At 41.4% G+C, this 57,576-nt stretch overlaps 1 protein-coding gene and 1 pseudogene across 2 annotated transcripts; both read right to left on the reverse strand.

Moving 5' to 3' along the window:
* Positions 1 to 1,515: 1,515 nt before the first annotated feature.
* Positions 1,516 to 20,733, reverse strand: LOC147798286 (serine/threonine-protein kinase DCLK1-like; annotated as a pseudogene). Its single transcript, XR_015426118.1, has 7 exons — positions 20,580 to 20,733; positions 17,961 to 18,527; positions 8,593 to 10,262; positions 8,053 to 8,067; positions 6,002 to 6,134; positions 5,112 to 5,279; positions 1,516 to 4,300 (listed from the first exon to the last, which is right to left on the reverse strand). The product of XR_015426118.1 is annotated as a serine/threonine-protein kinase DCLK1-like (transcript).
* A 1,002-nt stretch (positions 20,734 to 21,735) lies between these two features.
* On the reverse strand, positions 21,736 to 55,021 carry LOC110978130 (uncharacterized). The gene is made up of 32 exons (XM_022232870.2): positions 54,723 to 55,021; positions 49,350 to 49,415; positions 47,661 to 49,055; positions 46,936 to 47,103; positions 46,007 to 46,149; positions 45,404 to 45,508; positions 44,853 to 44,964; positions 44,153 to 44,259; positions 43,677 to 43,775; positions 41,531 to 41,603; positions 40,707 to 40,804; positions 39,987 to 40,194; positions 39,135 to 39,347; positions 38,392 to 38,552; positions 37,816 to 37,956; positions 37,076 to 37,246; positions 36,175 to 36,327; positions 35,133 to 35,297; positions 34,402 to 34,766; positions 33,907 to 34,073; positions 32,910 to 32,989; positions 32,135 to 32,326; positions 30,394 to 30,527; positions 29,953 to 30,037; positions 29,344 to 29,541; positions 28,692 to 28,829; positions 28,207 to 28,349; positions 27,589 to 27,712; positions 26,913 to 27,058; positions 26,041 to 26,161; positions 25,015 to 25,256; positions 21,736 to 24,299 (listed from the first exon to the last, which is right to left on the reverse strand). The coding sequence occupies exons 1-32, from the start codon at positions 54,844 to 54,846 to the stop codon at positions 24,137 to 24,139; spliced, it is 6,000 nt and encodes a 1,999-aa protein (XP_022088562.2). The 5' UTR covers positions 54,847 to 55,021; the 3' UTR covers positions 21,736 to 24,136.
* Between the last annotated feature and the right edge of the window lie 2,555 nt (positions 55,022 to 57,576).

Here is a 57,576-nt window from a genome sequence, read left to right on the forward strand (position 1 = left end):
CTTTCGTTATCTCCTTCAGTTTGCAGGTCGATAAACTTGTAAACCACTCAAACAGAGCATTGTGTGAAGAGAGAAGCCTTAAGCACAACTCATCATCGAAGGGGGAGGGGTCATTCCCCTCATACATGACATGTGGGTATGGATATACATGTACATCAAATGTAAATTCATTCATAAATACCTCAACAATATTCAACAATGTGCAACTGGACTGTGTATTAACCTTTGATGTACTTGCCGAGAAGTGATAATGCCTGCTGCATAAATCATATGCTGGCACATGGATGCAAGACATAATCGATTCTGATTGGTCAAGAGTCTGTGTGCATACGGCTTGCCAAGCGCATACCAAGTCCATATGAGGAGATTCTTTTGGAAAACTTGCACAAGGAATATACCATAAAATGGACGGAGGTGTTTGGGTAAATGAAAGTAAAATTCTAGAAGAAAATCACTGGAAATCCATCATATATTGACTTCTTTTGACTTTCTTCCTAGAAAGGTATTTATGCATGGGAATAAATATGTGCTTGGCCAGTCTTAAACTAACGTTTAAGACTGGCTGAGGAGACTGAACACTGATAATTGTTGCTGCTCGGGCATTACTCACATCCATACTCCTGAGCCAGTCCTTAAACGCCTGTTTAAGGCTGGCCAGCACGTATTTATTCCTTAATATAATGTTCACTGAAGAAATATGGGCCTGTTTTATTCACATGGATCTGGATCATGATCAGTGATCCAACGTTGGTTCACTGACACCAGAACCTGCTTAATGGATGGAGTGAACGAGCATTGGGATCAATGGAGTTCATTTCTTATGACCACAGTGTCTGTATAAAATTTCATTCTTGTCCGCAGGAAAAAAAAAATTCTTTTTGTTTTCCACAATGCAGGATTTGCAAACCTGGTTGCCAAAGGTGATTTCTAAAGTACGAATTACTTTGGAAAAAAATGTAAGGGGGAATTGTGTTGAAGATGAGAGCGTCTACAAACCCTGCATGCTAAAGTGGTCACACTTTAACCCAGAAGTCATAAAGTAGTCATATACTGACAAGCAGCTCATCGAGGACTGATCTGTTGAAAAAGCATCAAGGTACATGTATTTACAAATACATTTGTACTGTACAAGATTCCAAAGTTTTTTATGACGATGTTCCCCATATGCTGTAGCCATCTACCCCCAAAATCCACCTACCCATCAGAATGACATAGCAGTTCTTGGGATGCTAACGCTCCTCAATATTCCAAATTTATATTGATTTTACATACATTATGTAACAGTACATGTATTTGTACATTTACATGGTGGTTTGCATCTCAGGGCTCCAGCCACTATTTTTGTGGTTGGCGTAAATTGTGGAAAAATCACGGTGTGGTTCCCTAAATAAAGCAGTTGCTTTCATTGCAAAACTTCCTATTAATCGAGGTCAGTGAGCAAAGTGCAAGTGTTGGAATGACCCTTTGTAGATCAGTACTGTATGCAACTCAAACATGAAATGGCCAACTCATCGATTTCATTTCTTGATACATAATCAGATTTATTCAATAAATTTCCACTGTCTACAGTCCCAGAATACAAAACTGCAGTGAATGGAATGAATTCATACGAGGGAAAAAAGCTCGCATGAACAAATATCCGTGAGCTCCTCTTGGATTTCTGTCAAATGAAACATAATGGGAGAACGATCCATGAAGTGGAGTCCCTTGTAACTCTATCTCAACTCCGCCAGTCTCAAGTCAACTCACAAAGCTGTGACAAAAACATTACTCTGTCACTGTCCAATGCTCACCGTGCTTAACTTGTGACTTAACTGGGTGATGAACACAAAGTGCTGTGAAAATGGATCAGTCTGTGACAGTTTTATGGATACAATTTGCCTGCTGTGCTGACCTCACATTTCATGAAATAAACAAGTACAGTTGACAGTAGGTAGAAGGTATCGTAATGTCTGTGACTACATAGAGTCACCAAGGCCCTAATTTTGCCACCTATCGAGGGGTCTGTTTGTTTTTTTCACAAGATATGGGCCAAAATTAGAGACCGGTCCACCATACAGACATCAGCCATCTGTGTGATTCTAGAACAGCTGATGTCTCAGAGAATTTGTGCTACAATTCACTCATTTTTGTCCTCATCATTCTTTGAAATGCAATTTCACTTTTTACACAATTGAAAAACAATTAAATAGAACACTGAAGTATAAAATTACAAGAGATTTTTCTTCGCAGCCAGATCCTACACTAATTACAATATGTTATATATACATTTATCTACAATAATCATCATTAGTTTCCAAATTACATGTACATGAACTTTTTAAAGCAAACCCTATTACACAATTTGGTTCGTGCATTACCTTTTCTAATCATGAATTTCAGAGACAGTAGGGGTAAGAGAAAAAAACTTGCAATTTCCTTTATAAACTAAAAGCTAGGAAAAGTTATGTCAACAAAACTGGTGACATCTGCATACTTCAAAAATATCGGACATTCTGTCAAACGTCTGCAGATTTTTTTTTTGTCTGCAAATCTCTGAGAATACATTTTCAATTAAGAAAGATAATAGCATAGCATATTGGGATAAGGAAGGTCACTTGTCATAGTGTATGTGTACTATGTGTATACAAGGTGAACAAATGAAGTTTGGCATCCTGTTTCACATCCTTAATATCTTTTCAACGGGTCCAATGGAAGGACAGATACAATGTTCACAGAAGCAGCCATTCACCTGATATTTTTATGCAGTCTGAAAGCACCCCTTGGCTTTGCTGAAATGTTTTTCAGCAATTCAGTGAATATCCTCTCATGCATGGAAAACTCTAAAGGATTGTATATCTCAGTTGTACATCTCACGATTATATCAATGGTACTTCTTTGTTGGAGGGATTTTCTCCTTAAACCTTACTCTCGTACTTTATTTGGCCCTTGTAAAGAAACGGAATGGAAGAAACAAACCATCATTAGCCATGACGGACCACTTTTCTTTTAATACAGATGTTCAGAGTTAATACAAGGATACACGAGAACCAAAACCAGTTGATATCTAAATTCACACCCTACAATGACCTGAACACAATCTACCAGTCCAAGTTGATATGTACAATGGCATTTTTAATTCAGATGGATCAAAATTTCATATCGGAAGACAAAGAACCACTGAGCAAAACTAGATTTTCCAGTACACAACAGTTTGAGAATAAGCAGCACTAAGATACACAGAACTGAACGTTTTCATTTTTCAAGAACTGGAAGGTGGAATGAAAGGTAAAAATTCTGCAAAAGTATCTTCAATTTTTTTTTTATTTTACAACTTGATTGGTCTTTCACTTCAAGTGTAGCATATTATCACCACAGCTTAATGTTTGAAATCTAAAATGGTTTCTACAATCTACATGTCTCGGATCTCAATGCCACTACAAGGCTGTACTGGATATAACATAGACACTTATGGAAGCAGCTCAGCGGCTAGCAACTACAGCAACTTCCAGTTCATTTCAGCCACAGCTAGTTCATTTGTCAAAGCCACATAATAATGGCTTTGGCTAACTTGCTGTCAATTGAACTTTTTTTTTTAACCCAAACTAGCATCTGTAAAGTAATCTATTCACGTGACTTTGCAGACCACAATTACTGTGAGATGTGGGGGGAAAAGAAATATTGCTCTGATCCATGTCTGAAACGAGCTTCCAAAGCCCCGCCCATGTCTTGTCAGTGTGTCCTTCCATAATTGCAATGACCAAGACCTACCTTTTGATAAAAAGTACAGCAACAACTACAACTGTCAGTGGAAATGACAGATGAGAATACCAACAGTGAACTGTGCTGATATAAACCAATATGCATCACTATCAACAAGGAACATTCACAAATTACAGTGCAGTGTTTTGAACAACCCAAAAAAATCGTTATTTATGTGGCCACTCAGGGCCCTTTAAAATCAGCCCATACCCGTGACCCTTGTGTAGTTATATGTATGTGCTGGTAATGTTTCCCTCCCCCCTGGCTCCCCTCCAGACAATCCAGTCAGGGTGGCTTTTGTAAAAAAAGTCCAACATCTTCAAATTTTCACCCTTCCCCCCTCATCTGACCCCTCCAGCATGCACCCCTTTCCGCTTGCCACTCTTTCGGCCTTCAAAGTTCTTCTCCAGGTTCATAGAGACCTCCCGCTGGAGGTTGGGCAGGCTGTCCTTGACGGTTCCCCCGCCGCTGACCACCCAGGGGTGGGCCAGCACCTGCTTGGCCGTGTAGCGCTTCCTCTTGCTAACCACTATCAGGTGATCGATCAGGTCTTTGGCATCTGTTTCAGTGGAAGACAAAAGAGAAGGAGGGGCCAGAGTTTGAAAACCATGTACTGAAATTCAGACTCGTGATTGGCTCTTTTGCCAAGGCATACATTGTACAATCATCTAGAAAGCTTGTGTTGCGCTCACTGGTAAATCATATTTGGGGCTGTCCTCAAAGAACATACAGAGGGGAAAAGGGGGGAGTACATCTTGCATAGGGGGGGTCCAAGGCAATATGTACATAAGCAAAGCATTAAAATTGCTTTCTCATATAAGAAAAACCATCTTTTAGCCCCACCATGTGATTTTTACCATGACCAGCATCATCAAGTCTAAATTCTGATAAGGGTAATATGGAAGGAGCTAGGGGTTGTAGGCACTTTAATGGCGGTGCCCTAAAATGGTGTCTCAACATGGGTCATGATTTGAGCTTTAAACATCAGTTTCACAAATGGATAGCAATGCTTCACATGGTACCAACAGACGATATGACAGAAAAATGCAAAACTCATTTAACGGTTAAAATGAAATTCGTGTTGTGCCCCTTACCCAAACTGGCTTTTGCATGAGGCAAAATCAAACCAGCTAATGAAGATATGAGGCAGAAACAAAGAGAACTTACAGACTGGATTTCCACTTTGGGGCCTTTGTAAGCAGTGAAAACAACAGTTTATAGGAAACCCACGGAAATGTGTTCAGATCGGAGCACCCAAGGTCACGCTGCTCTCTTGGTGGGATTCAAACCCAGGTACTACAGAGGTGAGAGGCTAGTGTAGAACCAATGGGCTAACAAACAAAGAAAAAACAAGCCACTCAGTTCCCTACCATCTGTGATATTGTCCCAGTAAGGTGAGAGGTAGACAAACTCCCCAGCCTGGATGAGTTCAAAGAGCTCTTCTTGGTCCCGATCCAAACTGCGAAACGGTGGGAAACCACACAGCAAGATGTAACAGATGACGCCCATGGCCCACATGTCAACTTCAAGCCCATAGCCTGGAAGAAAAAGGCAGGCATTTAAGGACTGCGCTGATAATTCAAATAGTCAGCTATTTGACCGATTATCAGATATTCAAGTATTTATATTCAAAATCAAATAGTTGGAGGTTAAAATCAAGATAATAGAAAAGGGGAAAATACTGTCAATCCAATAATTGGTTACAAAATTGCACTCCAATGCATCACTACAAAATGAGCTGGAATTGTTGGAATTTTCCAAAATTGAGACCTTTCCAGTGGTACATGAAAAAGCACTTGGAGAAAAAAATAGGAGGACAATGTGACATAATACCAGCGGCTTTGTGCGTTTGTTTTTGACAATTGTTTCAACATTTCTGACCAGGCACAAATAATTGTCATTTTTTCACATGGTCACCTACATGTATTTCAACGTGTTTTGGTTAACTCCACTGCCCAAGAAGACATGAAAGTTGCCTTTCTTTCTTTTTTTATAATATTATTTACATTTGGTTTCCGCTTTTGTGAGAATGTGACACAGTCAAATATTTAAATATTTATTAGAATGAGTTCAATAACTGAATATTCAAATATTCATTTATTTGAATTGGCCCAGCCTTTAAAGACATTCACAACTGTGTTGATTTCAATTAAGCTCATAAAATATCTCATTTTGCTGTTCCACTGGAGTAAAACGAACTGTCAAATCTGTTTCCAGTTCCACACTCCTGAAAAACAAAATTATCGGATAATCTCTTCACCGGTTTCTGCTAGTATTTCTGGAGCGACGTAAGTGGGCGTCCCACAGACTGTGTAGATGGGTGCTTTGACCTCCATGGCCAGGCCAAAATCGGCCAACTTCAGTGTGATGTCACCAGAGGAAGACTTGCTGACCTGATGGTAGAAAGGAAGAAAAATATGCTGTTTTACAGATTTAGAGTTATCAATAGTTTCTGTGACATATTTGAAGTTGATAGAGGGCCTGATACTGCAAAGGATCCAAGTCTGTACTGAAAAGCAGCACGCTGGGTAGTCCTGTTTTTAGAACAGCAAACAGGTAAATGTTCAGTGCTCCCTAATATTATTGTATATGCAATTTAAGTGCCAGAAACACACTAAGCACATGCACACATACTTTTCTGCAGTTGTGGGGACAACACACACGTTGAAACATAGAAGTGGGAACCCAAACATTACAGGAACAAATTTTGGTCCATATAACTCAGTCTCAACAATCCAAACAAATAAAATGCTCCCCTGGACACAGTGGCAACCAGGGCACACATGTATGGCGTGAAGTATACCAAATGCAGCACTTGAGTGTCCTTTTTTTTATATCTTGTCAATGCTGACATTGATCTTGTTCAAATCCAACCATGTACCGGAATGACAGGAATCCAACCTATGTACTTCAACGTGTATCTCCCCTGAAAGTCCCATATACATGTACTAATTTGCAGCCTATAAATGTACATGTGCACTGACAATTTCAATAACTGAACAGTGCAATATTAGCACTCAAACTGACAAACACATCAAGCTCCATCTTTATAAAAGTGCATACATGTACATGTATGCACATTTAGGTTTGTGTCTCACACGTGCATAAAATACCACACACACTTCTAGCACACTGTGCAATCACTTACATGTACATGTACACGTACGTACATGTACATTGTACATGTAGTTTTTTCCATATCCAAAATGTTCCATATGCAGGACATAAAATGACTGTTTATACAGCTGTGCAGGTTTGTGGGATGTAACCATGGTAACTGTGGGTTGTAATTGAAGGCTCAGGTTAGAATAATTTGAATCCAGGTACTGGCCATGAGCCCAGAGTTAAGCCTACATTGTACAGTACATGTACATGATAAGTATAATGTTCTGCCAAGCCAACATTCCTCTCGCTACCTACAGACAAGTATAAGTGACGACCATTTGTCAACCATGGGTTGATTTTGATTTGACTGGGGTAGGGGGGCCACAAATTCCCCCGGATGAATGGATATTAAACAAGGCTAACAAATGTTTGCCCCCCAAAAACTACACCACTGAAAGCTGGTGCAACCAATAAGATGCTGGCAAGTAATGTTTCATACACACCGATACGGGGATAAAGACTGACCTGATGGACCATATCTGTATAATGGTCTTATGGACAGATATTTTCTTAATACCGGCATTTTAACAATAGTACGCAACCAAGAGTTTGCAACGTCTTGGCCAATCACAATGTGTAAAATGTGTCGACCCTTTCCAAACACACATTGCAAGTCGACACGTCCGGCCATGTCGATCAACCCATTTAAACACGAACCGCGTACAGTGGCCACCGCTTTCCTAACTCTTGGTGGTGCACTGTTGTGGAACACCTGTATTATAAAAGCAATTTATTGACAAGCACTGTTCACTGTTCAGTGGATTATCAATCCAAACCCAAAGCAGCCCAAACAAGCCCACCACCATGCAATAATCTAAAAGCATAAACTTCCAACCTTGCAAAGCAACAACATGTGGGGCATGCATAAGAGTCTTGATTGAATAATATAAAAACGTAATCCTACAGCAACTGCCCAAACATTCCCAAACCATACTCAGAATCAAACTCTACATGTACATGTATATGATCACAAACGATACATGTACATGTAGTCTACAACGTCTTTCTACAGCTAGAGACCATTGCCAAGAGCTACAAACTTTCAGTGTACAAAACTTACAGTGCACGTTATTTTGCTGCTTACAGAAAAAAAAGGCGTGCAAGTTTGTTAAGAAGCAAAGCAAACAGGCTTTTTTTAAAACTTACCGGACGTTTCACAAACTAGCCAGCGGAAAGAGAGATGTGATAGAATTGAGGGCACGTACAACAAGAGCAATGGAAATGCGCAGTCACTTACGTACAGTGCAGTAACCATAGTAATAGCTCAAACAAAAATTAATAGAAAAGCATGAACAAAATGAATGGCCTTTTCATGATTCAGCACTTTAGACTTCTAGATCCATATAAAAAAAGAAAATGGGCAAAAAGAGCTTGAGGTTTTAGACACATATAACACAGCAGACCAAAACCAGGCATATCTACACGTAGGAAAAAACGAAAATGTTTCCAAAAAGTGTAGACTCTGGACTGTACAAAGCCACTTACTTTCATGAACATATTTTTGTGGGAGAAGTGAGAAGTCGATTCAGAAGGGAAACATGATTCTTAGATAGAATCAAAATCAGACACAAAAAACATTCAAATTGGTTAAACATACATGTACTGTTTACATTATACCAAACAATTTAGGTTTGTTGTGCTTTTATGGAAACTTTCAAAATGGATTGATTTTCACCCTGAACTCACCAAGAGGTTTTCCGGTTTGAGGTCCCGATGGACTATATTCAGACTGTGGAGGTAGGCCAGAGCACTGGCCATGTCACTGATAATGACTGCTGCGTCGGCCTCCGTGAACTTGACACTCTCTGTGATAGCGTCAAAAAGGTCCCCTCCTTGGACGTATTCCATCACGAGGTAGATGTTCTCCTTAGTCTCATGCTCCTCAAAGAGCTTGACGATGTTTGGATGGTTGACGTTCTTCATGATGCCAATCTCATTTTCAATCATGTGCTCCTTGCCCTTCAGCTTGGACTTGTCCACTATCTTCATGGCAAACACCTGCTCCGTGTTCTTTAGCGTAGCCTCGTGGACGTCTGCAAAGTTACCATCTCCAATCTTGGAGCCAATGGTGTACCTCTTTAGAATGGAATCCTCCTCCCCACTCTCTCGGGGATCAGACGTGAAGTCCAGTTTCTTTTCCTGTTTACCCTGCACATCACCCTCGCCATCTGGGGAATGAAGTTCATGATTACTGTAAATGTCTTCGTTTAGACCAAAGTCTTGTGCATCAAAGGCTGTTGATGTATTCTTCTGGAGTCTGGGACACATTCTCTAATTCTGCTAACTGCTGTTGCTCTTCTTCGTCTTCCAACCGCTTCCTCTCTGCCTCTTCCTTCCTCCTCCTTTGCTCTTCCTCTTCCTTACGCCGCAGTTCTTCCTCTTTTGCTTTCAGCTCTGCCTCTTTCTTGGCAATAGCCTCTAGCCGCTCCTGCTCAGATTTCTTTGCCTTGTCCTGTAGCTGTTTCTTCAGCTGCTCCTCCCTCTTTCTGAGTTCCTCCTCCTTCAATCTTAACTCGTCTTCTTTCTTCCTGTTCGCTTCTTCCCTTTCTGCCTCTTCTTTCTCTTTCCTCAGTTTCTCATCCGTCTGTCTCATCTTGCTCTCCATCTGTGCATCCTCTTTTACTATCTCCTCTTTCTTCTCTCTTCCCAGATCTCCATCCTCTAGGGAAGCCTTCTCTGCATCCTTTGATTTCTTACCAGCTTTCTTGGGCTTGGTCATGGGGAGGATTCTCCCCCATCATCATCCTCCAAGCCACTATCACTCTTGCTGTCCCTCCCTTTCATCCGTCTCCTGTTGCTTTTTGTGTAGGGATTGTTTGAAAATTCCTCTGCATAGATTTCTGCAATTTCTTCCTTGCTCAGGCTGTGTTTTGAAGCTGATGCGATGAAGGCATCGTCAGAGTTCCTAAAGAAGTCTGCCACCCCCTTCACCTCCTTTCCGTGGATGGTGAACAACTTCCGAATCCTATGGTTCTTGTATTTTGGAAGACCGAATGCATCCGAGATGTCCTGAATGAGCATCTCGAAGGACTGGACACTCCGCTTGTTCAGTAAGAGAGAGACACTCTGCCGTGGCCTGGATCCTGCCTTGACGATCTTACAGAGCTTGGGCTTGGCGGGGCTGAGGTCAGGATGGAGCGACCCTGTTGACTTGGACACGGGATCTTTTTCTCGATGAGACACAGGCGGCCTTTTGACCCCTGGAAAAGATAAGGAGACCGGTCCACTGCCTCCTTTCTTGAGTGACTCTGGACCTCCGGCAGGACTCCTCGCATAGGCAGCTGCATATTTGCCAGTGCTGGGGTAGGAGTAACTGAAGCGACCATACAGATCACTCTGAAGCTGACTGTGTTTGCCTGCAGAAGACCAAAGAAATCAGATATTGCAGTAAAACTAGTATTTGAGTTTCAAAATGCTCTTGACTTTTCCCTTTGTGTAAACCAGAGGTTTGAATCCAAACCAAGGTATTAAGCATTATTGGTATTATTGCCAATTCAAGAAAATATCAATTTGAAAACTGCTGTGATTGGGGTAAAAAACATACATGTTGATCGAGAGTCTTTTTTGAAGACCTCTCTAGGTAAACAACCCTTAGATGGATGCATTAGCTTGTAATCCCAGTGAAATGTACAGATAACTTCACTATAGTTGTTTCAAAATGTTCAACAGAACATGCAGATTCCCGGTTAACCCTCGGACTGGTTGAGACAGAGTGATTGCAAACTTTTTCCTTGTTGAAAGACCAGTGTCCTGACGCGCAACTCACAAATCTCATTAGCTAAAAGTTAGCTGCACAGAATTTGCGTAATTTGACCATTCACACAATTACCCCCGATATGGCCAGCTGTGAAAAGAGCGGCAAATACAAAAGCAGAAGTTTGGTGACCTGCTGTCTGGTTGTTAAGATGTGAAAGTGAAAGAAACTGGCAGCTATACACTGGGAAAATGCTAAGAGCTTTCGCTGAGTATAAAACCCTGCAAAGGTAACAGGAATTGATCTTGCTTGTGAGAAATTTAATGCTTTCCATCATAAAGTAATAGGTCAAACAAAATAATTATTAATGTGTATATATACGCTTACATACAAATACAAGCACAATGGCCTATAGCACAGTATAATAACCTGCAATTACTCCTAAAGAAATTATAAACTCTTCCAGGCTAAAAATAGAAGACTGGCACTATGACCACTGCATGGTAACTATGACAACAACTGCCGACACATATACCGTGTACGTAATCAATCTTACAAAAAGTTTAATTCATCCTTCAAACCAAACTACTCCATAATGGCATTTACTGTTTTTCAATACAATATTGGTTGCTGTGGTTACATCATGCACCAGTGCACAGACTGGCCATTTTCTTTTGAAAGTACATGTACATGTACATAGTACATGTACTATGTACTATGTACTATGTACATGTACATGTACTATGTACTGGTAAATGAGATTCAAATTTATTTTCATGTACAATTTTACCCCCATGAGCTATCTACATGTACAGTACAAGATTTAGATTAGAAGACAAAATTCCATCACAATGAAAATTTTCTTCATATGATGTACATGTACACATCTAGTAGGCTCATGTAAAGTGTGCATGATGTCACACTTTGCTTGTATGTATGCTCTCTCTGGGCAGTCAGGTAGAGTCAAATGATGCTGAACCCCATAGGAAATTTAAGCCTTCATATAAATGTAAATAGCAAGAAATCATTAGGACACACACTGTACCGAGTACAATTTTCATGGCTGTCATGATTTTGTGGGTTTTGTACATGTATGTGTATGCATGTAAAAATTGTACAGCTTTGAGCAAATTCAACTAACAAATTACCTACATGTGCATGCCATGCCAGGCATTCACAATATGGCCAGCAGGCCCATAACAATACGGTACCTTGTACCAGGGTCAGGCAAGATTCATCAAAAGTGGTAAGACATAAATACAGTAAAAGATGCACTTGTAGCACTACCTGGGCACTGACAGCAGCATCTCTGGGGCCTCCCCCAAACAAACTTCCTGAAATATATTGGTCCAGCCACCTCTTCCTCGCTGGAGCTGGCCAAGTCTTCCTTCATCGTGAAGACCACACCAAAGTCTCTGAAAATGAATAGTGCTTCAGGAAGATGCTCAGAGAATTCTGCTCTCCCAAGGGTTTCCACATGCAAACAGCTTAACTCTCCAAGATAAAAACTATCTGCTGTACAAGTGAAATCCTCTTACAATCTGACAAGGCCCAGGACCTGAGACTGAAGAGGAAGCCAATGCAACGTTTCCACCTTACCAACTGCTAATCAATTTTCTAAGGAAATTCCAAAAAGCCGATGTTTTGACCGGTATGGTATCTGCTGCCAAAAAACTGAATTCAATGAATAAAGACAGGACCTTGATAAAGACGGCATGTGTATGGAACAACAGTATTGGGTTGGAAAACAAGTAAAATTCGGAAACACCTCAGCATAACAGGTAAAAATTCCTTGGACCAAGTTCACTGCAGCACACTAATGTCCATCACCACCGGAGCTTCCTGCATTCAGCAATCAGGATGAGTGCTGCAATTACAGTTGTACTGCACAGAGCTTCAGTTTCATTCCTCATCAAAGAAGACAAAATTGTCTAAATTAAGTGTGAACAATTGTCTGGCGAGGCCTCTTCAAACACAAGACAGCCAATTTCCGGCCAGCCATTTCCTGCAATAGCCTAGAGCTTCTTCTTTTAGATTGGTAAATGTACATGTACAGACAGCATCCACACATGGACCGTCCAGGCATTACCAAACAGTAAATAAGTACATGTGCATGTAAATGTCAGCAATGTCGAATCAGCACGTGTAGACATCAAGCTGATTTTTGATTGGTTTAAAAACTCAATAAGCTGCACAGCTTAACAATAAGAATCTTGCTGGTGAAATGTACATGTAAGCCTTGTTGAAATATCTGCTAAGTACCGGTCCATGCACCGTATATCAAATGGCATATTACAGTAACCACTGATGGTGGTAGCACTGGGGGAGGGGATGCCCCCGTCCAGCTTTTGCACATCCTACATGTATAATGGGGTGGGGCTTAACTAATCAGCCTCTTATTGGCCGCTGCTTCATGCTTTCACAATTGTCCCCCTCCTCCCACTTTGAAAATTGTTCCCCTACCATTACTGGTAACCGTAACCAACTGTTGCTTAGCAAACGGTTGCTCCACTCCCTAATTTTTGTTCTTTGGCAGATGCCTGAATTGTCTCCTAGGTCTAATGTCACTGGAGTTGCTATGCAGAGAATAATGTTTGCCAAGTGAGCCAGAACCAGGCCACCACAAAAGCAAACACACTTCACATGATATACAGAGGGGCTGGTGGCAAGCCGACTTTGTTTTGGGAAAAGCTTGTCTGGGTGCATGGGGAAAGCTGGTTTGGGTGCAGCAAGATATAATGTTAATGTCAGCTTCATAGAATACAGTAAATATACATGTATGTACACATGTACGCAACACAGAACCTGACTTTAACTGTTCAGGTTTATGTGGGCCTACATGGTGTATGGGCAATGCACACTACACGGTAATCCAATCATTTGATGGTGCCTAGCTTGACTAACTCCAGCTCTAATGCTTATGAATGAAGACTGGGAATTTTTCCCGTCAGCAGTATTGGATCATAAGGACTTGAGTTACAGGGTGTACATACAGGCAAATCCAGCCAATCTTCCTCGATGTGTCCTAGACACTTTTCAGAACATTTTCCACACTATTATAATAATTGGGAACAAACTCATGAGCTGGTTGCCACATGTGTCCACAGCACCAACGACACAAGTTTTGCTTGCTATGAACAAAACAATGAACTTTCAAATATCAATTAACGCTAACACTATAACCATGCACACGCACGGCAAAAAAGAAACTTGCTCACCATGCTTTTGAGAAGTTCTCGGTGACACTCCGAGTTTTCCATTTCTGTTCATGTTAAGTACTCACCATGGCAACCAGTTTGCAATTGGTACATGTATACTGACCAATGATGCAGTCGCAACTACGCTTGCCAACAAATACAAAAATTCAACGATGGCATGATCTGTGACAACTCTGCCGGACACAGAACAAAAGAATCCTACAATTGTTTTAACTGATAAGGTTAGCTGACATCAGTGACTGGAGCACTGCTGACGAAACCCGATTCCGCAATTTCAACACCAGAAAAATTCTTTGAAAGTTGGATTTGATTGCTGGGACAAGGGCCCCTGAGCCCCTGACCTTTGCACACAAACAGCTTGAAAATCCAAGCAAACATCTCAAATCAACAGTCAACACTGCCTAACTGGCGGTATGCTTTTACAAATGTACATGGTGCAGTTGAAACCCAGCATCTTTACGTTGTCATGGCGTTGTGTGAATGATAGCTTTTTAATTATTTGAATAACTGGAAAAGCCTTCATTTATCACATCCTTCCAACATTTTTTGTGTGAGTGTGCCGGTTGCCATGACACATCCTGAGTCTCCATGGCAACATGATGCATTCTTAATGACTAAATCACTACATGTGTACTTGCTTCTAATATTTCTTGCTCAAAATGTTTTTTCCCACTACAAAATACCCAGTAATAGACTCAAAATGTAAAAAACATTGTTTAAATGTACACTGAAGAGTACATGTCCTTGGGAACCTGATTTTAGCCAGAGGACAAGTTTAGGAAGTTACAGTAATGTGGTCAGTCGATCTACCAAACTTGAGCGGAATATGTACTGATTCCTATAGTTTTGTTGCAGGTTTTGTCCAATCCCAATCTAAAGCCGCCTATGTAAATGTATCCTTTTATGAATACAATATGAATGGGGAGTCAGGTTGGTGTAATGGCTCTTCCCTTGCCTTCCATCTCTGCGACCCGGGTTCAAATCCCACCTACATGTAGGCCAGCATGTGGATTGGGTTTTTAGTTCCTTCCTAATTCCACCTGGGTTTTCCCTAGAATATCCAGAGGTTTCCTCCCACCTCTAAAACTGAACATTTCTCTGTTGTCTTCTTAACTGTCACTTCATCCTGTCACTGGAGCTACTGATAAATGCGCTGTAGGATGAACATACGTTGTACCTTAGTAGCAATAATCTCTTCCATCATTATTTTCTGACCTTAATAATCACCAAAACTTTCATTATTCATACAGGGGTTTGTAAAACTGTACAGGTCAAGGTACATATGTACATGTAAGAGGTCAATATTCATGTTTCAACTAACATATATCTGTGCGATTGATCTTTCTTTTTTTTACTTTAGTTTAGGGCCTACTACAGTATACATGCAAAATCATCTCAACTCATATTTACTCATTTCACATCATGCATTCCTCAATTCTTTTGGTCAGGATGACGTCACTGAGTCTTGATTCTTCTCTCTGATTGCTCAACTGGTATTCCATATTTCACACTCAAAGAGGCAAAAATAGCATTGCGGTCTATGAGGAAAATCTGAATTATTGACTAAACTCTTAACCTTTACATCAATGTGCCTAAAATTTCATTGTTTATGCACTATGACTATATCCCACATTGTATATAAAAAGTTTTGGTTATTTTTATCACATTGCAGCAAAAATGGTGAAAAACATGCAAATCCCTGTACAAAGTGAATGGAGAGTTGCCGCTTTGCCCAGGCGTGAGTGCAATTACGGAACCACCAACTGCGAAAATGTGTTTCGTGATTTTTTTTCGATCTGGAATGGAAAAACTTGCCAAAGTACATGTACATGTATATGCAGTACCAGTCAACGTACACGTACAGTGCATTGTACATGTACATGGGTCTCCTTGTTGAAAGTACAGAAATCACACAATGAATGGAAAGAGCAAAATTAATAGCAAAAAGTATTAAGGTACTATTCATGTCCAAAAAACAGCTGTGAAAAGTAAGGGCAAAAATGAAAAAAAAAAAACGTTTGCTTCCAATTACATGCCTCTCAAAAATAGGGTCGGTAGGTTGGAAAATGTTAGGGGGGTCAATTTTTTTGTGCTGATTGAATGGCTTGAATGGGCACAAAAGCTACCTAAAATTGGCACAAAAAGTGATAAAAACTGGTCTTTATGTAATTGTAATGTAATGTAATTACGTCAACAATTCTCAAGAATTATGGACAATTTACACCACAACGGCACAGTGGTACTGTGCGCCAAACAGCAGTCAAGTCGTCCCACAATTTCAAATTAACATGCTGCTGTGATGTTACTGCTCAGGCAAAAGACCATGGATTAGGCTGAGGTCCTTTTAAAAGTTTACACTGATTGACAACGTGTTTGAACACCAAGCAGTGAATAAGCTCCCCTGCCATACATGTACACAGAGGCATTAAGGATTTGTTTGGTGTGGGGATACAAATCAAATTGGTTGTTGCCACTGCAAGCTCTTAGCTCCTAGGCAACCAAGGCTTTAGCAAAAGGGCAGTTGATACATGTACATGTATACATGTACATACAATGTTTGGGACGTCTTCATTTTAGACACTACGTGTACAGTGTATTAGAAGTTTTAAAAAAAAGGGTAAATGTGAAGGGTGTTTAGTATTCCTACATGGGCTAGTACATTTTCTTTCAAATACGTCAACTTCTGTAGCAATGTAAATGCACATGAACACTGTGTGTAGAGACTGAAAAGATGATTACAATTCAATCAGGATTCTTTACAGATGTCATTATTTCCAGAAAGTTCACTCAACTCCAAGTTTCGAGGCATTCCACTGAAAGAAAAGGTGGATGGAAGTGAAATTCAGAATTGACAGTTCAGTTACACGTACAGTAAGCAAGTGGAAATAAATGACAACTTCAAAGACATGAGTGCAAGTGTATGTAATAGTCTGTTCACAGGTGTCCATAAAGTCCCTCTTACTACACCCAGCAAGTTAACAAAGTTGAGGTGCTCGAACCCAAATATTTATATTTGTAATGAGAGAAATACTGACAATTTAACAACTAAATTAATCCTATCACCCCTAATGCACTGGATGTCTTTGTGTGTGCTTAACACTTCCCACTGTAATTTCAAGTGTAAAATACTGTCTCCAGATTACTGACCTGAAGCAACATTTAAAATACATAGTTGACAGTGAAAGCAAATAACTCAACTGGACACCAGAGGGTGACATATCCATGCACAGTCTGTATGTCCTGTACATGTAGATACATGTACATGTACCATACACGTGTAGATCTCATTCATCTTTCCTTTACGTCCATTCTTAAAACTATTAAACTACATGTAACACTTAAGTCCCACTGGCACCGTACATGTACGCTTTCTGCATTCCAAGGGATACAGCGTAAATTGCAATTTCAGTTAAGTACCCTTTCCTTTTTCATTTACTATGCACACCAGAACAGAGATAGGAGTATATTCATTTTGACTGACACAAGAATATACAAACTTTTGTGTTGTTTACTCTGTAAACTGACCCCTTGTGGTGCTGTCTGCAGAAATTTACAAACTGCATTGGTTACATTTCTTCCTGGCAGTCTCAGAGTGTAGCATGTTTGTCTGTTACTCACACAAGCCCAACCAATAACTTGCTTGACTATGCAGCAACAGCAAGAATAGCAGTTTGGGAAATCCAGCATGTCACTGAGACGTTAGTACTACGAAAAAAGGTACACATACTTCTGACCAAGGAAATTGGCCGGTGAAGCATAGCTCTACAGTTGATAGACACACATTGATGTAGTTCCGTTTGAGGTACTGTACTCGTACATGTTTGCCTATAAAGGCCAACTCTTACTCGGTGCACAGCCTGCAGCTACATGCCAATTCCAACAGGTCAATCTGACCCTCAGAGGCTCATAGCATGAGACATTGTGACATCTGCACTCGCACGTTGGAAGCTATGAGGTTCAAGTCCCATGAGGGCACATGTGGATTTCGTCTCAATATGAAACAAATTCCACGGAGGAAGGAAGCACCAAACCATGGAAATTTTTAACTGTCTTTGAATTTTCGTTACAGCTTTACAATGCGTCATCACACACATTTCGTTTATTATACAACATGGAATCAAGGTCATGGCTTGCATACTTACTTGCTGGTCCCGTGCTCCAATCAGGCGTGCTATGGTTGGCTCCATATGGCAGTTTCTTAAACTTCTCAAACGACGCGCAGACGTAGGACTCGCCGTCCATCAAGTTCTCAATATCTGTTATGGACTTGCCGGACTCTGGGTGATAGATCTTCCGCACTCCGTAAGGGAGGGACATGTGCTTGGTCAACTCACTCAGGAGGCTGTCAAAAGTCTGGAAGCGGTTCGGAGTAATCCGCAGCCTCTTCCCCCGGAAGTAGCGGTCGCCGTTGCGATAGAAGAGGAGCTGCCGCGGCCGGCGCAGGTCCTTATATTTCTCCTCCGTGATGTCCCTGTGCTGCTGGGAGACGGTCGGGGTCGTGTCTGCGGTGTGGCTGGCTGCCTGGAGGAGCATGGCATCGTGGTGTTTGCGGCGGGGCCGCAACGCTGCAGCAGCCGAGTTGTTGAAGGGGTAGGCAAGAAGTGTGTCATTGACGTTTGCATTCATGTGTCCTGCTGAGCTCTTATGTAGGCATCCCATTACATATTACAACCTCATCATGTCTTGCTGAGGTTGTCACATTCTGTTTTCTGCAAAAAAAAAAAAAAATGAATGTGAGAGTTCATACAGCCAACTAATACCAACACATAGTCATCTCAATGACCCGTACCAAGCTGAGTTTTATCAGTTACCAACATTATACGTGTAATAACAACATAATGAAGTCCAAATATGCCCAGTTGCTGGCTGCATTCTGTGCGTATACAGTGCATGTATGTGTGTCGGCAGATTATCATTAAAACGCAATACAAAACTAATGAGAATCAAGATAAATTCCCAACAAACCTACATGCAATGATCTTTGAGTTCGAATGTTTAACTTGGTAAAATGCTACATGTTTTTTTTTTTGGGGGGAGCGAAACCTTATCACAAGGCTCAAGGTCAACTTAAGGACTCCCACCCAAAAAGTTTGGGCTTACGACATTTCTGGGGCACATGAGGAGAGTTTTGGGCCTTGGATGCATTACTGTTTGTTTGTTTGTTTGTTTGTTTTTTGTAACAGAGTATACCTTTGCACAATCAGTCAATCTTGGTGAATGATCTGTCGATAATTCCATCATCGGCCAATAGCCTTTTCTAATTCACGGTTGTTGAGAGATTGTTTCAAAAAGGGAAGTACAGTTGGAGCTTTCATGCGGCATTTACTGATCGCACAGAGTGTTTGTGGGGATGGTGCAGATTGGCCAATCATGCCCATCGATGTGAAGTTAGTTCCTCACCCCTCATTGGACGTTTGACATTCAATGTTGAACAAGTAACTGATATTCCAACGTTGAATTTATAAGTAACCGTTTGACATTTAGTGTGCACACCCCAGGAAATGATGGAGTGCAAAAGGGACAAAAAGAACCAAACTGCACCACCATGCACATCCATTCACATGTATCTTATTTACATCGTGCATGTACATGCCATTCCACAATAATATACACACACAACTCTCTCCCACAGACATGACAGAGGCAACAATCACCATGGGGTTTTGGGGGGTCAAACAAGCCCTAAAATGTAGGCAACAGGTTTTTACGACGATTTAATTATTAAAAAAAAATGGTTATTTTTATATACTTGCTGTTTTCATCGAACTATTTCAGCCAATCAAAAAAATACAGATCAATCCAATGCCATGGGTCTAAACTTACTTTTTCAAAGTGTTTCGTATACATATGTTAGCGACCCTGTTGCCCCCATTTCAACCAGGGCAACTCAGTTTTCCACAGTCAAAATGGCTTTGACTTAAGTCTTGTTGGTGGAGATCTTCGCTTACAAACCAGAGATCAAAGTGACTGCATCACATCACAATTTTCTGAAATCGAAATAAAATACCCAAACCCCATGCCCCGCATGGAGACTGCATTGAATCTAATGTCATTGTTCTCCTCAATCAGCGACGATGAGCGGTCACCAAATGTCAACGCTGAATATCAAACACTTACTCGTTCAACATTGAATTTTGAACCTCAAAAAGGAATAAGAAACTAATTTCACACTGCCATCATGCCCAACAGTAACACAAAATTAACGGCAACATGCTTATGATGCACTGCAGGACCCCTCAGAGTTTGACGAGCATGATGGGAAACTGCACATGCACATCATCAGCTGTAAGTTAGTGTAAGCATGGCGTAAGTAAAGTTTGACGCTAAGTACATGTAACTCCACGTCAGTCCTTGTACCGGTGTCTCAGACATTTTTGCGGCTGTCTTTGTGAGTGAAATCTGGTGTTTTGTTGGGCCGTTATCCATCATGTCCATAACTTTATCTGATCAGTAAAGCCGGCACTGGAAATATTGCCAAATCATGTTCTGATGTTTTAAACATGTTAAACGGGCGATAAGAAGGGTTTACATTGTTTGGACAATGTAGAAAAGTTCGGAATAACGTAAGTGTGACCGTGCTCAAAATTACAGTCGACGACTCGCTCGTCAGCAAGATCAAGTCAGGCCATGCAGACTGCGAGTGCGAGTAACATTCACAGATCACTGTAACGGTAGGCCTGACTTGCAATCACTTGTAGGCCTACATCCTTTGAAATCCATCAAGAACTTTACGTTAACACAAAAAAGCTATTCTAAATTACCTCATACTCTATGATGAAACCTTGTCCACGGCTAGAACTCAAGGTGGTTTAATGCACAATTCTCCTGCCATTTTGCCATTCTTAGAAATCAGAATTTCGTTAGGCGCCGTACCTTTGCTTAACACTATCAACCTGGTACCCCTGACTTACCTATACATTACACGGTTCACTGCCTTGGATCCAGACTACTTTTTACCTGTCAATCAATTAATGACGTCATTTATCCGGGTAGCAGCTTCACCTGTTACCTGGAGACACCTACGCTGCAACAAACAATGATCATACTACAACGGGAGAACTGTACAATAATCAAGCGCGTATAAGCGGCCTGGTCGAAGAACTTTTTTAAGGATTAAGAAATGTCATTGTCCAGTTTTCTTGTTTCATCAAGACGTTTTCCTGTAATAAACTGTGTTATGATGTACACAAAAATCTAAAAAGTCGGAACCTTAAACGTCAAATGCATTAGAATCTGCATCAGATGCCGTTGCAAGGCACCGATCACGAAACATCAAACAAACTTGGTTAACTGTAGTAGTGGTAACATGACCACAAGTCCAGATTCGGTGTCCCCCCCCCAAAAAAAGATGAAAAGTAGCTAAATGCAACTAAATGCCAATCTCACAAAATTCCAAGGGTGACACTTTCATTGAGGTACAGCGTATCGGTAATTGCATTCTAATTCGCCTTACTATGCTTATTATGGTAAATATGTCTCGACACTGGTCGCCACACTAGAAAAAATGTACTGTGAATTATGCTGCAAAGTTGAATCAAACTGCACCGTGAATGAAATCTATTTATGGCTTCAAGTTCCTGAAATTAAAATTAGGAATTCCGTTTAGCAGCAGCCTTAGGCTGTCATACCTAACGAAGCAATTAAACTTACAGCGCTACATGCACTGCTTGGAACATGCCGAGGAGCCCTTTTCCTGAAAAGTAGCACTAAATTTAATGATGGGAGTTAATTGTGTTTACTGGGGCCTTTCTCTGTGTCCTAAAAGCAAATACCATGAAATAAAAAGCCCCGTGAACTTCAAGATAAGTGTCATCTTCACCAGTAAAATTGATACATTTGACAGCTAATGATCATTAAAAATGACAGTACGTACGTACGTAATTGCTTGCACTCCAAACGTCAGTCATACAAGGCCGATTCGGTTTAAATTCACTCTTTATTTTTCACGATCGTTCAGGTCAATCAGTTACATAGAATAAAAGGTTAATATATTAAACAGTCAAAATTGGTATGTTATCCTTTCAAAGATTTTGTGACATAAAACTCTGTTTGGCATACAGGGTAATCACTGCGTAAGCGTTCCAATAATTCTCGCATAGTGTTCGCCCTTTCACTACAACTGAAATGTAATTGGTAACAATGGTAATTTTTAGCAATCCTCCCGTTACAAAAATTACTACCAAAAAAACCAACTTTTAACAGGAGTGTTAGACGGCTCTGACTTTTTGCCTGAAATGTTATGGCATCATAATGGTGCCAATTGGTTGACTAAAATTTGGAGAAAACCTGGATCTTTTGCAGGACTGGCAGCCCTGCTGTTTAGGACATTTGGTACAAAGATATTTTGTACATGACTTGAATAAACATCACTAACAAAAGCATTTATACTAATACTAAGACGTTTCACCCTTAATAAGTAACACTGTATTATGAGACTAAGACTCCATCAAATTCTGCCTCAAATCCCTATGAATGAAAGGGCGCCGTGTTCAATATGGCCTCAACTTTCACAAGGCATGCTGCTGGTAGACACACACGTATCACTATCCACGTATTCAGCAAAATAAAGGATTACAGTCAACCTAGACCCGATATGAAACACTAAGTTGTAACTAAAGGATCCGACAGTTTTTCATGAAATGATTCAAAATCCATTATGATTTAAAATCCAGGCATAGTACAGTTTTCATTAGGCCAAACAAAAAATAGCTGCGTTTCTGGTTACCAGATCCAACCTAGAAAATCACGCAGAACCTATATCTTTTTATTCGACAAATCAATAAAATATAAAAACAGATGGTGCCTTACCCCGAGCCTAATTTTGTGTACATCGTCCTGTACATTGTATTGTTTTTTTTTTAAATGAGATGGACAGCTCTTGTGTGTTTGTATTTCAACAACCAGCTGCTTTACCACTCAATCACAGTGCTGATATGTAATAGTGACATGCACATGTACAGTACATGTATTAATCTGACACTGACTTAGTACCTGTTACAAATATATGTGCCCCCCCCCCAAAAAAAATACAGACCATCATCCGACCCTTTTTGGGGGGGCCATACAAATTTTGAGTAAAAAAATTTTTATCCAAGCAACTACCCTAATTATATTTTCAGTGTAACAGGAAACACAACTAATTTTTTGTTTGACCTTAGAGGAAAAGCAAAATTGTATTTGGAACAGAACATTACATTTGTTACAAAATAACAAATTTTGATTTTTAAAAGTCAATTCAAATGTATACTCCTGCAGCCCAAGAAAGCATTTTTAGAAATACAGGTATACAAATATACCCTTGTCTTATCAATATATTTCAAAAATGCCTATGTTATTTCAAAATAAATCAAAGATTTGAAAAAGAAAGATTCTTAAGGAAAACGTATGTCAGAGGAGTTAGTGATGGAAATTGTAATGGATAATTTTGCCTTTCACTTTTGACATTACTCTATAAAAGGACAACTACGAACAGTAAACCTCTAACCAGAGCTGTGATAAATTGATCAATAGCGTATACTTGACAAAAATGGTTATATTTTTAAATGTTGTCACCTAGAAATCAGTCTCTGATTCCTCGAAAACCCATCAGGACAAACAGTAGCTTTAACCAGCAACCCCCGCCCCAGTCTTGGTGGTTTCAATATTAAAGACTTGTGCACAAAAAATAGCGAAAGCTAGATTATGGCCTCAAGTTCTACTAGAATGCTTTGTCTTTAAAGGGCTTCATCACTGGCAACACCTCACTGCTATGAAGTAAAGCCAAACTATCTAGACAAACCAGAACCGATGCATTTGTATTATAATCAGATTTGTTAGTCATACTTCAGCACACCAATGTGGGTGGACTGTATTGCATTGATTCGGGCTTTATAAAAAAAAAATGACCACTTTGGCAAGACACAGCTTATACCCTTTACAACCATACTTTAGATGTAGATTACTCTGTTTTGACGCTGAGTGATATTGAACTATTAAACCAAAAATGAAGTAAATGCACATTTCTATAGTTTTGAGCAAGACATGGCAAATATAAAAACCCTCCTGTTTAAAAAGTAAATAATAAATTCCTTCATTACAAATTGGTCCATTTAATTTGTTAAAGCTAATAATAACTGCATGTAAGAGGCAACAAATGAAATAAACTTACACATTTCAGTGGTAATAACTACATATTTTCTAATGCACTTTATCGACAAATATTGCAAAGTTTTACTGTAATGCTTGTTTTTTTTTCCCTCATGCTTTTGCAGTTTGCTTATAATATATTTGTCCCCTTTTGGGGACCATTATGGGTAATATATCTCAGCCAGGGCTGATCTCATTGCATAAATTCTGCCAGCTTCTCTAAGGCAGTCCTAGTGGCCTGTATGTTGGGGTGATCTGGCTCCAGGAACAGCTCAGATATGCGTAGGGCCTCGTCAAACTGGTACTTGGCACGTTGGTACATGTTGGATGCCATGAAATACAACCCAAGGTTGTATCTGAAATATAGTGATAAAAGTAGTGTTTTGTATGCTTATCAAAACTGGAATACCTGGAAACTTTGTCACATAATTAGCTGTTTGGTTGACCAAATGCACAGTCACAACATAAAGTGGCCAACAACTGGTCATTTGTAAATAACATCCAACTACTTCATGCCACTTTAGTATTCATAGGAAATTTACAAATATTTTATTGGAAAATTTTGACAATAAGCGTAAACTGTTTTTTAATTTAAGTGTTTATTTTTAAATTCAGCAATTTGGACTGATGCAATATGTAGAGAATTTGTTTTACAATATTTCAATATGGACCTGCAATACAAAAGGTACTTCTTTGCATTGTACTCAAACTAATCCTGTCAGTTTGAGTTTGATGATCTTGCTGTTGGTATATCTTATAATAATGGTTGTAAACCAGAACAGCCACACTGGCCTAGAAGAGATCACTGCATTACCAGAGATGGTGTTCTCTGTACATCCAGCATTAACTACACCAACATGGAAGTGGCTTTCAATATGCCCTGTGTACTTAACTGGGTCAAAGGCAGTCCATTGCAATCACACTGTTTTTGTTATGCAGATGAAAGGGCTGGTTTTAATCCCTCACAAACCATTGTTATTTTTATATGCTTTCTGAAAGTTGCTTGGAATTTCACTCGCCCTATTTCTGGTGGGACTCCTAACATCTGCAAAGGGTTCACTTTGATCTTACCTGATGGTGGCCACATCCACATGATCCTTCCCGTAAGCCCCCACCAGGATCCCCAGCACAGACTGGAACACCTCACCGGCCAGCTTGTCGTTCATGTCGTCTAGCACCAGGCCGCAGTTGTTGAGGATGGCCGCCACACGGGGGTGGTTCAGCCCCACGTCGCTCTGGGTCAGCTTCAGGTCCCAGAGATGGAGCAGCATGGCGTTGTCCAGCTTGCTCTGGCTGTAATACAGCTGGCCAATCTGGAGAAGGGTAAACCGGTCAGAGGTCATCCTGCGGCATGTTCAAGACAGATTTTCAACAGCAGAAAGCACTCTTTGGAGCAGGAAGGAAATAATACAACAAGCAACAAAAGACTTGTAAATATTAAATTCTACATGATCTGTATAAGCCTCGAGCAGAAGCACCCCCTCATTGGTTGAAAAGAGCCATGCTGGTCAGGAGTACTCATTTTGTTGGTAGTGATGCGACCATAATACTTGCAACGCTTGCACTTCATAGTCGTTTGCGAAGAACAGTTCCTACCAAAGGATCAGTCTCCATTGCTTGGAAAATTGCACCCTTTCATGGTCCAGCTCGGGGCTCATAGCTCTAGGGCAGATATGACATTTGGTTTGGGGAATGATCAACATTCTTGCCTAAAATGATTACCCCCAAATTGGAAATTTGGTTAATGTTCCATACTCTACATGACCCCCTTTGCTAGCACTGTCTAACTTTATATCAGTCAATCATTTGAGGCTTCCTCCATCAGTGAGGTTATCCTACCCCATCTCACACCTATTGATATTCATGGATGGAAAGAGGAGTTCATGTAAGGTGCCTTGCTCAAGAGCTAATATTCAGGTGTGGCTGGATTAAAACCCCTGGCCCTTGAGAATTGATGGCTAGAGAGACATGTATCTCAAGCATCTATATGCACATCCATCTTTGTTTACGGATTTCTCAGGAGCACTGAAGTCTAGAATGACACTGATCTATTTTGAAATGAATTGAGAAGAGTGAATGATCTTATATTGATGGTACCTGTCCGTTAATGGCAGCGACATAATGGTGCTTGGGTCCGAGGACATCAGTAGCCACCTCCTCAGCTCGCCTCAGGAAGCGAATAGCCTCGTCAGCTTTCCCCTTCAAGCTTAGCACTGACCTGTAAAAATGCAATATGGTGGTTATCATAGGTTCTGGTTGTGGAGTACAAAATAACAATTCGAGCACAGCCCTTAGCGTTCTTTTCATCAATTCTGTACAAGTGATAGACTCTTACAAGGAAAGCCATTTGTAAACGTAATCATTGTTACATGAAAAGCAAGTACACATCGTAAAGCCGTGACAACAAGTTCCATTCTGAGAGTGACATCATCTCAGAGCAAACTTTCTGATAGTGTTTTCCAGCTCATCACAAGTTTCAGCATTTTGAATAAAAAACCCTGAAAGGTGTACAAGAACTTATTTTCTAAAGTCAAACAAATCTTTGTAACAAAGCTGATATCTGCTTGGCAACAGACGGAGTCAGCTCATGAAAGACAGCAAACAGGTGCATTAGAAGGGCTCTGTTTGCATGCTGCACAGTAGAATTTTTGTCCTGTTTACGGTAAACTAATAAATTGGATTTGAAGACACATTTCACATCTAGTGGATACTTTTTAACACACCTTTCCACATTTTTATCGCCACCCTGGTTTGCGTTTATAATTTATTTTCACCATTCACATTTTGCATCCACAATCTATTTACCCATCTCATAAAATATTTGCTTCCATCTCCACTTTGATTTTCTCCTCTTGAATTCTCAAGACTTTGGCATTCTGCCACCATACTCTTCACCCCTTGGACTACATTACTGACAGCAGTAGCCATGTTGCTGAAGCGGTACGGATAAAAACGTGGCCCCTCCTCACCCCATGCCCAGAAGCGCCTTGACCAGCTGAAGCTTCTGCTCGGGCGTCGTGATCTTATTCTGCCTCTGCAGGGCCTCGTGGAAATGCCTGCTGGCTCCCTCTAGGTCTCCCAGCTTGATGGAAACGGTTCCCAGTGAGATCAACACCTAAGAGGAAAAAGATAACAACATTTGAACCTTGAATCATTGGGAAAACGTAACCCATTGTGGAGATTCAGAAAATGTCAGCCCATCAATGAATATATCAGAACAGCTGTGCATCAAAAGAGCTTGGCTCAAAAAGTGGTTGCATTTCCTGAAGAGATTTGAAGACTAAAAAAGATTACTGAATGATACTGCTTGATCGATAAGCTCAATCTCAGCAAAATCAATCTGGACCTAGATTGCTGTTCTGAGAATAAAGATTCGGCACTTTACGTTTGGCAGTAACGCAATCCCTGAACGAGTTGATGAATGCAACAGTATTTAATTAGGCATTAGGCAGTCATCGATGGGCAAGGGGGTTTTGGTACCATGTCTTAATTATAAGCAACTGTTCCAATAAGAACCTAACATTGTTACAATATAATTTCTATGACTATCCTTGTTCCACTGCATGAACTTTTACATCAAACAGCCCTGTGCAAAGAAACAATCACTGGAAATTATTGTGGGCTAAATTTGCACAAGCTTTTTACCTCCAAGACATCTGGGTGAATGCACTTGGTCTTGTACTCGTACTTGGCATGATGGTAAACGATGGTAGCATGGCTGCCAATGTACCGGGCTTCCAGCTCTGACAACAGCCGCTCATTGAGTTGCCTGCATTCAAACAAAGAACAGACATTTGAATGCAGATCCCGCCAGTGCACCTCCATACAGTAACCCTCCACCCCTGGTAAAAATTGTCTTTCAGTGGGCCTCAGTGACGGCAGGCCAAGAAAAGCCAAACACCGCTTAGTGTACAGCATGCTCACTGGAATCAAATTCATCTTTTCGGTGAACTGGGCACTTTGCAGGCCTTGATTCTGAAGGACCATTTGGAGAGTTTGTCACGGCATCTATCTCTGTTTTTCTTCTCCATATCTGTGGTGCAACCAAGGGGAGGGGACGGCAGATCAGTACACACAAAACCTACAGTATGCCGGTACAGACTTTCAGTGCCCCCCTCGAACAAATGTCTGCATCCCAAGGAGCCCCCTCAGACATTTCACCTTCTACATTATGCTGGCTTCAAATTCTGAGTCAGGGCATATCCCCCCCCCATCTTGCATGACTATTCTCGCATATACATTTCTAAGGAGAGAGTCATATACCTAGCTCCACTGAGCAGCCCTAGCTGATTGAAGAATCCAGCCATGGCTCGGATCAGGCCATCTCTCTGCCTTGACTTCTCCCACTCTTCGGAGCGAGCCAAGACACCAAGGTACAACTCTTCCACCTCCTCATATCCGCCCAGCTATGACCAAAATGCAACACGGAGTACATTGAAGAGTGAAATGATAACAAAACATACATGTACCAAGTTGTGCCACATGCATGTTATGGTGTGCCGCAGCACTTAACTGACAGCAGGCAACGTACTGCGATGTTGCAACTATATGGGATGGCAAGACACATCATAGTATCCATACAATGGACTGAATTTGATCAGACCAGATAGGCTGAAACACCAATTATTCGGTAACTAATTCAGTGATGAGTACCCAGTTTCCACCCTGGATCAGAGAGAGGCAATGAAGGTAAAATACCCTGCTTGGGGACACAGCCAGAAAGTCACACATAAAATGTTAACGCTTACCAGCTGCCAGGACTTGATGAGCTCAAATTTGCCTTCCTCCGTGCTCATGAGGCGCTCAAAGACGGCGATGTTCAGGATGGTGGCTCGCAGACGCTTGAACTCCTTGGCATGGGCCAGACAGTGGGGCACCTCTTCAACCTGTGATAGGAAACAAACATGGATGCCTGGAGACAAATATAGTTTCCATTGATTTGCAAAGATTGGCTACATCCACAAGACAACCCAGCTCCAGGTGAAAATCTAAACTTGTTGAAACCACTAGATCTTTTAACTGCATCCACTCTTCTCAGCTAAGTGGGATATTACAAACACTGACTCTTGACAGTACAAGATTTGTGTGACACCTCCAACTATCAGTTATGGGTGCGCATGATAAGCAACTTTTTTTTAGTGACAAGACAAATCTTTTCACGACTAATGCGGCACTGTGTATGTTTGGAGGGCTGAATATATGTCATTCAATATGAATGTCAATGTGATTAAATTAGTCATTAAAAACATAGCATGGTGGCAAAATCAACCAGAATTGAAATGTGTGCGCAACCTTTTGAAATTCACAGCATAAATGCTTGCTGACACATTACAAATTTTGCATTTGCTTCACTGATAAGTTTGAACCAGCCTGGATTGGGGATAGGTTTTATCAACTCACATATCTCTCGTCAATGTCCTGGGTGTTGAACCAATTGGCCAGTTTCAGGAAGGCTTCACACTTCAGCTCCGGCGTGGACAGGTACTTGCGCTCCACAGCCTGGCGGAGATGGTCATGGAAGAAGTTGAGGATGCCGTTGCGATTGACAAGATTCTCCTCCAGCGACAGGTAAAAGGGGGACCATACTTTGCCAGGTACCTGAGTAGACAGTCAGGAAGCAGCAATGTTCATTAATTATTGATGCATTCATTATTTTTACCAATGTTAACACTTCAACAGGATTAGAAGGATTAAGAGAATAGTGACAATAATACTGAAGTTGCCCTGAAAAGCATACATTAGCCCTAACCCCCTAGGGTGTATGTAAAATCGTGTTGAAATTGGAGGATTTGGGAGTGTTAGGGTTAAATTGAACTTTGCCCCCAAAACAAAACAGATCTGACAGAATGGCAACATAAATCTGTTATATATCAGCAAAGAAAATAAAGTACAACAGTAGAAGGTCAGGATACAACTCATTACGACAATTACTCATCGTTTGAATATTGATGAAGTCTGTGTGGAGTTAGGCTACAGTTAACAGAATACTCCTGTGCCTGGATACTTTACCTTCAAAAATTGCAGGAGCTCCTGTTCACTCAAACCACGGTGTGAACACCAGAGGGCGGTAGTGGCATCTCGGACCAGGCCCAGTCTGCACCGTGACAAAACAAGCCATAACAACTTTTACATGGTATCAATTAGAGTACTTCAGTTTCACACAGGCATTATGGTTGGCCATTAATTTTTAAGCACTCCTCCAACAGTGACAAAAAATTGAAGAAAGACCACAGAATGGCAGGTTTTCATAGTGTTCTTTATTAAAGCAGCTTTGTTTGAAACTCTTTTGTCATTAAATAAAATGCAACTGTATGTACACAAAATGGTTGAAAATTATTGAAACAATTTACCTTAAGGAGCAATACTGCAGGCTAAGCAAAACAAAATTTAACACTGTAAAAACAAAAAAGTGTTTTAAATCGGGTTTAGTGGTGCAAAATTCTGACCAACCTCTCGACAATACTTTGCTCGAAATCATTCTCCATTCGGTCCAGGATTTTCACAAAGAGTTCTCCCGGATTGCCGGCTGCCAAATACCCCTTGATGGCAGTGGTCAGTTGGAAGAAATTCCCATACATACGCACCTAGTGCAAAACAGGTCAAGAAACAGGAGACAAGACCTCTCAATCACAAAGTTGCACACGTATCTTTCCTCCCTCAACTTAGTTTTGCTTATTGTTCAGGGTCGTACACTGGAATGCCAGTGAGCTTTTGTGATGGAAACGAGACATCTGATGGAATTATTTTGTTAATCAATAATCTTATCTTATGCAGTAGCCTTTTTCGAGCAGTGAAAATTCGTTTATTCCCTCTCTTTGTTTGAAAAAAATCATGATATTCTTGCAACCGGGGTTAATTTCACAGGAATGTGAAACCCCAAAATATGAAGCCTGCATTGAACTAAATGCCATCCTGATGGTCATTAGCTTGCAAAAGTGTTTAAAGCCAGATTCACGAACCTGGTTCCCGGTGATTTTATTCTCTCATAATGATTTATTGCATTACCAAAAGTTCAGTTGATATTCGAAGAGTGTAGAATTTTGTAGGATTTAATGGTGTCAATAAAAATCAAATTATGATGTGTTGAGGATCGATACTGGCTTCTAATGACGATGTTGCATAAAATAGCTCAATATAACTGCTAAATAAACTTTTGCACTTTTGGCTTTATCATGTGTGTCATCGCTAATGTCCATTGCAAATATTTATGTGGGGTTTATCTTCAGGAAAACCCCTACAAGGAATATTTTCTACGGTTTATGTTGCACGCTATGTTGGCAAGCACAAGTATTGAACACTGGCTGTGGCTCTTCACCGCTGCCCCTTTTGATCAAAATTTGAAGCCGTAGATGCAAGAGACCGGGCTGGATTATGGCTACCCCTGTCACGTGCTGCCCCATACAATCCCGTGTATTAACCACATTGATACACCGGCAGTGCTGGGTGAACATACGCGTGCAAACTACAGAGAGAACCAATTCACGGCTGAAAACCAATCCAGGTCTGGTTCTAAATTGGACCGTTTGATGAATTGCATGAAGGAGAGGGTGAAGCAAGAAGGAAACTATGTGCAAGAATGTTCTGTGTAAACCTGATTGCAAGAGGGTACAGATATTGAGACAGAGCACATGGTAATATCTTCAATGTGGTTCAGATGATGGTGGTGGTGGTCGTGGTGGTGATCTACCGGTAACCATGACGATCACCATTATGTCATAAAGGAAGAGATGACACTGGTGACTCTCATGGTCACGGTGCTGAGGAAGGTGAGAATGGTGCAAATTGGTGTAATGGTGTCTGGGTGAAAGGTGAACACTGCAATGGTGATACCACTTTCTGAAGTCTTGCTGAAAAAAATGTCACAAACTTAGTTGGGTGGGTCTTGCACCCACTTGCTTACGTGCTAGTGGGGACGTCTCAAACACTTCGCTACCAAGCTTGTCGGGGTATGCTGCTGGTTAAAATCCGACAAAGCGATATCAAAAATATTACAAATGTGGCATAGCACCGTTTGTGGAGAATGCTGACAATGGCAGTCATGTTAAAAAGCGTGATTAGTGGAATATTTTGGGTTATCGTCTCTAATAAAAAAGCTGTTTGGTAATAAAAACCTTAGGTGAACTCTTAATTTTTTTTGGAATTAAACTTCTTTTCAAACCTGAAGGAAAAGGCTACAATAACAAAGGCATACCTCGTCCAGCAGAGCTTTCAGGTAGAGAGGATTGTCTGTTTGCTTGGCATCGATGATCATCGACCGTTGCTCCTTGTTCAGCGTCTTGCCGTACAGTTTCATGTAGCCGGTCACAATCTCTAATTTCTCGTCAACATTGAGAGGATGGACACGCATTGTGGGCCAGCCGGCACCAGTGACTGCGTCCATGGCCTTGACAGAAGGACAAGAAATGACAGTCAGTCTTAACCCTAGAAGAGCCGGGGGCGGAATCCGCCGATGGGCCTCTGAGAGTTTTTATAATAGAGTAACTATTTGATATCATTTGGACACCAATTTTGTGAAAAAATCGAATGTATTGTTGTTCTTGCACAGAGCCCATTTTGCTGAGACAGTTCGGCCCAAAATGCGTAACTGTTCCATTGCCATCCGCAATGAACGCAGGCTGGAGTACATGTAGCCTTGAACTTGAAATGACCATGACAAAAAAACATATGTCTGAATGAGTTCAAACCTCATATTTGCAATGATAAGGAGTATCTTTAGATGCATGCCGAGTTTTGAAAAATTGAACGTGGTACAGCCGAGTTATTGCGGGGAGGGGGGGGCAGAATGTCCCCGGGCTGTGAGATAGGCCAAAATAATGCGGCTTTTTAAAGGTTACAGAGTAGGTCGGCTTGGAATTCCAATCAAATCTATGCACAATAAACTGTCTCTCCCAACACATGCCAGTGAGTCAATTATCCGGACCAATTAAGTGCCGGAATGCTATGACCGAATCTGAAATCAGTCATACCCTTCCTGGAAGTGTCGACAGGACCATGGAGACATTTCCTGGCAGCTCCTTGGGAATCCACTTCAAGTCCTGTTCATCCCCTGGAAAAAACAAATGGATGAAAATTGTGACATCAACTCTCCAGTTTGAAACATCATCCACCAACACATGTTCCCAAAGTGATAGCACCATCTTGACTGCATGATCCTGACTCAGCTTACAGGAGCGAATGCTTTGCAATTCAGGCTTGAAGGAGCCATATAGTAATACTGACGCCGAAGACATGGAAGTTAGGAACACTTTGCCAATTCAAGTTGTGCTGTAAGTTATATCTCTTGGGGTTAGGTTACGATTAAACGACCACTTGAACTGACAAATCTACAGCACAAGGCCATCAGAAGGTCGTAATGACCTCAGATCTCCCAATCAGATGCAATTTGGGACCCGCAATTAGTAGGGTGAACCTAACAGCACTGGCTTCTTGCTTAAAGTCAGCCATGAAATCAATTTGGAAATATCTGCTCAGAGTTGAAGTGCACCTCACCAGCACAGAAAGGACAGGCTGGTGGGAAGTCTTTCAGTCAGGCTTGTGCCTGTGAAACGCGTCTTTGACCAATGGCATGTTTACAACTTGCCAGACCATACATGCAACTAAAAGCATGAAAGACTCATGAGATTCAAGTGAGTGATAGTGCCACATACTGAAGTAAGGAAGTCAGGGTGCCATCTCAGACTTTTCTCAGTTTGTATTCCCTTCAAATTTTATTGATTCTGTTTTTGAGATTTCAGGTCATTCTTGCATACATGCATTTTGGGTCAGTTCTCTATGTGCATCAGTTTATAGCACTCATTATAAAATGAACTCCCATACAATTTCAATGAACACTCTCCACAGCTTACACATATGGACGACGACTCCCACTGAAAATGTGTCTCTATGGTGCCATGAATGAATCCTGAAAGAGAAGGACCTCCATTTCCTTGTGTGTTTAAAGGGATGTCGAAACCTGAAACCTACCTGGTCCTGTGCCAGTATCCAGCTGGTTCAAAGCATCCAGGACCAGCACCACCCTGGCCTGCTTGGCGGCCATCTGAAGCCAGGTGGACAGCTCCAAGATAAGATTACGATGGGATGTGGGAACCGTCATCTCAAAGCCAAAGAACTGCTTCATCTCTTCGTACAGCCTGATTATTAAGATTGAGTAATGAAAATTTACAGACACGACAATCCTCTAGGATGTCATACTTTATTCCTTAATTCAATTTGAACTAAAATCAACAAAAGTAATTATTACAGAAAAAGTGAAGGCTTTACTTGACTGTATCTTTCAAGCCAAAGACAAAAATATTCATTAGTCAACTGAATTGTTATGAGATATCTTGGAATTCATAACTTGAAATCCTTTTGATAAACTTCAACTATGTGGTTGAAGCTTACAAAAAGAAAGCCAAAAACTTTAAAAAAAGAAAACAAACAACATTAACGAGATTTGGGCAATTATGTTTGACCTACCGACGTAGCAGGTTGAGATGAGACGCACTCTCAGATGAGCTCCCAATGAAATGCAGGAACAAAAAGGCATCAGGGTGGGCCTCCTGGAACTGATGGGTCCAGTTGGCCACCAGAGCCGACTTGCCTGACCCAGACTCCCCGAGGATGACCAGGGGCATGTTGTTAGTGGATTCGGTGGCCTCCCCGTCCGCTGCTTGGCTGGCAGCCCGCTGGACGAACGCGTCAATCTGCTTGATGTAGTCCAGGCCGCCGATGTAGATGCGACGGCGGGGCTCGGCAAAGGCCTGGTGGGCCTCATGTTCTCGCTGGAGGGCACTCAGCTCGGTGCCGGGAGGGAAATCTTGGTCTATGCACCACATCAGGTCCTGGAGAAAAGTTGACAAATGGATGAAAATATTCTTATCAAATCAAAAACCAGTTTGCAGTAACATAGAATATCCTTCATGGCGTTTGTATTAACTCCTGCACTGAAAATCTTGCCAGCCAGCCATCCAAATGACTTACTTGTCTTTTACTTCCCAAACAGAACGCTGAAGCTAGGCATCTCAAAGGTGCAGGCTACACACTATGTGGAACAGAGAAACTATGTCACGGTGATAAGAGGGGTATCTGTGGCTAACCAACTGATAATATAGTTGTAAGATGGGGTAAAGTGAAATGATTGGTTCATGGTACCACAAGCTTTATCGCCCAAGTCTTACAATAACAACCATCATGGCTCTCCTACCCACCTGCTGAATGAGCTCACATCCCTCCTCAGCCGTGGAGTACTGATGGACAGGCATTCCGGATGTCTCCACGGTCTTCCTGAGTTTATGCTGGCGGTCAAAATGCCATTGGGTCTCTCCAAAATTCTTTACTTTCTTCTCCTCCTTGGCACTCTTGTCTTTTTGGCCCTGCAGGAATACCAACAAAATATCTCTTGATGGTAAACTAATTTGCATCTCCCTTAGAGACCAAAAGATGACTTCATGGGGTTTTCTTTCATTAAATTTTGGTAGTTTGCAATATGTGTTTAGGTACCAAACATGCCCTGAACAACTCTCAATCTAGATCTGACTCATTTCACCACTTGCCACAGGTGTGCCTGGTACCGGAGACACCGTGCAGTGTTTCGTGCCCGAAATCGGAACTTTCTTTAACAAAAGACCGAGCTGCTGGGACTTGCTAATCAAGGTTCATATGCTGTCAGCGTAGAGTGCTGGCATTAGCGGAGGTAATCCATCGTTATTTTGAAAAGTACCGCTGTTTGCCGCTGCCAGCACAAGCAGATTATCAGCGGGGACAAATGTGCTCCAGGACCCCAGCGATGAGCTATACAATACGACTGCGCGCTCGTAGAATCTGGCAGCATTAGTACGGACAATACCGCTGTGCAGCATTCATAATGCCGGTGTGCCCGATGAATGGCCTGGTTCACCCTTACGGCCTATGGGCTGCTTGACCATCAATTGCTCCGTGTAGCAACACCGCCGTCCAGCATAGCAAAGAGGAAATTACGTGACACTGCACAATGGGGGCTCTTTACTGGGCGGCAGGCATGGCTGCAATACTCACACATCAATGGAGGTTGCCTGTCAGATTAGAGTCGCCACCAGACAGTCATTCGTTTGGGTGTATGTGTCCAACAAATGAAAATGTGAATTTTTGAAGAATTTTGAAAACGGAAATCAATGAAGCGCCCAGCAGCAGATGATGCGTGCATGCATGCGCGGAGCCACTCGGCAAGTCCGTAACCCTGTGCCAATCTTATAACCTGGGCTGGTGACTTACAGCATCCGTTTTGCCATCTTTTTTCCCTGCCTCCTCCACCTCGTCTTCGTCAGGTTCCAGATCCTCCCGCTTGATGCGAGGCTGCCGCAGGTAGAAGAAGGTGCGCCCTTGGTTGAGCGACCTGTCATTCAAGGCGGCATGTAGGATCTCCAGCTGGTTTAGGGGGAGACCGAAAGACTAACTTGCCAAATGCTGATAAATCATCAGAAAGGTCAACGAGAGTATTCAAGAGGAACTGTATGCTTTTCGCTTTTATGTCAACAATAAGTAATAATTTTTTTAAGCCTAAAGTTTAATTCAACATTCATGTCCAGGTTCTGTGCTAGCTCTGTACTAAAATGTTGAGACACAATTCAATTTTATCAATGAATGTGCTCTTTCAGGGTAGTTGTTAAATTTTGTGCTAGATATCCAGAGATTAAATAAAGGATTCAAGCTTCAACACGTAAACAGCAAGTACAAAAAAAGCAAATAATAGACAGTTTCAAGTATTTTCATGGGGCATAATTAAAGAAGAATTAAAGAAGTAACAAAGATCTTTAAAAATTCTCACACTGCAAATGTAAGGTCAGTAATTTTAGAGACAAATCAGAGAGTCCACTATTGTAATCTACTGACACTTGGTATCATACAAACAAAAGATGATTTTTATGCCTTCCTAAACAAATTTTGGTAGAAACTCTGACCACCCCATGAACATCATAAAAGCAATTCTTTTGAGAAGCCAACTGCTATTAATTGTAGCAAAATACAGAGTGATACAAAGTCCTTATCTCTGACTGTTCTTCACTGACAGAGCTTTTATCACACCTGAAAAAGTAATTTTGTGCGGGACCCCAAATCACTGACATTGCCTGCATGAGTTGGTTTTGTGGTTGTAGGGTCACACAGCTTCGCCTACCTTGGTGACGCTTGTTTCGTAACGGTGCTTGTCAATCCACTCCAGCTGCTTAAAGTTCTCAATGGCGTAGTCAAAGCTCTTGGTAAGCAGCTTGTCTGGACGCTTCTTTCTTTGGCTCCAGCCAAAGCGATCGCCCATCAGGCAGATAAAGTAAGGCCGGCACTTCTCAATCTGGCAAAATCGACCAATGGAAAGAAGGGATATTCCTCCTGGGAGATGGGCTAATCAATCTTCCCTTCAACTTAACGAGATCAATGTGCAGCTTTTATTCAGTGCAGCACGAAATGTAACAATTTCTAGGTGTGAGCACCGTCACGAGCCACTTTTTGATATCTCACTGCTGGACATTTTTTCTTGCATGAATATGGACAAGTGGGACATAGCAGACCATCAACAGAATATTCTCTACTTTTTCAATATCCACCAGCAAAAGTCTTGAGAATTTATTTTTGTTACAAATGCATTGCATGAAGGCATAGCTTGCATTTTCCAAGATCAGTTCAGGGCATACGAAAGACACAAATACGCAGTTCCATTTTTATAGCGAATCCATGGTTACAGGAATATCAAACTCATCTCTTAAGGACAAAACCTGGTAGTAGGTTAGTGATTAGTATGAATGTTAAGACATTCATTCTAATCTAAACCATTAAAATTTCAGCTTTTTCAAAAAATCTTCCTTGATTTTTACAATTCTTTCTTCTGCAGCGAGCTAAAATAAGTCCCCTAATAGTCCATACCTCTCTCAGGCAAATAGAGATTGTTTCTCCATCGTTGGTCTGCCCCTCGGTGATACCCCAGCGCAGATCCACGTAAGTGAAGAACACGCCGCGATCCAGACAAATCCTGTTCAGCTCACGAAATGCTTTCTTAATCAGAACCTGCCCCACCATAATTACAAAAACAAACTCTGTAATTAAAACTACATGAGGGAAACTATTATTCAACAACATAATTATCCAATTCTATGTCTAGCCTGGATACATAGTTCCATCCATAGATATTGAAGGCAGTGCTTGCTATTTTATTGGATTTCAACTATCCAACAGATGGATACGAACCCAGCAGCCAAAAGAGCAAGTTCACACTTGCCACGGGAGTGAATATGAAAACAGTTTGTTGGCATCAGTTCAAATATTCGCATTACAGCGAATCTGTAAAAGTTGAACACATTTCAACTGAAACCAAATTTGCTGCCAATGAATGTCTCCTGGGAAAGTGTTCAGGAAAATAAGGGAAGCCTATGACGTAATTCGTTCGAGCATCATCCCACCTCTTCAACTTAAATTTCTCAAAAAAATCTACAGCCATCACACCTCCCTCTCCTCGGTGAAATCCCGGAAGGTGCTGGAGACAAAGACTCGGATCTCCCGTTTCTTGCGCTTGATTCGCTGATGAGTGGGCCTGGTACGTGGTTTGGCCTGGCTGGGAGCATTGGAAGCATCCAGCTGATCTCCTTGTTGGACCTCTGTCTCATCTGGTCAGTAGCGAGAAGATGAGAATAGGAAATCACAGAAAAAGTCCTGCATAGAATTATTTGTTACTTTTCAAGGTGTTCACCCCAAGCAAACATGACAATTGAAAGGCAGCTAGAAATCTGTGTTTTGAGGTTAAATATATGAATGAAAAACAAAAAAAGAGGTGTTTTCTCTTCAGCCTTGATAACCATCAAAGATGGCAACCTGTGCTGAGATGTAAAAACAAATGTTTCATTGTCGCATATCCACTCTTGAGTAAAGGTGGTGTGTCCTCATCAGCAAAGCCAGAAAACACAGATTGGCAAGCATTGACCATTACCATCAGGCAGTCAATGCACATGCAGAGACTGCACATTCCAATAGAAATGGGTCCTATAAGCTCAGCATAGCAAGCACCAAAGGTGCATGAACCTGCAGGCAGATGTATCCGATGAATTCCTGCCACATGATCAGAAGCAGAATTTGAGCCCATTACCACATCTAATTATGTCCAAGCGAAACAGACATGACCAAGCCCCTGGCTGTAGGTTGCACTTTGCCAAGAACACTGAAATTCAAGGTTGACCAGAAAGGAAACTCACCCAGCGTGTTCTGCATCTCGGCCAGCTCCTCTGCGTGCCTGGCGTACAGGCCACGCACCATGGCGTCTAGCTCCTTGGTAAAGCTGGCCCCTGCGGTCAGCTGGATGTCGCTGTAGGTGTCTCCTGCCGCTGCAGTCACCTCGCTCTTGACGCGGATGCAGGCTGCCGCAACGTAGGGTCCAAAGTGCCCAGCCCACATCTTCATATCTTTGCCTATGGATAGATACCAATTTAAGAATGTTATGACAGGCTATGTATTTTGATTGCGATCGCTGCATCCACTTTGCACAATAATGGGTGACAGTCAGAAAAAGATAAACAATGAATCACTAAATGATTTTGTACTCTTACAAACCCGAATTGTTTTGGATTAAATCTCTGAACTTTAATTAATTTTTCAACTTGTAAATGAGCTGCATGTTCTGCACGTGCATCGGTCTGATTGCAGTATTTTTCCCTGTGTGGATGTTCCATACACACTAGTGTAATGCCATAACCTACAGTGTGGCAGTTATCTCTTTTGGCAAGTGTTCCAGAATTTCTGCCAAGTGGGCAATAGAAAGTGGCTTTGAAATCGGCAAAAACAAATAAACCAGCCGCTTGAAATCTACAGAGCTGAGCACATGCCAAAAGTCATAAGAACAATGAATGTCATGGTAGCCATTTTCAGACTTTTAGTCCATGTGAATTGTGACGTTGGCTGTGATCAGACTCCAGAGGACATGGCCTCATGCCAACTCTGACTTAACTCTGTTGAATGGGTCGCATAGTGTTCACAATCCCTGTTACTTCGTATCTTGCAACAATGCAAATAGAACATCAGTTCAAACCCTTTGCCAATTATGGCCTCACCAACTGTTTCGATGCCCACGCTGCGAACCCCAGGACCGTAGTCTGTGAAGGTGAAACACTCTCGTATCCAGCCCTGGGCCCTGGTGTTGATGGTGTTTTGCATGTCCGTTGTCTTCTTCTGAATCACCGTGCCATCTTTACTCAGCAAGGTTGCAGTTAGCCAGTAGAATCCACCTTGATCGCACCCTTCACGATAGGACTCCGACACCTGGGAAAGGGAAATTTCCAATAGAAGGCCAATGAATACTTGGCACAAAGGCAAAACATAAAGTGAAGTTTTAAACATCGGAACAAATATTCGCACTTTATTTACTTTATTTTCCCAATTGGGGTGGCTTGGGTTTCGGATACAATGTGACAAACTGTGGGGTTGTCCCCTGGGGACAAGTTCTAACGTTTTCAAGGAATTGAACACGCCAACACTTTAGAGACACTATTACTTCCATAGGAGGGGGAGGGTCCATTTCAGGATGGAAAAACACTGGATGATGGTTTTTACAACAATTCCATTATGCCCTTGCCTCCAACTCATAACCAGGATTTGCCACTAGGGTTTGCTGAGTATGCATTGATAAAGATCTAAACCAATATCAAGACAAAAAATTTGGGACATATCATCCAGTACATCAAAATCTCAAACAAGAGCATTTTGCGCCAAGTTTTGGATATAACCAGGATGTATGAGGGAAATCCAAAGAGGACCCAGAATTAAACACAGACCTGAATTTCCGGACTAGAGTCTAGGTGCTTCTCTGAGAAATGCTGCATCAGATCTACCTCTTGATACTTGACACACCGCATGTAAGATGCTATGAACACTAGACAAAAAGAAGAAAACAGAGTGAACAGCTGAGCAAATATTTCAGGGCAAAGTGAAAACTGGCATAAAGATTTGATTTGAAGTGGATATCTAGGATGTTGAATACATCATGTAGTAAATAACTTCCTGTGGTTGGTATATCAAGCCTGATCAAAATGAAAGTTTTCTATGATCGAGAGTTTGAAAAAACATTCATTCAGAGACTGACTTTTTGATTTTCACCTTTAAACCGATTTGGTGATTGGAAAGTTGATGTGAAGTTTTATGCATTTGCCTCCCCTTTATTTTTCTAACATCACGGCTGCAAGTTTTTAATTTTTATGCTAAGCCTTAGTAAAATATTTGTCTAATGTTCTGCACGTTTGATTTGACATCGATTAGGAAAAAAAGATTTTGGATTCTCTTGATATGCTACGTTTTTCAAGTGGGGAGCCATGACATGTTCAGTTCTTCATGAACTATGCACAGGAAAAAGTATACTTCCATACCCAGTGGTGTGAAATTTTAATGATCATAATTTACAGACCACTTTGTTCAACTGCATTAAAACTGTACAGAATTACAGAAACTTAGAAAAATCAGACGGTGTTAAATGCAGACAGATCTCACTGTATGTCACCGCCTATCCAAGATCTGACAGAGGGCTTAGAATTCCCCTCTAGTGATATGAAGTTAAGTTCACTTAACACTTTGACCTCTGAATACAGTTTAAAGGATCACTTACTTGTCTCTGTTTGATCACCGCCTGCTGTAATCTTCCAGTCACCAGAGAAGTTCCAATGGCTCATATCTCCACTCTCCAAAGAAAAAAAAAAGAATGCAGGTCCAAATAACTTTGAACAGATCAAGAGCCAACAGTGAAATCAACAGATCTCAAGAACATTTCTTTAAGACGCCTGTGATTGACAAAAAGGCCGCAAAGGATAATCGCATAGCTACATGTATTTAACCAAAAAGTGACTTGTGTAACTTCAAATCCAGGGCAAGTGTGTAGGACACTCTACTTGTTTATGCAGTGTTTATCAATAAACAAATGGAAATCAATATCAAGGATGGCTGAGACATGCAAGCTGGATCCCTCCATCTTGAATTTTTTATTTGCATGTTGTGAGAAGACCCTCTAACACCATTTTACATTAAATATGACCTACTGTAGGTAACTGAGGAATGATCCCCAAATCCTTGTTTTGAGTGATTGGCGACTGAAGTTGGATATATGTTAAAAAAATCATGTCAAAATTAATTTCTGGTTTTTAGATTTTCGGTAGGTTAGGTGTCAAAGCTTTCCTCTAGCTGTGCCATTTGTGCAAGAAAATCAAGCAAAGGCAATAAAAAGGAGGATTTCTGGAGTGAGTTTGCTTCAATCTTTTCTAAAATTTATAGTGTTTACCTTTTAAATGACGAAATTTTGTCCATATTCCCAGCGCATTTTTGGGCAGTTCGACTGTTGCCCTTGTGTAAAGTTTGGTATTGTTGGAAAGAGATTTCCCTAGAGAGCTTATTTATAGCGGTAATATCATTGGCTGGATGACCTCTAGCCTGTTCAAGACCTCAAAAGGAGATATCTCCTCTGTTACATTGAGAAGCTGCGTCTCGTTCATGAGCTATGCCTACCTAAGCAAAAGGAAGCGACATGATCGGATCCCCACACAACTACAGTTACTTGGATACACGAAGAAAACTGCGTAGGCAAAATCAAGCAGTTTGATTGGTCTCCTGGTATTCAAATATTTGGCGCGGTCAGTATTGTTTACTTGGATACGTGTCAAGCACTTCATTCGTCCAATCAGCATGCATTTCACGGCACTACACGAGCTTTGATGTACATGGATGTGTGCGTATACGAGTCGGTCGATTACAACATGGCATGTACACTGAATACTGTTACGATCACTAACTTGAGCTGAATACGATTTTTGACCTCCCAAAAGGGACAACCGTGCCTGACCTTTATGCCAAATTCAGCTGGAGTAATATGTATCTTATCACTGTAGTGCACTGCTTGTCGGCTTGTGAGACACCAGCACATGCATGTACATTGAAAACTTTGAAAGTATGGAAGGCAAGATCCGATACTGTCGGCTGGACAACAGCTTTCTGAAGAGCCAGAACTTCGGTTAGCAAAGAATACGAGTCTTACTTGTCAATTTAGAAAGGGTGCTTTTTACTGAATAAGCTTATATTAAATTTTACTTATCTTAAGAGGTACTTGCAAATTTTGATATCAAGAGGGAATCTTCAGAAATCTAGAAACAAAGGGCGGGGGGCAGAGTCAACATCGGCCCGTCCGATGTCAATAAAAATTCATGATCACAAAACTCCACTGCCATGGATTTCTCCTTTTCCCAAAAAATAACAATAAAACTTCTAGGAAACAATATCGGTAAACATTTTTTCAGTTTACTTTGGTATTTCATGGTAATAACTTCCCATAGATATCATGTTGCTGTAGTCATGTAGACCGAGAATGATTATGGAGCTTACATAACATGCACACGGCTAACATTTGCACCACTAGCTGGTGCGTGCTCTTTTTCAAAGCCATTTTTCTCAAAAAGTAATTTTGACAACAGCGATGTGTTCTGTCGTCTTTCTCAAGACATATTTTTGGAGCGGAGTGGGGTAGGCGTATAACTTTGGTAATACTGGAAAGCCCAATCCTTTCTCTTTATTCTCATATGCATATCTCAAAAATCATAAATGGGGATCATTCCTCAATATGCCATGGCAGGTCACATTTTGCAGTTACTGTAGAGCTGGATGGAGTTCGCCCTCTATGATCTTTTGCTGATCACTCTCTAAGAAACCAGCACAAACACCGCTTAGCAGATCGCCGAGTGTGTAATGAGTACAGAGTATAATCATCTCACTTCTCCTGATGGGTTGGACAGCAGGTTGGATGACCAACCAGCAATCTTCATCTGCTTCATGCTGAAAGTCCGGTCCAGCGCCACAAGAGTGTCTGCCAACTTGAAGAACAGTAAAAAAAATGTATACAAAATGAGGACGAGGCTGGACTGCTTTAACCTTGCCTTGATTCCTCAAGGAAGCAACTCACAAGATGTTGTAGCCTGCCCAAAACTACTCTGACCGTTTCCCTGCAAGGGTTTTCCCAGGGGTTGGTCATCCACGTTGTAGTCATCAACACACCCACAGAAGTTAGATTTTCAATATTTAAAGATGATATTTCAGAAAAAGGGACACTTTCCAGGAATCTCCATCAGACACTGAACAGCCTTAAGGGATGGTGTGGGGGGCAGTTTGAGCCCCTTACCAACCCCCAATACCCTCCTCAAAGGATGGCTATTTATTGGTCTGAATTGATGTATCCAGCATTGCGTCTTACCATCTGTTTGGCTTCCCTGTCTTGTTCCTTCTCCTTCTGGCTTTGCACAGGCTCCTTGTATGTGTCGTCATGAATCATAAAGGCCGACAGTAAGCACTTTTCATTATCTGTACAGAGATTATTACTGAAACGTTACTCTGACAGCAGGGTTGATGTTACAAGTGCAAAGCTTTGAGAATTGAGGGGGATTTCTGAAACCCTGTGAATTTTGAAACGAGTCGAGGCAAAAAAACATTGTTTTTGTCTCAAACCTGCTGTCAGTTTTACAGGTTATTTCAGGAAAGAAATAAGCTGAGCTACTTCAACAACTTTACTAAAACGCCTTCCCTAAATATTGAAAGTTGGAGTAAAAACCAAAACATTGGTGGGTTAAGCTTATATGTTCTTTTCACTTTAAAGAGAAATGCAGCCAGTGTTTACGGGTACCTCAATATATATGTCTCATGTACCTCCATCCTAGTCACACCTTGCAGACAAACACAAATAGAAAAGATGCGCAGCTAACAATTTAGGAACTGGCTGTTCATTAGCAAAAGCAATTACATTACTTTTGTAAACAATGCACAACCATAAAGCGTGCAGACCGTGAAGCAGGTAAAAGTTCTTTCAACTTTAAAATGCTGTCCTTGAGCAAGGTCGTTTACAGAGTGCACCCAAATCTTGAGTCCCCCTATTTTCTTGAGAGATTTTTAGTACTCACAGTTGTCAAAAGTGAGATTAACTTTATTTCTGGAGCAGTTGAACGGGATGGACACCACCTTTGCTGTGTACCCAGGGACCACTTCAGGTATCTCAGATAACTGTCGATTCACCTTGAGATGAGCAATTTAATAACAGCATTAATTCCGAGAAATGATTTGCAAGTATCTGCAACTGTCTTCTCTAGAGCACACCCAGTATTTCTGTATTCTGGTCATCACGCCTCAATCAATAACTGATGAATTTATATCAATAGACAAATGGATGCAAGATTACTGATAACTAATATATGGTAACTAATAAAAATAAAATGATAACTAATGTACTGACTTTTTTGGGGGAGATATGATAAATCACTGCTTGACTACCTGATATCTTAATTGATCTCTTTAATAGAGCGATTAATCAAAGGGGTGACTGTTTGGTTCAGAATTACCTCAATGCTTATTTGCCGTATTTTACTTTGCAAATCCAGCAAATGAGATCATTGACATATTTTTCCTGCCAACAAAGTCAAATACCGGTTACTTGTTTCTGGTCAAAATGACTAACCTCTTCAGAGATTTCTTCTTTGTTGACCTCAATGCTGTGGTTTTTCAGGTAGTCACTCACACTGTGCAGCTGAAGAGTCAACTTTCCTGCTTTCTTGATGGTCATCTGCAAGAGGAAGACACAGCATTTAACTGGCGAGTGAAAGTGAGAAAATTATGGCTCTACTGTTAAAAGCAAGTGCATTACATGGCATGATGCAATTGGAAACTGTAGTCTTGGTTTCCCTTAGCAAAACCCTAACAATGCCCTGCAATGATAAAATGGTCCCTGAATGATGCGTGGACAACATTAAGCCAGGTAATGGCACTCTTTGCAAACCTTTGAAGTCTTCCTGAAGTCCAATCTTGCCAAAATAAATTTTTCAACCAAAAATTGGTGAAAAGTGAGCACAAGCTATAGGCCGGCACCCCTTTCCCCAAATAGAAATAGTTCCACATTCCAAGGCAGTTTCATACAGTAACATATAGCTCATCAATCTCTGCGCATGAGTTGCTCTGTGTTCATCTTATGTCTTCCTACTCAAGTTGGAACTCTGAACATGGGCCTGTTAGCCTTCCCAAGAGATGCCACTTCAGTTTTTCAAACTCCGTTCAACTGACTCGCCTTGTACACCATCCTGTCGGCAAACTCTGGATGGGTTTCGTTGCATGTGCCATAGAGAAATCCGTCATAGGTGTTGGTCATCATACTGTACAGATTGTCTTCAGACCTTATGAGAGAGTCAAACTTTCTCAGGCACTGAATGCCTGTTGATACAAAAAAAAAGCAACCATTGATTGAATGGAATATAACTAAAAATGTGTCTCAACAAACAACACACCGGGTACTAGCCCACTTCAAAGCTGAGACGTTTGTTTAGATTAATGAATCTGGAGATGTTCACTTGAATTTGTTTAATAGACACTTATTTACTTGATAAAACAATAAGGGACTAACTCAGCAAATAAACTGCCATGACTAACATTCAGTGCAACTTCGGCCCCAATACCCAAGTGCGTCTTCTACCATGCCATTAGACATGGTGGACTGCAGCATGTTGAATGGAAAGCAGGGTTTTAATATTAATGGTGCAGCCCTGGCCCATTGGCGCCAGAGGACAAATATGATTGATTTCAAGTCTAATTGTGCAGGTGCCTCAAGCTTATGCATCCACGCATACATGTATGTGAGCGTGGTGCTACCGAAAAATTGGCATGAGCTCGGCTTAGTCTCTCGTTTTCCCAATTAGATTTCTCCTTGTGATGTTTTATTTCATAGGTTCATTTCCTAATCTCTTTCTTTACCCCCTCATCTTGGGCTTAAATGTTACACTGAACGTCATGACTATGGAAAGCATTCTCCATAACTTACAGTGTTGCCACGAAAGTTAAGACACATTTGACCCACTTTAAGTTTTTTGACATTATTTCTCCAAACTGTTGTCAAATGTTACCATATGTTTACCCTTGGTAGCTTCGGATGTTTACCTGTGGGAGCTTCTGATGAAGTTACCCCTTGTAAGTCAATTAAGCGGGCTTTCGGCCTCAACTTACCATCTTCTTTGTCTGTCACCTTGAACGTTTTCTCAGTCTCATAGAAGACCACTTTGTTGAGGGCTTCGTACATGGATCCTCCCAGATTGACAGCACACAGGACCCCAGGTGGTTGGTTCACAATGCGATGGGGTGAACCATCCAGTTCCACGCTGACTGGTTCATTATCTACACCAGAAATTCATTTTACAGTACAGATTCAAAACTTCAGTTGAAGTCTTTCAGAAAATTCAGTGTGAAGTTGAAACGTTAGGCAAATTCATACTGATGTCACAGGTGGAGGCAAAATGCTTAATATCCAAATATCCTTCATAACCAGTAGAGGTAAATAAAAAATTAAGAAAGCATATTGTGGTGTCCATTTGGAATACACAGAGAGTAGTTGTTAAAGGATAATTTAGTGACCAGTACATTAAAAACTTAATGCTGATATTATTCAGTTCAGACACCAATTTAGAGACCTTCTTACATGCCATTTCCACATATGTAAAAATAGTTCAATCCAATCAGACAAAATCTCAAAAAAAACCCACAAGGCCTTAACAATGCGTATAACTTAGAGTGATGCAGAGTCATACCTTTGATTTGCCAAAAATCAAACAATCACTCAGGATTTCTACCTGTTAAAATGTTCAAAATTCTGTTATCAAATGAAGTTGCTTCATTAGTGATTCTCTTGTATTTGATAAGCAGTTCTACACAATTAGACCTGGGTGATCACTTACTGATGTCGGTGGTCACTCCAAATACCTGCAGCAGCTTCAGGCCTGGGCTGTTCTCATCCTCACTCAACTCCCTCTGGAATCCCAGTCTACCATCAGGCTGTTCCAAGAGCTGACCCACTTCCACCAGCTCGATTGTGTGGCCGTTGATCATGATCCTGACCTGTGACATTCTGGACACCCACCCGGTGATGCTTGTGCCCTTGAGGTGCACTGCTCCCCGGTACTTGGTCTCCAGGCCGGTGGCCAAGCAGGAATCTTGGGCGCACCTCTCTTGTGGGCTGGAAGCATCTTCTGGAATAGTCGACAAGAAGCTGTAGCGGCAAGGGGCATCGGGACCAACAATGACCAGCTTGTTGCTCTCAGCTGACACGGTCCATTCATTACCATTACCAGACAAGCCAGAACTTCCAGAGATGAATGAGCTGTTGATCCCCCAGTTTTGGATGGTCACCAGATACAGGGCAGATGAGGTCATGTTGTAATCTCCCATGCTACAAGAGCACATGACAAGTAGTGTATGATCTGCATATATGGAGATATCCTCCACAAGAGTTGTAGGGGTTGTCCCACGGAAAGCCTGGGTATGGATAACTTTTGCCAGATTTTTAAGATCGTCACTGCCATCCGAGCACAAGATGCAGTATCGACTCTCAGACGGTCCAGTAATCTCAAGCTCTCCAACTGGTTGACCTAATGCGCTCTCCTCTTGCTTCTCCTCATCATCTGAAGAGCTACACGTGAACTCAAACTCATCTCCTTCACCAGAAGAAGCTAACTTGGTATCTGGTTCTGAGCTTGAGCAGCCAAACTTCCACAGATCATCGCAACCCTCACCAGCAATGGAATGCACGACCATTTCATTGGGTTTGTACCCAAAAGCAACAAAGTAGGCATTGCAGGGACGTGAACCCTTCTGCCCAGCAGCACTACAAAGAACCAACCAAGCTTTGCCATACTTGTCTTGACTGACTGAAGAGATGCCAGGTTTGAAGGTTGCTGTACTGGTGCCGCCTTCCGCTTTGGGACCTTTGAAGACTGCCCCACTCCCACAGTGCCCCATCTGTGCAATGTTTGATACAACCGTTGCCCTAGAGAACCCAAATCGTACACAGGGCGTCAAGTGGCCTTCTGAATCCGTGTGCATGCGGATGTACCTGTATATCGAGTGGCTGCCTCCCTTGGCCAGGGAGGTGTAGCCATAATGGTTGCCGTCAAAACCGCAGCGGATCAGACAGAGCTCCGAGGTGAAAGTCAAGTAGTTGAGGTCATACAGACTCGTGATCAGTACCAGTGCTGTACCGCCGCCGTGCTTGGCATTGATGCTAAAATCGGTCTTAATGAAAGCTGGGATGGGGAACTTGCAGGAGGCTGTGCCCGAAAGGGATGGAAAATCAGCTGTAGGAAGGAACAATATTATGAATCCCATCACCTCAGCATTTCTACACGGTTAGTTGCATTCTCTATAATTATGGACTGGACTGCATACAACAAAATGGCTTATAAAAACTTCATTCCAAATGATCTTTAATGAAACAAACTTTGACTCAGGCACAGAATTCAAAAGCAAGATAAACTTCAAAACAGATTAGTAGGGTACAAATTATGATTTGATTTTTAACTCGAAACAGCTGCAGCATTTTGGACAGTGTTATAAACTGAGAATGCAGCAGGAAATTAAGATGGCATTACCTATTGATTTGACTTCCTTTGGGGGCGGTAACTGTAGATCCACTTTCTTCAGTTCTTCTGGCATGTCTACAAAATAGAGACAAGACAATTCAAATGAAACCATTCACTTCCAGCTGTACATTTGAAGTCCCTGAAGACTGCCACTCTGAGCAGGAAAGGGAACCCGCAGTGAAGCAAGTTTGACGTTGAAGAAAAAGGACATGGCAACTTAAAAAAGAGAGAAAAAGAATCTTTTTTATTAACTGGCTGAAGTGAAAGTCACTTCCTTCAAGGAATTGATACTTTTCCACTTCACGGGATCTTCATTTGCATAAAGCTGATGACACTGTCAGACAAACATAAGGCAGAAATCTAATTTTTCAAACCACGCTATGCAACAATTCTTTTGATTCAAATTTCACAGCCAAGTATTCAAACAACACTCTTATTTTCTTGCTCTGTGGTTCAAACAACACTCTTATATGGTAGGCCCATGGAGGTAGATTCTACCTCCATGGCAGGCCTGGGTGTAGGCATGTGGAGCTTATACACTGTAGGCCTAACTGTTAAAAGAATTCGGAGAACACTAATTTTCCTGGCCTTCAAATGTTATAACATTAGACAGTGAAAGTGCTAAAAAGTGAAATGTAGAAGGAAAAAATCCCGAACATTTTATTTTATCACACGATCGTGGCTGTTATATGTGCGTGCGTGAACTGCCGAAAATGGGAAGCACCGTACCCCCACTGGCCGCAGAGAACTGTGTGGGCCCGTCCGAGACGGCCCCGCTCCCAAGCGTCCCCACAGTTCTAGTTCTGGGGGTAGGAAGCACCGCACCTGTACCTGCATTCGTAAGTAACGCATGTGCAGCGAGCAATGGTGAGCTGAGTACCCCCCCTTTCCCCCCAAGATTTCCCCTTTTTACAGCTCCATGATTTCGCGAACTTCCAAAGACGTTGTTGCTGGCGTGGCTAGTTGTGGTTCGTGCGTTCCAGCTTTTCGTCTTGTGAACGCCCTCTCGCGTATCAAGAACACAACAACGTCTTGACAAAGACTAGTCGTTATTCGGCCGGGCAGTTTTGGTACAACGCACTTGGGGCACGAGCGGTGTTTTTAGCCGAACAAGCAACCAATGTCTCTTTACCTGGCTTACTGGAAGATCCAATGAGCAATATTTGCTCATTGGATCATTGTCCCCCTGAGGCAAAAGCTTAGTTGAGACTGTTGAGACAATGTTTATGCTTTTGAAACATCTGCTTGGTAAAAAATTAAGAAAGAGAATATACAGACAACACTCAATGCCTCTGTGCACACGAGACTTGCCTGAAAAACCTAAGTGTTTCCTAAATAATTGTTTTGAAAAAGTGAAGCATATTTTCCAAGATTGTTTTAACGAAGTTTTCACAAGTTGCTTCTATTCGTTGTTGCTTATTAACTTGGATTTATGCTAATTTGGATGCTCTCTCAGTTAGGATGGCACGAGAATTTGTGTAAAATACGTGCATTGAAAAACTGCTTTACGCTGAAAAAGTGATCCTATTTTCTAAATTTGTTCAGTCTGTTCTGTAAAAAATATTTTATTTCAATCTGAAAAAAAGTTTGGACTTTAAGACTTCGTTCCAGTCTTTTTTTGGACTGTATGTTCCTTTAAAATCCCTTTGAATCTAGAAAATACGCTGCGTCAATGAAAATTCATCTACTCTTTAAAATTTCATTCAAATCTAAATGTATTAAATCCTTAAATTTCGTTCTGCTTTCGAAAAATATACTCCAAATTTCTACATTACGAAGTTTTTAAAAATGACTTTCGCTTTAAAATACGCTCAATTAGAAAAATGCTTTCCATTTATCTTTTCGACCCTAGTTCTGCTTCCCATATGGGGAGTACTCCGATCGATATAACCCGGACAGTTCACAAAATTCTTGGTACAGATGCGGCCGGAAATACCCGAATATTACCGATACCATCCGAATGGTCTTTTTCTTCTCCCTTTACTCATTTTGCTACCAATTTTACTCCTTTTAATCTTTGTAACAATTTTACAATTTTGAGGAGCATTCATGAAAAAGTGTTGACGTTAAACTGAATTTAATACGGACAGGATAAGTTCGGAATAGTTCGACTATTCCCGGAAATCTGGGGAGTGTTGGTCACGTGGACATTGGGATACAGGACCCTTGATTATAAGAGTGGTCAGAATAAATGGGTATCTAGACTGAATCTTAATATGCAGCCAGTTGAGCTAGTTTTAGCTAACTTCGCCGCGGCGAGATAATAACTCGCCACGGCGAGACAGTAAGTTGCCGTGGAGAGATAATAACTCGCCACGGCGAGACAGTAAGTTGCCGTGGAGAGATAGTAAGTCGCCACGGCGAGATAGTAACTTGCCGCAGCGAGATAGTAAGTCGCCGCGGACAGATAGTATCTCGAAAGTCTTTTTTTTGCAAGTGGCCATTATACGCTTCCGTAGAATAGGACTGACGAATCACTGCGGCGGGAAAACAATTTGACACCGCAGCAAGATCTTATAACTCGCCACGGCGAGATAATTACTCGGAAAAAAATTGCAATTGGCCCTTATAAGCCTCTGTACCCCACACGAACAGGATATGCACATTCACTGCATAATTTTTGGAGTTAAGTCCCAGACGTGGCGCACTTGGACGTTCAAGACGTTTCCCTCGACTTGTTATGCAGTATTGCCCACCTCTCTTATTGTTCAAGATTCAATTCGTTCAATGAAGTAAATTATTACTTTCATAATATAACAGGAAAAAAACCACTAGTATCTCGGCATGGGAGTTACTAGTATTTTTTTCGGGGGGGGGGGCAAAGCATCATTAGAAACTATACCGTTCGTATTTTATTCCTCCATTAAACCGTCACCAGTAGAAGGGTCAGTTTTGGATTTTCCCCCCCTAGCAAAGTGGGGGGTTTAAATCCACTCCCATCCCTTTTTCTTTATGTTATATCTTTCGGCCCCCGCCCCTTTTCGCTTGTTATTTAACTTTTTCGGCGGGCACCCCCTTGACCTGATGATTCCCCCCGCCCCCACAATGACGACGAATCTCGAACCTTTTTTTAAAAAAGGGCAGAACTTTCCGTGATGGCAGGTGGAATGCTAGACTACTATTCTGCTACTTCGTTCTCAGTGATATGAGATATCACCCTAATAAGGGGTTTTTAATTACACAAAGTCATAATACATCTACTTTTCGAGTCAACAAAACAAAACAAAAGTGAACAAAATCAGAGAGGCAAGCGGGGAAAGGAAGTAAACGTGTAAAGATATCGTCAACTTCCACCAAAGCCCACTTTGATTTCCTCGACGTAAATGAAGTTCAAACTTCCACATTCTAGTCATGGTTAGTGCCCTTGGTCTTATCATGTACCAAGCACCAATTCCCGCAGCTGACCCTGGTAATCTATAACTGCCTGAATATACAATGTACATCTCTGTGGCACCCAGTCCTAACTGAAGTGCATCATGTAGCGTTCGCTGGTTTTATACTTTAATGTTCACTTTTAAAAAGGAGCCTCCTTTTGAACAGGTGAAGGCTCAAGTCTAAAAAATTTTTGCACACCAGCGAAATAAAAGTACCAACAAGGGATATCTGCTCCTTGTCGTTTTCTCCACTGTTTCTGGCAGTGATGGTACAGTTGCAATGAGTGCAAACATTTTAGCACTACGCGATCTTGTTCAAATGTTTAAATGTTGACTTGTAGGTACCAGTTACTCGGAATAATAAAATCGAGTATAGTTGCAAGGCTAAGCAAAGTTTCAATAAATTTTAAAATGAAAACTCCAGGTTTCCATTGGTTTTGATGATCTCATTTAATTAGATGCTGCTTAGAGAATAGGTTTCACAGTTCCTGGTACACAGACAACTACTTTCTCTGGTGATCTGTGAAGGTTTCCGTCTCCAATTTCATCAGATGAAAGTAACAATTAGGGACCTGATCAGATTGATTGTGGGACACCATTTTGCATATTTTGCTCATGTACATGTAGCTTAAAACCCCTGCTATTTCGGTCTGTCAGACACCTTCAATAGTCCATTCACTTGTGAATGGCATCTTAGTCTTTGAAACCTGAATGCGTTTACAAGCAATTTTCATGGATGAAGAAACTCAATCTATCTCATTATCCGCACTGTACATGTTTATGAAAACAGTTTATGCGCAACATGGGCCGAGTTGTATTGGCACTCATGCTCAACATTATTTTGTGGCTTGATATTGTGAGATCTATATGTTTATCCCCTTCAAACCTACCAGGTACCTGGGAAAACTCGCGAAGTGACCACCAGAAAACATTATCTAAATTCAAACCTAAGTTTAGATCGTTTTCTGGTGGTCACTTCACGAGTTTTCCCGATAACAGTGAGTGAGGGATCCACTTGAAATCTCGACTTGTTTTATATATACGAGCCATCAAAAGATAAAGCCATTATTATGCACAAGATCAAGGCTCGTCAACGCGTTTTGGCATAAACCTAGGGAAAAAAGCAGTGTCATCTAATGGCAGATCATTGATCATGATGTGCAAAAATTATTCATATTATGTCACGGCGCGCCACGTCGTGCACATGGCCGCAACACTAAAAGGGATCTACTCTGCTGGTAAATTGGTTGATGATTGTTCCATCTATCAACGGTGACAAGAAATTCGTAGGCGATGCAGGGTTTTATCCAGGTAGATATCTAAAGGATTTATCTGTACATTATACAAACAGAAATTCACTTGCCTGCTGTGGTAATAATTTTAGATGAAAAACCGAATGTTTTATACAATACCTGCATAAGTCTCCGTTATCTGATTGGTAGATTGTAGATCACAGAGCATTGAATTATTCAACGGTACCCGTTGAATAGAACTTCACTCACCTGACAAGTTCCCGCCCCTTGTTATGTCATTCACAATAAAAGAAAAAGAGGAAAATAATGCATGGCCAGAAACACATTGCCCAGTACAGTGGGTGGCGCTGCGGACACGACTCTGTTCGCAAAATGACTGACGTTAATTGCTCTTTTAACCGGAAGAGGGTTTATAAATATTTCTTATTAGTGTAATGGTAAGAATAATTTCATTATTTTTACCATGAAGACAGCTGAAATGTTAGATCTCACAAGGTGAAGGCGGGAATCGAACACATCGTCTGCCACGTCGTGAAATTATTCTTACCATTGCACTCATACACACTCATTCTTTTATATACCATTCCTTGAGACTTCGTGAAGAGCTCTGTCTATGATCCCATAGAATTATTATTATTGAAAGAATGTCAATAAATTTGCACGTTCACAGTTTAAATCTGCATTTTCGGAAAGGTATATACATGCAATATTTCTTCAGGCAAGTCTTGGAAAAGACACCGCGTGGATGAATGCACCTTCAATTTGTTCCGGTTCAGTGCTGCCTTTGCTCGTCGCCGCCTGCTTCTTGACCAAGTTGAATGCGGTCACCAGAGCCATTTTCTGCCGGGGGGCCTGTAGGTGCTGCTCCTTGGATGCCATCCTGCCTCCTCAACAGACAGACAGACAGATCTGCAAGGGTTGCACCGACTCGGTACGATTTCAAAACAACTCAACGTGGCACGCTGAAAAACTGGCCACTGAAGGTGTGGCACACAATGAAACTGCAGTGAGCGACTGCGGGGCGCAAACTACACGCTTGATGAATTTACTGCAGACACCGGTATGCCAGGATTGCACCATCATTGCGCAGTACTTCCTCTGCCCTTCGTATGCGCAGGGTGGTGAAAAAAAAGATAAATAAATTGTCAGCATGGAAGTCGAATTAAACCATTAAAAACCCTTGCTTTGGGGCCACATTGAATAATAACTTGTTACTATCAGGCCGTGTTAAAAAATGGTGATATGCATCTTAATTTGGTTTATTTATTAAATAGGTACAGCTGGGGAATGACAGTATTGGCCAGTGTGGGTAGGCAACTTACACTTACACTCAAAACAGCTTCTCTGTTTCAATCTCTTTGTTGCTCTGTTTTAGTTTTAATTAAACCTTTTTTTTCAAGTGAGAAGCGTTGTATCACGATAAAATAAACCAAGATATTTCTGTATTTAAAAATTTATATTCACAAGTGACAGACAAACAAGTCCTTGTGTTATGCTTGTCAGAAATGTAACCCCCCAAATCCTACCAAGAACCTGCGTTTTCAGTCCCACAGGCATGTTTGTACGCTAAGATCAGACAGCCCCCTGAACATCACGGAGGATTACACATCCAAGGAAATATTCCGTGTGCTGATGGCATGCAGTAAACAAGATGTAACCTTGACTGGCCCATCGCACTTTGAGCCACCGTGACAGATTTGGGAGTATGTGAAGCATTAAGTTCGTGTATATTTGTACAGTACAACGGCATGAACTGGGCAAGTCATGGCCGCTGGCGCGTGGGCGTCCTTACGCGAGCATAATTCATTTCCGATCAAGTCTGACGGCTGGTTTGTCATCAGTGGCATGTCATGCTATGGGAGCTTTTGCAGGCGTGTTCAAGCTCGGCAGGCCTAGATCGCCAGTTTGTCTTCAAGGGCACAAGTTGTAGCCAGAGAATGAGGGGATTGAGTGTGATAGTTTGCAGCTTCACTTTGCAGGGGCGGATCCAACTATTTTTTTGGGGGGGACACAAAGACGGGGGGGGTTCGACCCCATCCCTGGATCCAGGCCTGTCTGAAGTTGTGATTAAAAACTGGAAGCAAGTTCTGCTCTTTTCCTACTCCGTGATCTGAAGAGAAGTAGAAAGAGGTCCAGTTAGGCCTATACCTCAATTTCTACATGTTGACAGTGACATGTACAGGTAATTCAACACTACTAATAAGCCTTTTGCGAGTTAAATCTAAATAATCTGGTACACTGAGTTCTTTAAATTCCCGTGAACATAACCATTGGAATTCTCCATATTATAGCCACTGTTGCTATACCTCGTGATTCGGGGCAAGCTTTTCCTTAGTTACATAAGAGACGCCTTGCAACAATACACTGTTCTAAATGGAAAAGAAGGGCACAAAGGAACCAGTCCATTCCAGAGATGGTGGTCGCTGAGCAAAAGCTTGCCCCGAATCACGAGGTATAGCAACAGTGTCTTTAGTCTGAGGAATTCAAATTGCTATGTTCAGGTGCAATCAGATAACTCATTGTACCAGATTTTATTCAAATTTAACTCGCAAATGGCTTATTGCAATGTGACACCTCGGAATTATTGATATTGATATGACATTGATTTATTGTGATTTGCTGGGCCTTTACTCACTTATGACGAATATGATGTATAGCTGAGAAGCCGGATTGGTTGTATTTCTGTACTATAAGCTGCACGCCAGAATTCCTGTATTCAACAGACTTAACTTGGACAGTGCGCACATGTCAACACTTCCGGATATGTGGGCGTCGAATGCTTCAGGTGAAGGCGGCAGGCAATCCACAGTGCAATGTTCGGTAGTTTGAGGCACCCATCATAAAATCCTGTGATCTTGTTAATCTTCCATTAATCAAATATCAATATAAAAGGATAAAACAAGTGACACTTCAGAATATTTAAATCAGCTGCTGACGCCGGTGAATTTACACCAATCCACCTCGATCGGAAGCACCCCCTCACCGGTTGGAAAGATCCATATTGGAGTGCTCATTGTGACCGCAACCCTTGCATTTCTTAGAACCGGCGAAGTGCGGCTCCAACCAAAAGAGCGCACTGCTCAATTCAAGGGAAATTCTCCGCCAGGAAGAGGCACTCAAAAAGTACCCTTACCGTTTATTTGAAAAGGAGGAGATTGTGTGACCCAAGAAATTGTGGGATTGTATAAGAATTTCCCAGAATGAACTCTCTAGATTCAAGGGCTCCCATCCCAGGGCAAAGCATAGAAAAAATTTATTGAAAAAGTGCCCCAAGAGCCTGATAACGTAGAGGGATGTTATTCAAAAATGGTTGCTCACAGATTTGGGAACGTTCACTTTTGGGAGTGAGTTCGTTTTTTTTTTGGTGGATAATTAAAAATTTATGAATGACCCCCCCAAAAAACAATGTTTTTTGTTTTAGAAGCCTGGGGGACTTCGATTGCCTGCACCGGGGCTGCAACCGTGGTCGATTTTTTTCAATGGGACTTGAATTAGTTCAGTGCACCCGAAAGAGCCTGTGTTGCTAGGAAAATTGTGCCCTCTCTTGGTCCAGCTTGGGAGCTTATCTGGTTCGTAAGTGTGACGTCACTTCAGTTTAAACTACACCCA

The sequence above is a fragment of the Acanthaster planci genome, linkage group LG08 (assembly GCF_054643075.1).
Source record: "Acanthaster planci isolate LZ-2023a linkage group LG08, COTS_SCS, whole genome shotgun sequence".
NCBI lineage: Eukaryota > Metazoa > Echinodermata > Asteroidea > Valvatida > Acanthasteridae > Acanthaster > Acanthaster planci.

Coding starts and splice junctions, on each gene's coding strand:
- LOC110978130 (XM_022232870.2), bottom strand. CDS start 54,846: ATGGCATCCAAGGAGCAGCACCTACAGGCCCCCCGGCAGAAAATGGCT. Junction 32,990..33,906: donor GGATACTGGCACAGGACCAG/GTAGGTTTCAGG, acceptor TGTTTTTTCCAG/GGGATGAACAGGACTTGAAG. Junction 28,830..29,343: donor AGGACATTGACGAGAGATAT/GTGAGTTGATAA, acceptor TTCCTATCACAG/GTTGAAGAGGTGCCCCACTG.